This window comes from Notamacropus eugenii, chromosome 3 (genome assembly GCF_028372415.1).
Source record: "Notamacropus eugenii isolate mMacEug1 chromosome 3, mMacEug1.pri_v2, whole genome shotgun sequence".
Classification (NCBI taxonomy): domain Eukaryota; kingdom Metazoa; phylum Chordata; class Mammalia; order Diprotodontia; family Macropodidae; genus Notamacropus; species Notamacropus eugenii.
In genome coordinates, this window is record NC_092874.1 from 167,179,026 (window position 1) to 167,251,114 (window position 72,089).

Sequence of the window (72,089 nt, forward strand, 5' to 3'; positions counted from 1 at the left end):
TTTGATTGCACTATAGTGTACAAGATGAGGAGTAAAATTAAATCTATTTGGAAAGTTAGGCTCAATCAAGATTGGGGAGGATTTTTAATGCCAGGCAGAAGCGTTTTTATTTTATCTGAGAGGTGATAAGGAGTCATTGAAGACTTTTGAGCAATGCATGCCAGTTATCCAACAAATTGAGACCAGTAACCTTCCTCAATTTTGGTACTAGACCCATAATTGAATAGAAAAGAAACAGAGCTCACTCCAGAATTGAGTCACAAGATGGGGTCAGTGTGGGTCACTCAGTTTCTACCACTCCTTGCTGCTCCAATTCCTCAGAAGTATCATAGAGATCATTATATTCCATCTTCTCATTCTACAGAGTAATGAACAGATGCAAAGCAGTGAAATTGCTTGCCCTAGATCACACAAGTAATTATGTCAGACGTGAGATTAGAACTTAGGTAACTTGACTAGTCATGGTTTCCCTCCCTCTCCCATCACATCTTACTGCTTGTCATCTGAGAGAATAAAGCATGTCAGAACAAGAAGAGATCAAGTGAAGTCAAGATGGCAGAGTAAAAGCAGGCACTTGCTAGAGCTCTCCACCCTAAACCCCTCCAAATACCTGTAAAAATGACTGAACAAATGCTAGAGTTGTAGAACCCATAAAATCATAGAGTGAAACAAAACTCTAGCCCAAGATAGCCTAGAAGGTCGACAGGAAGTTTCTGTCACACTGGGCAGGGTGTGGAGTAGAGCGCAGTCCAGCAGGACCACTCCAGCATAGACAAGATCAGAACAGTCCTCAAAACAGGACTGAATTGCTGATAACTGTGTCAGTTTCTAGACTTCTCAACCCACAACTGCCAAAAGCAGCATGGAAAGTCAGTGGGAAAACTCTATGGGACATGGTCTGGCTGGAGTCTGGGTCCAGTCCTGGGGTGGAGGAAGAGGTGCTGGTGCCAGCAACTGTAGAGGTAACTGCTTCTGGAGCTCCCATCCCACAGACAGTGAGAGATTGAGTGGTTGATACAAAACCCCCAAAGCCTGGGACAGTACACCCAACCCCACTGCCACTGGAAGCAGAATCCTATTTGGCAAAGAGTTGGAAAGTCAAGTATACAGCTGAGAACATGACCAAGCATTGTAAAAAAACTCAGACTATAGGTGACAAAGAAGATCAAAACATACCAGAAGAAGATAACAAAGTCAAAGCTCCTCCATCCAAAGCCTCCAAGAATAATATGAATTGGTCACAGGCCGTGGAAGAGCTCAAAAAGGATTTTGAAAATCAAGTAAGAGAATTAGAGGACAAATTGGGAAGAGAAATGAGAGTGAGACAGTCAACAGCTTTGCTAAAGGAGACTCCAAAAAATACTGAAGAAAATAACACCTTAAAAATAGACTGTGTGTGTATTCCAAATGCTCAATGAAGAAAATAATTCTTTAAAAATTAGAATGGGGCAAAAGGAAGCTAATGACCTTATGAGAAATCAAGAAAATTTAAAAGTAGAACAAAAAGAATGAAAAAAATAAGACTATGTGAGGTATCTCATTGGAAAAAACCACTGACCTGGAAAACAAATTCAGAGGAGATAATTTTAAAATTATTGGGCTACCTGAAAGCCGTGATAAAAAAAAGACCCTAGACATCATCTTTCAAGAAATTATCAAGGAAAACTGCTCCAATATTCTAGAACCAGAGGGTAAAGAACAACTTGAAAGAATCTACCAATCACCTCCTGAAAGATTTCCCAAAAGGAAAACTCCTAGGAATATTGTAGCCAGATTCCTGAGTTCCCAGATCAAGGAGAAAATATTACAAGCAGCCAGAAAGAAACTATTCAAGTATTGTGGAAATACAATTAGGATAACACAGGATTTAGCAGCATCTACATGTAAGGGGCGCTGACCGCCACACCATCTGGGACGCCACACTGATGGACATCAGGTAAACTGAGTCCAGTGCAGGGAAGGGTAAACAAGATGGCGCTGGAAGGGATGGCCCCACCCCTGGTTTATTTTTGTTACTATAGTTCCAGCTTGTGTTCATTTCTATAGTTTCAGGTTTGTTTGTGTGTGTTACCATGGTTCACTGGGCTGGCTGGCAGAGACTATATAATCAGAGTGCTTGCTTGAATAAATTGGAGTTGCTTCATCACCCACTCTCCCACCTCATTCTTTTACTCGCGAGCTCCACAGGAGGACAAGCAGCCTGCTGGTCAGGCATAAGACTTGCTCCTCTCGGTAAGCTATGCCGTCACCATAGCATCTACACTAAGGGATCAAAGGGCTTGGAATATGATATTCCAGAGGTCAGAGGAGATAGGATTAAAACCAAGAATCACCTATCCAGCAAAACTGAGTATAATACTTCAGGGGAAAAATGGAATTTCAATGAAATAGAGGACTTTCAAGCATTCTTGATGAAAAGACTAGAGCTGAATAGAAAATTTTACTTTCGAATACAAGAATCAAGAGAAGTATGAAAAGGTAAACAGGCAAGAGAAATTATAAGGGACTTATTAAAATTGAACTGTTTACATTCCTGTGTGGAAAGATGATATTTGTAACTCATGAAACCTTGCTTAATATTAGGGTAGTTGGAGGAAAGATAGATTGATAGATAGATAAATAGATAGATAGATGGCACAGGGTGAGTTGAATACGAAGGGATAATATCTAAAAAATAAAATTAAGGGATGAGAGAAATATATTGGGAGTAGGAGAAATGGAGAAATAGAATGGGGTAAGTTATCTCACATAAAAGAGGCAAGAAAAAGATTTCACAATCGAGAGAAAGAGAGGGGAGATGAAAGGGTATGAGTGAATCTTACCCTCATTGGATTTGGCTTAAGGAGGAAATAACATAACACATTCAATTGAGTATCTTATCCTACAGGAAAGTAAGGGAGAAGGGGATAAGAAGGGAGTGATAAAAGAGAGGGCAGATGGGGGAAAAGGGTAATTGGAATGCATGCTATATCAGGGTGAGGGAGGAGAGAGATGGGGAGAAAATTTGGAACCCAAAATTTTGTGGAAATGAAAGTTGAAAACTAAAAATTAATTAATTAGTTTAAAAAAAAACAAGAAGAGATCTTAGAAATCTAGTCTAATGTCTTCATTTTACTGATGGGGAAACTGATATTCAAAGAGATTACATATATTACGTTCATGAAACTTCTTAATAACCTTGTTTCCAGTCAGTACTTTTGAGTTTTAGAGCCTGAACTGAGGAAAGAAGAGAAAATTGGTAGGAGTATGGAGGAATTTAAGCTTCTCCATGGTCCTGGAAGGGGAGGGGACAACCTAAATAAGAGTAGGGGAAAGGGGGGCTTACCATTTTATTTTTCAAAGAGTTGACAGTCTGAATAATTCCTGATAGAAGTAGACAACGAGTCACATATCTGAATTAAACCAATTTGATTCATATCTGGAATTGGCAAAGAAGAAACATTGCTCCACTATATCAGGGGAAAAACAAATCTTTCAAGGAAGAAACTGGATCACTTTCTTATTAAGCTCGATAAATGGCCACATAGTGGAGGTAGGAGGTTGAGGTGGAAGAGGGCAGGAAGTCTAGGCCATCCATTTACCATATATTGCTCTGTTCAGTTTCAGTCTTACAAGCTTTTGGGATTCAAAGGACTATTTTAATGTGCCTTTTTTTACATCTTAGAAACTAATTTTGTAATTACAAATTGAAATCATATTGTAATGAGTTCCTTTTGTTGTGGTTAACATTTTTAGTTAGCTCTTATCTCTGCTAAAGTCTTAGTCTGAGTCTCACAGTCTGGCATAGTGGAAAGAGTATTGGATTTAATCATAGAACTTTAGATCTAGAAGTGTAAGGGACTCCAAAGGCCATCTAGTGTAGCTCCCTCATTTAATCAGTAAGTCCCAAGGCATTTCATTGGCTTAAGGTCCCAAAGGTCTCTAAGCTTTAGAGGTGGGATTTGAGCTTGAGTCCTCTGATTCAAGAGCTAGTGCTATTTCCATTTTGTGATCAAAGGATCACATTCTATATGTGCTATCCACCATCAGTGTCATCTTGAATAATCCTTCCTGGGCCTCAGTTTCATAATTTGTAAAACAGGGAAAGATTGGCCTAGATGAACTCTGAGGCCCCTTTCATGCCCCTTCTATATTTGTGAACCTTTATTATGCTAGCAGAGTACAAACTCTGGGATGTTCTAGCAAGCTGTAAAATCTTAAGCATAGGCCTAGTGATGGACTTGTACTTCTGTCATTTGAGGACCACCCTAGGGAAATTTATCATCAGAGGAGTGGCTGCAAGGTGATAAATTATTTGGGCTATAGAAAATCATGAAGATCATCAGCTATGGTGTGGAGTAGTTATGAGTAGAAGGAATGACCACACCTATTAAATCATGGATCTTTGGAGTATTGAAATGAATGAATATTATTCTACCCTACAACCTGACACCCCACTCCTCAAATACCACTTATTTTTCTGATGAATTTTCCCGTAATTTCCCATTTATCGTGACTGACTTCAATAACTAAGACAAAAAAATAGAGCCCATAACTAAAATTCAGTGTACTCATTTCAGATTTAGGAGCTACCTCCTTTATTTACTATCAAGATTTTTAAACATCATTAAAGAAAAAAACCCTCTTGACCCAATACTTATGACCCAATATTTTGCTCAATAATTATGGAATCTCAATAGATACCCAGTCTTTGAATAGAGCAAGCAGCTTCAGAGAAATCTGAAGGAAGCAATTATAGGACGGAATCTTCCTTCATTTATATCTTAGTTCTTCATTTGCAGAAATCATTACTATAAATGGGGCATGCAAAACAGCAGAACTTAATTATAGCAAAATAAAATTATAGGATCCCTAAAAACCCTTGATAAAGACAGCAATTGCAACTCCTAGTTACAAAAGAATAACCAAACAATATATCAAAGGCAGCTTCATTAGTTAACAGCCAAGAGATTACTTGACTTGTCATCAGATACACTTTTAGAGCATTAACATGAAAATGAAAAAAAATTGTCAAAGAGAACACTGGTGAACAAATACAAATTTATATCCTTAAAATAATAAAGGATTCTTCATGAATTGTTTAAATTTGAGTGATATTTTCCAGGCCAGTTCTATTTTAGCAACTGATATCTGTTGGTTAATTACTGCACCTGGAAAGGAGTTGTCCTAATTTCCAGTGACTTTCAGCAATGTTCTTGGCAGCCCAAGGATGCAGCGGGTTTATAATTAACTAACAAGGAAATGAAATTATAACAGTTTCTGTGCTTATGGGGTACCCAAGATAGAGAATGAAAAGAGGATTAATGCATAGAAGATTATGTAAGGAATCAAGCACAGAGGTAGAAAATAAACTGTCTTGACGAAAACTTTCGTTTCAGTGACTTTAATGAACTAATCTGTGCTTTCTCTGCTCTATTGCTGGACTGGGTTCCACCTACAGTATGGGAAATGGTTCATTTTTCTTTTTTAAAAAATGATTAACCAATAGTCTATTTTATTCATCTTTTAAAAACAACAAACACTTATTTTTAATCAGTCTTAAATTTTATCTCTTATTTGATTTTCACAAATTTCTATTTTTTGACTGTTTTTCTGGGAGGGGTGTGTATATGTATGTTTAATTCTACACTCAATTCATTATTGTTCTTCTCTTTTTCTCTCTTTTGCTAAGATAAAAGTTGGGAGACAAAAATTAGCAGAAAGATGAATGTTGTGTGTATTCTACCTTAAAGACACAGTTAACTATGCTAAAGAGAATGCCAAATATATTAGTTTCCATCCTTTCATAAATTGACTTGCAACTCTCAGAGACTACCTTTCAAGACAGAATACACATTGTCTTGAGATGTTTTCCTGACAAAGAAAGCCTGTTTAGAAGAGATCAATTTAGAGATTATAGTTATTAAAATCATTATTATTATTTGACATGGGGGAGGAGGGTTGATACCATAGTTTGTATATTTAAAGCTACACATTCTAGATTTCAGGGCTGTTTCATTGTGGTGGCTAATATAAGGAATAAACCCCAAACCTTTGCATCTGTTACAGTGTTCACTCTGGCTTGATCCAGTTCATGATTGCTACCAAGGCTGGTGAATGACAGCATTCTGTGGCACGGTGGATAGAATGGTGTGCCTCGAACAAGGAAGACCTGAATTCACATCGGTTCTCAGGCACTTAACTAGCTGTGTGACCCTAGGCAAGTCACTTAACTGCTGTTTTCTCAGTTTCCCCATCTGTAAAATGGAGATAATAATAGCACTTACCTCCCAGCATTGGTGTAAGGATCACGAGATAGCACAGTGCCTGGCACATAGTAAGAACTATATAAATGTCAGGTATTATCATAATTCTCCAAACTGATGTTTGGGAGATCCTTCTGTGTCTAAATCCCAATACAAAGTAATTCAGGCTGAGGTCATTCTTCTATAGGAACTCTCTATAGGAAAGTCAATAATGAGAAAAAACAAATCCATTGTCGTAAAAAAGAAAAGGATTTTCTTCTTGAGAAATTCTCCACAGAAATCTCTGTAGGGAGAAACACTGAATGAGATGCACTTTTATGAAGTGTGCTTTTGTGGAAATGACATCAGGAGAACAGGTTCTGCTATTAGTCTGGGTCAAGATTATTTCGCATGATGTTTGGGAGTTACAGAAAGGCAGACTGGTTCATCTCAATTTTGTACATGGACAAACTGATCTTTTAGATGGTCACTAAGGTCCCTTTCAATCTTGAGAGCCTTGATTCCTTCTAGAGGAAAGGCAATCATTGCCCTGGGACCTTAGGAGATGTTGAAGAAGGTTTTCTAAATTACATGCATATTCGGGCTTGTGTGTTCCAGAGAGCACTGAGGGTAGTACATGGGAAAGAGAAATGACCTTTTTCCAGATGATAGATGAGTCTGATTTATTTTTCCTTCCCAAGCAGTATGGGGTAGAGAAGCTTATTGGTTTTTTTTCTTTTCTTTTTTTTTTAAGATACAAGATTTCTATAGCAACAGAGCTACAAGAAAACAAAAAAAATTAAAACAGAAAAAATGACAGATAACTGGCAAAAGAGCACAGGATGGGAAGTTACAAGACCTATCAATCAATCAACATCTATTAAGCACCTACTATGTGCTAGGTACTGTGCTAAGCTCTGGGTAGACAAAAAGAGGCAAAAGATAGTCCTTGCCCTCAAAGATCTTACAATCGAATGGAGGAGATAACGTACAAACAAACAAACACATAGTAAGCTACATAAAAGCAATGCCACTAAAGAGCCTTGTGACTTGGGCCAGTCACAGCTTCTCTGGGTTTCAGCTTCCCCTTCTATAAAATGAAGGGATTGGACCAACTGACTATAAGGTTCTCTCATCCCTGAAATCCTATGATTTCTCTTCTGTCCAATAAAAAGAAATAAATTTCAACTACTTTGACCTATAACCCACAGTCAGGGGAAAGGAAAAAAAGCTGCCAGCGACTTTCACTTCAGAACCCTTTCCTTGAAAGAAAAGTAACATTCTCAAATATATATTGCTTTGCTCTTTCTGGAATGTCAAACAGATTCCTGGCCTCCTCTTTACCCCTCCCTTCCATCATCTACACCGCAGTAATTATTTCCCCTGGTAAAGCAGTTTGTTTGGGTTAACTATGTAACCGGAAATGGTTAAGATGAGGTCTGGTTGTAGAGAAAATTTCTGTTTTCAGGTGAGAGAAGGCCTCTTTCAATTCTAAGATTTTAGAGTTCCACATTGTTACTTCATGGCCGACCCTGGTCCACACCCACACTCTTGTGTGTGTGTGTGTGTTTTAAACTCAATTAATAGGGAGCTGATTTCTTCCCCTGAGTAATAATTGCTTAAATTCTCACACTGACAATTTAGACACAGTCACTATGGTTTATTGGCAATTATGTTGTTCATAGTCACTCATCAATGATTAGAAATGATTTTTGAATCAAATTCTTGATCTCTTATTCCTTAAAACTATTCCACTCGATGTTAATATGCTCAGAAACAAATATATGCTTTCTCTAATAAATAATCCATGAAAACAGGCTAGCTCCTATAAGCAATTCTTTAGTTTTACGGCATGTATACTTACAAAAAGAAAAGAAAAAGAACAAAATTTAAAGGAATAAATCAAAGAAATCAAGTCCTTGATTAAAGGAACATTAAAAGAATACAATTAAAAATCACAATGGTTTAGAAAAGCAGTTATGGTTGTAAAGTGGGCTATCTTGGTGAATTCAGCATAATGGTTAAAAAACAAAAAGAAAAATAACATAGTATTTATTAAGTATTTATACTAACAGTCCCTCAAGCTCTCCTTTCTCATCTCCCCCCTTGTGTCTTCCTTCAAATTTCCGCTCAAGTCTTGCCTTCTGCAAGAAGCCTTTTCCATGTACTATAAGAAATGATGAACGGGAAGACTTGAGAGGCATGGAAAGACTCACATGAACTGATACTGAGTGAAAGGAGCAGAACCAGGAGAACTCTGTACACAGCAACAACCACAGTGTGCGAGGAATTTTTATGACAGACTTACTACTTCATTGCAATACAAGGACTTAAATAATTCCCAATGTTCTCTTAAGGCAAAATGCCTTCCACATCCAGAGAAAGAACTATGGAATTCGATCTCAGAATGTAGTAGATCATTTTCTTTTATATTATGTTTTGGTTTGTTTTGTGATTTCTCCCATTCATTTTAATTCTTCTATGCAAAAAGACTAAGGTGAAAATGCATTTAATAGGAATGCATGTGTAGAACCTATATAAAATTGTATGCCATCTCAGGGAAGGAGGGGAGAGGGAGGAGGGACGGAGGGAAAGAAGGGAAAAAAATCTAAATTATATGGAAATGATTGTAGAACACCGAAAACAAATAAAACAAAAAAAATTAAAACAAAAACCAAAAAAAGCTTCTTAATTAAAAAAAAAAAAGTCTTTTCCAGTTCTCCTTCATCTTAGAGCCTTCCCTCTGAGATTATCTCCATTTTATCCTATATCTATTTTATTTGTACATAGTTGTTGGCATTTTGTCTCTCCCAATGTTAGACTGTGATCCTCTTCAGGGCCGGGACAGTGTTTTTGCCTTTATATACAGAGATTAGCATAGTATCTAGCACATAGTAAACACTCAATAAAAGTTTGTTAATTTGATTTATTAATTTATGTTATCTAATGGTCAATGTCATAGATGGGTATGCAAAGCATTTTGCATATATTATCTCGTTTGATCTTCACAACATCATTATAAGTACTTTTTTTTTTGGTCTGTACCTGTGTTTCATTAGTGTGGAAAATTCCTGGTGTGAAAACTCCTTCTATTGACGAAGACTGACTCCTTCTGCTCAACTATGGATCTAACTCATTGCTAAACTGTATTGCCTATTCCAGTGATATGTCCTGAAGGACAAATTTTATCTAAATGTGTGTCAGTTCTTGGCACTAGACATCCCATATCCATTTGGTCTTCCAAATGGTCAGGCAAAACTCTTTTGAATGGTTCCACATCTCTTCTAGGAATCTCTGCAGTATCCAGAGTTTTATGTAACTAGCACAATGTCATCTGCAAGCAGGAACATATGAAGGACTTCATCATCTGTGAAGTATTCCTTTTCAACTTGGATTTCTCTATCACACTTTTGGTGAGCATATATCTCCTTGTTTTATGCCTCACTTGATAGTTATGATTAGGGGTCTTTGCATTGGTTTGTTTTTGTTGTTATATCTTTCAAGGAAACTTAAATAATTCTGATATATGGATGGAGGAGATCTTTTGTTGGAAAATAAACTTTAAGGTAGAGTTTACTCTACTAAATTATATGCATTTTCATAATATACAAACAATAAACATAACGGAATCCTATGTTCTCTACATTTTCTAATCAATTACAAAGTAATAAAAATACGGTCCATTGTTGAATACCACTTATGAAAGGCTGCTTGTTATCACTGAGAATGACCTTGACTCATGTGTAGAAGTCTTTCATAAAGATTTTGCATAAGTATGAGATTAAGCATAAAGGTTGGTGGTTGCTAATGTTTTCTTGGTCATCTTTTTTGGTATCAATAAGGCTTGAGATGTTTTCATTTTCCTTTAATATCTTCTCTTCTTTCAGATAACTTGTATACAATCCTTTGACACTAACAATTTTATCTTTAGCACAAATCTCCTCTATAAACACTTGGTCCAAACTGGCTACTCTTCACATTTTTGTTATAGTCAATGCCATTTCTACCTCTCCTATGAGCACATCTAGGTTCCACGGTCCTTAATGCTGAAAAGTTTTTTATGGTGCTCTCTATAGATATCTTCTTCTGTTAGATTTCCTTTACTTGTAATCCGCAAGCACCCTTGGAATAACTGTGCTTAGTTGGATCTCTGTCTCTTTTTCTCTCATATAGGGAGTTATAGGTGAGAAGGTTCCTATTCCATTATAGATCAGTATCCTCTCTGAAACTATGAGTCTTAGAGAGTTGCCTAGAATAGAAGAGTTAAACTCAAACAGAAATGGGGTCCACTAAACCATCCATAAAGATGGACACATATTTGATTTAGAAAACTACACATTAAATTGTCTAGGTTTTATTGTATTTTAATTTATTTTGTGAAATACTTTTGCTAAATATTGTTAAATTATAAAATTACATTTTATAAGGCTGCCTTCAGGAATGCTACAGGATCTAGGGCCACATATTTGACAGCTCTGACATAGAGCATGGAGAAGTCAACTGACTTGCCCAGGTTTACACATGAGTAAATGTCAAAGATATAACTTGAACCCCTGTCTTCCTGATTATCCACTACCCTAGGCAGTTCTTTATCCACTGCTCTGGAGTGTATTTCCCTAGATGAATCTTTTAAAATTTTCTTTGAACTGGCATTACTCTGCACTACTTCTTTCTGCTTCATGAAAAAAAAAATGCTGCTCAAGGGTTGCCCATTATTCTTTTTGTAATTATAAGGATAAAAGTTTCCATATCACTCCAATGAATGTTATTGTAGTAAGCAGAGATACCTTAATTGAATCAAACTTAGTAATCAACCATAGTAAAACCATAGAGATTTTTTCCATGTCTAAATATTTTATTTTATTTTTCTAATCACATGTAAAAATAATTTTTGACATTTTTTTAAAATTTTGAGTTCAAAATTCTTTCCCTTTTTCCTTCATGTTACCCCTATTGAGAAGCCAAGCAATTTGATATAGATTGTTATACATGTGCAGTCATGTGAAGCATATTTCCATATTAGTCATGTTGTGAAAGAAAATATAGGTTAAAAAAACACGAAAAAAGTAAAGTAAAAAAAATAGTATGCTTCAATCTGCATTCAGACTTCATCAATACTTTCTCTGGAGTCATATTGCATTTTTCATCCTTTCCAGGTTTTTCTGAAAGCACCCTGCCCATCATTTCTTATGGCACAATAGTTTTCCATAAACAATCATACGCCCACGACTTGTTCAGACATTTCCAGCTGATGGGTGTCAGCTCAATTTCCAACTAACTCTTTGCCACAACAGAAAGAGCTGCTATAAATATTTTTGTACATATAGACTCCTTTCCTTTTTGTTTTTTTGTCTCTTTGGGATACAGATCTAGTAGTAGTATTGCTGGATCAAAGGGTATGTACAGTTTTATAGCCCTTTAGTTATAGTTCCAAATTGCTCTGCAGAATGATTGGACTAATTCACAACTCCACCAAAAAAGCATTAATGTCCCAGTTTTCCTACATCCTTTCTAACATTTGTCATTTTCCTTTTCTGTCATATTAGCCAATCTCTTAGGTATGAGATGGTACCTCGGAATTGTTTTAATTTGCATTTCTCTAACCAATAGTGATTCAGAGCATTTTTCATGTGACCACAGATAGCTTTGATTTCTTCATCTGAAAACTACTTATTCATGTCCTTTGATCATTTATCAACTGGGGAATGACTTGTATTCTTATAAATTGATTCAGTTCCCTATATATTTGAGAAATGAAGCCTTTATCAGAGAAACTTGCTGCAATTTCCTCTCCACCTCCTACCACTCACCCCATCCAGTTTTCTGCTTTCCTTCTATTCTTGATTGTATTGTTATTATGCAAAAATTTTTCAACTCAAAGTAGTAAAAATTTTCTATTTTATATTGAATAATGGTCTCTAGTTCTTTTTTGGTCACAAATTCTTCCTTTATCCTTAGAATTGACACATAGACTTTACCATGCTCCCCTAATTTGCTTATGGCATCACTATGTTTAAATCTCATATCCTATTTTGACCTTATTTTGGTATGTGGTGTGAGATGTTCTGTACCTAGTTTCTGCCAAATTGCTTTCCATTTTTCATAGCACTTTTTGTCAGATATTAAGTTCTTCTCCCAAAAGCTGGATTCTTTGCATTTATCAAATACTAGAGTACTATGGTCATTACCTACTGTGTATTGTACCTACTCTATTCCACTGATCCACCACTCTAATCTTAGCCAGTACTAGATTGTTTCAACGATTACCACCTTGTAATGCTTTTTGAGATTTAGTACTGTGAGGCCACCTTCTATCATATTTTTTAAAGCAATGATTCCTTTGATATTTTTGACATTTTGTTCTTCCAGATGAAACTTTTAAATTTTAAATTACTTTTTCTAGCTCCATAAAATATTTTTTGGTAGTCTGATAGAGATGGCACTGAATAAGTAAATTAATTTAGGTAGAATTGTCATTTTTATTTTATTGGTTCGGCCTACCCATGAGTAACTGATATTTTTCCACTTATTTAGATATGACTTTATTTGTGTGCAAAGTGTTTTGTAATTGTGTTCATACAGTTCTTGGGTTTGTCTTGGTAAGTAGCCTCCCATGTATTTTATATTGTCTATGGTTATTTTAAGTGGAATTTCTCTTTCTATCTCTTGCTGCTAGACTTTGTTGGCAGTGTGTTAGAAATGTTGGTGATTTATTTGAGTTTATTATATATCCTGTAACAATGCTAAAATTGTTAATTATTTCAACTAGTTTTTTAATTGGTTCAATGAACCTTTAGTCACATTGATTAAATCATGCTTCTTTGGTTAGGAATAAAAATAGTAGTCAGTTTAGTTTGTCAATCTGTGGACAAGTCCAGTGGGGAAGGAGTTAATTCCCTGAGAGAGAATTACTCTTTGGAGAGAGGAGAGGTTTTTTCTTCCTCTCTCTTTCCTTCCCCATACCCTCTGTTGACTGTTTTATTGGAGAGAAGGGACTAACACGAGACAAGGCGTTCAATTAGGAGATGAAACTCATACCAAGGACAAAGCTTCTTCTTCTTAGATAGTAAACGCTAAGCCTCTATACTCCTATTTCTTACCTAGGAGCAAGCAAAACCTTGGGGTCAGTAACTTGACAGAGTTGAAATTAAAGTTGGGCTGCCTAATCTAACACCTGACCATGTTGGCTATGAGCTCATGGTCATTACTGTCAGAACATCCTGACAGGAGAAAATAGAGACAAACAAAGGATAACTGCAGACATATATAGGCACAAATGGATACAGAAAATGATCACCAGAGGGAAGAAATAGTTTCAAAGAACAGAACTCCTTGTATCAGATGTTAATGTCTACTATGAATTCAAAAAAAGACTCCCAGCTATTAGAAGTTGTGAATTTGCCCTTTGTCCACACATTTTCTTTACCTGTGTGTCTCACTGCTATCACACTCTAAAGTTAAGCCAACTCTCCCTCCAGAATCTGTATGTACTTATGAGAGCCTATATCCCAGGCTATGGGGGGAATTAAAAAAAATAATATTGCTCTACCATTTTAGTAAATAACTTTGCTAAAGTGTTGATTAAATTTGACAATCAATGGCAAGCACATCAGTGAAGGCTCAAAAGAAACAGCACAAGAAATATATAGCCTCGGTAGCCCTAAAACCCTGAGAGGAGGAGGAGGAAGTCTGTAAGGTATACGTTGGGGACAAGACCCCACAGTGTAGTGTAGGGGGATTGCTGAAGAGGGCATGCTATGAATGATTTTGTATAATTATGTTATTTATAGTTACAAATGAGTTTATATTCTAAATCAGTCTAGCCTTTGGCTGCCATCTCCCTCTGCTCAGCAAGTAAATGAAATGTTTGCTGATTAAAGCATATTCTGATTTCTTTTGATTTTGTTGTAGCAATAGATTTGCATTGGTTAAAATTCTATATGAAGTTGTTGTGATCATTGTCAGTGTCACTCATGGTATGTATTCATCATTTTTTTCTATTGTTAAATCGTTTGTTCTAATAGTTCAGGATATATCTTTTCATAAGTATTACCTTCTTGATTTTTACTAATTTTGATCTGTGCTTTTATGAGTCAGTAGTCTGACTGTACACAGACAATTGATTTAGGGATAACTTCCATATCAACAATGAGTCTTGTCTGTTAAAATATAATCTATTTCACTTTGTTTTGTTGTTATTTGGTGCTCACCATGTCCTGTTTTGAAGTTGCTGTAAATCGAATAACAAATCCTATGTGGCAGTCAATTTTGAGTTGCAGAGGCATCATAGTCTATATAAAATTTCTTCTTAATGACCTTGGAGAAAAATTAGAATGAGAGAAATTATGTCTCTTACTCTTGCTCTCGCCATGTTAGCAATGCTAAATTTCACTTCTAGCCTTGAACTCTCCTAAGAAGAGTTTCATTCTACAAATTGGATGAAACAACTTTACCCCTATCTCTATAGGCTGAGTTCCTGTGAACCTAATGTATAATGGCACCATTGCTATAGGTGGAGAAATTTGAAATAAGTGACTGTCCTGGTGGACGTAGTGACTTGTGAAGATTCCTTTGTTAGGGCATATCAAAGGATGATATCCTTTAGGATGTTAATTATTAACATATAGTTAATCTGTTAGAGCTACATCTTAGGACAAGACTCCTATCCACAAGTAAATAATAATTTAAATTCTGTGGATGGAAAAATCTTTCTGAATAAGTAACCCCCAAAGTAAGTGAGAACAAAAACATTTACTGGGACTCTAGCAAAACAAAACAAAACAAAAAAAGAAGAAATTAAAACCCTCAGGAAATTTTTAAAATTTGAAATAATTTCTTTTAAATAGGAGTCAAGGATTTAAATTTTGCAAAGGATTAATGATTACTGCTTGGTATTCATCTTGTTTTCTAAGGTAACCCAAATAGATTATCTAATTTTTTAAAAAAATGCTGGGATTATTTTTAATTTTTTTAGAGTCCTGGGAAACGTTTTTTAGATAAAAATGTATAGAAAAAAATGCATAATTAGTCTCAGTAGTCTGATTTTTCTCTCCAAGGTCATTCACTAGAAACTTTGTCTATTGCCTCTGTAACCAAAAACTCATTGTCATCCTCCATATATCATTTAAATGACAGCAACAACTTGAATTACTCTTTTGTTTCAAAACTAATGCAACAAAAAACATTTATTAAGCATGTATTTTTCAGGGAAACAAAGTGTACATGTGAATATATACACGTTTATTTCATATACATATAAAATATTTACAAAGTAAATGAATATTTCTCTTTTAAGGGGAAGAGAGACTTGACTGAAACATTGCCCTAAATAGTCTACTTGCTAGGCAGGGGACTTTGGGCTAACAGCATTGGTTGTGGTCTATAGTACGTGAAACCAAAGAAGCCATCATGTCCAAACCACATAAACATGAGCTCATATTGGGGCATGCAAATACTCTGGTCACATTACAAAAACAAGAAATCCTTTTATTAGTCTCCTTTCCCTTAGGACTGACTCCTGATGCCAAGTAGTATTGTAAGGTTCAACTCTGGGCTCCCCCCAAAAAGTTTCTAATGGGCTCCTTTGTGTTTATAGATTACCAAATAAATAGATTTCCAGCAGAACAGAAATTCCTCTTTTTGTGGACCTCCTTAAAATTCAGGAGCTACCCTTGCGTTGCCAAGTATTCTCCCCACAGAAAAGTTCCCCAAACTTTGGAGAAAATACTGATAATGCTTACAGCAGACTATGCACTGAGACTCAGTGACCACCTGTGATAATTCATAGGGTTGTCTTTCCTTGGAATTCATCTTGATTAAAGAAGAAACTCAACTATTTATGAATTTTCAAGATCAGTAGATCTTGAAATGTCCTTATGGTCATGCAGCCTTGTGGTATGAGATTTGCTGACTCTCACTTATTTGTCACAGAAGAACTTGGAAATGAAAATCATGCACCAACAAAAAAAAATAACAATGATAAAAAAACTCAAACAAATATGACTTATAGTTATAGGGAACTTTTTTTTTTTGACTGAAATGACTTGAAGGGAGAAATTTTTTGCTGAGTGCTTCTTTATGTATGAGCAAATGGGGTATTCCAGAGCAGTGATCTGTACAAGGCAGCTTGGACAAATTCTTTTAAACCAAGTCTGGTAGAAAAGCTCTCCTTCCAGAAAAATAAGTACTACAGATAGTCACTGAGTTTTTAATGCCTCTGGGACAGAGTACTACTGTGTTGTAGGTATTACTAATATTTTCTCCAAAATTTGGGAAACTTTTCTGTGAAAAGAAGATTCTCTGCTGCCCATATTTGAATTCTGATTGTAGTTCCAGGGCTCTAATTAATATGCCACATTGCTTTCCTCTTTTGTACTCTTGAACTCTGGTTATGTAACTAAGAGAAGCAGACCATGTCACCATTTTTTTTTTTTGAGGAAACAAGCACTTTCAAATTTCACTTATAATTACTGATTATAGTTCAGATTGAGCACAGTTGGGTGGTCTCTGAAAATGTGATAGAGTTGATGTGTTGCATATGGTGTATACCACAAATGGATTTTAGAATATAAACTTCTTGTAAGTAGGGATTATTTCATTTATATTATTGTAGATGCAGCACATAAACAGTGCCTGGCATATGATTGATGTTTTATAAATACTGACTGGTTAGTCAGCATTTTGATATAAAATATTTGAGGGCAGGTATTGTGGTGGTTTTGTCTTTATCTCTGGCACCTAGTAGATTGCTTTGTACTTAATGGGAATTTAATAAATGCTTGTAGAACTGAACTGAATTGAAGTGAATTGAGTTAGGTTTAGATCTAGGTTCTGCCACTCACTGGCTGTGAGATCTTGAGTAAATCATTTAATGGGCTAGAGTTTCTCAAAGATTCCTTCTGTAACAGTGATTAGTCGATCTTTGGTACTCTTAAGGGGCTTGGGGATTGGAATGCCTCTCATCTCTGTCAAAGACTAAAGTTCCCAGTTTTATGGGTCTAACTGCTCCACTTTCAGTTACTCACTTAAAAATACAATTAGTTTTTCCAAAGGAATAGTTAATTCCAAGGTACAAAAAGAACAAACATACAAAAATATCACCCTCTGACCCCCAACACTTGATGGGAATAATCTCTCCCATGTCCCTTTGGTTTCTGGGAAGGTGAAGGGGACTGGGTTTGTAATGTAGCTTGGTTCCTCCAGCACTGATCCTACTAAATTCCAAATCCAAAACCCACCCTGAACTTGTGGCCCTGGACCCTGGCTTCTCAGTGCTTTCCTGAAGGACCACTGGTATCAACTGGCCTGGAATTCTAGGCTCCAAGGTTGTCTCTCTGTCTCAGATTTCTGGATTAGGAGACCATACTTCCTGCACTAAATACTGGAAAAGGACAAATGAAACTGATCAAAATCCCAAGCCCATTTTCAGGGCCATAATCTATGAGAAAAGGAAAGGTGGTCCTTCACCCCACCCAGCTTAGTGCATTTTTTGGGAGACTGAGACTTTCACCCTTGGATACCACTGGAAAGAGAGAATCTATTCCCTTCTGGTATTTTTAAAGATTCATTCACTTCTGGTTATCTACTCAGTGGAAAGAGGCTGCTCCCTTTCACATGGTAGGGAGATACAGAATGTCTTCACCCAGAACCAGGTCTCTGGTTCCTCCTACACAGGATCCAGTCATGCACCAAAGCCCTACTACACTTCCATCTCTAAAAGCAAGAGTCTCTTGACATAGAGCTGCATGTCTGGAGTCTGAAATTTGAAACTGCTCTCTTCTCCTTACCCCTCACCCCCCAACCAATATGGCACCCTTAAGATGAGCTGTGATGAATTGATTCTACTCACTTTTTCAATCCTGGTCTGATTTAACAGAGAGATTGCACCAATTCCAAGGGTCCAAAATTTTCCCCATTTACTTCCTAAGTAAAAAGATAAGTTAATGAGATGGAAGTGAGCCTGACATTGTGGATTGACCCCTACAAGAAGAGTTGCCAAGCATCAGTGCTGTGGCCTCCTGCTGGTATGCTGTCCTGATGGTGTCCTTCAACCTTGACATGGGGAGAGAGAGAATCTGGAAATAACTTGGCAAGCCTGACAGTACCAGAGGCAGCAGACACAAATACAATCAGAAGCCAACTGCCCAAATCAAGTTAATTTCAGCTCAGTCCTGCTGCTGTCTCTATCCTCATTTATGATGACAGGACAGCTCAGAAACTCTGCAAGGTTAAACTCATGAAAAAAACTTTTCTTATTAAAGGGACATTTCTCAGTGATTGAGTTTCTAAATGAAAGCTTAGAACATTTTTACGGAAGAAAGACTGTAGCAGGAGAGATCAAGAAAGCAGCAAACACATAGGAGGAAGTAGTGCTGGGTGGATAGGAAAATAGTGATCTTGTCTGGGTTTTTGCTCTATCTTCTGTTTCTTGATGGGGCAGGGCTCACCCATGGTACCTTCCAAACTGCTGGACTTAGCTGAACTACTCACCTTCTTTGATTACAAAACGAAGGGGTTGGAATGATTGATTTCTTAAGGTACCTTCTAGCTCTAAGATTCTGCGGCTTCATTGTACTAGGGCACAGATTTTAGGGAAGGATTTGGGAGTGGGATTATGAGATCTGAATTTTGCTACCATTTAGGATAATTATAGAGTTTTCCCCAATGGGAAAAACCCTTCAGGATGCAGTGGCTGGTTTGTGGATGTGACAGAGGTGACCTTTTTTGATTTGTTATCATTGATTTATTGAAACTGATTTTTGGGTTTGGATTGTCTTCAAGACTAGCCTTTTGTGCAACATTGTGAATTGGGCAGAGCTTGTCTTGGGGGCTCCCAATCTCCTTCTTCTCACTTTCCACCTGTTTGTTATTATCTCTTCCCTTTCCTCTTTGCTTGTGACCAAGCACCCAAGAAAAAGGAAAACAACCACAAGTGGGAAGTTCCTGAAACCTATAATCTCAATAGGATCATAGGTCAGAGCTGGAAAGTCTTAGAGGATTCTAGATCTAGAGGTAGAAGGGACTTTAAGGTCCATCTCTATGTCTTACAGATGAGGAAACAGACTGAGAGAGGTTCAGTAACTTGTCCAGTGTCACAGAACTAGTGAGCATCTCAGATAAGATTTAATAATCATAATAGCTAATATTTCTGCAGTGAATACTATGTGCCAAGCACTGTATTAAGTGCTTTACCACTGTTATCTCATTTATAACTTTGGGAGGTAGGTGCTACTATTATCCCTGTTTTACAGAAGAGAGAAATTAACACAGGTGGATGATTAGCCTAGTGTCACATAGCTAGTGTCTGAGGCTGAATTTGAATGCTGATCTTCCTGAGTCCAAATACAGTTTTGAACCACTGCAACACCTAGTTGCTTCTCATCTAAACCAATCTCCTTTTATGGATGAGGATACTGAGGCACAGAGAAGTTTAAGTGATTCACCCAAAGTCACTCAGATAATAAGTATCTGAGGCACGATTTGAAGTAAGATTTTCTTACCTCTAAGCCCAGGGTTCTATCCACTGTTGCCTCTCAGGTAGCATACAATATTGGCCCTTTCTCACTCTTCACCCTGTACTCCCATTTTACAGACAAGGAACTCACAGCCCAAGAAATAAAATGATTTGCCCACATTCACAATGACTTCCTTCTTAATTTATTATTGGAATTGGTCTGCCTAAAATAGCCATATTCATGCACACGGAGGCAATGTGTCTATCTGGACAGCTGAGTGGTGAATATTTCAGGTATCTAGGCACTGAGTATATTGTGGATGAATGGCTATGTGGGTACATGGGTGACTCAGGGGCATCTGGAGGAGCAAACAATTGGAATGGTAGGGGTGGGTACAGCAAAATTCTTGGTGGGTGTTTGCAAAGTGGATCCTCTTCTTCCCTTAGGAAGCAGCTGGGACTGCTGTGATGGAAAGTAAATGGAAATGTTTAGCCAGTCAGATAACCAGGCAGCTACCATCAGAGTTGCATTTAAATGAAACTTTGCAAATGTGTTCAGTGCAGCCTGCCATAATGAGATTCATACCTCTTCAATGGTAATCCTCCACTAGACAGCATTTTAAATCTTTTCTTTATTTGGTGCAGACTACCAGGGCCTGGGATACACATATTTCCAAGTGTCATTTTTAATTTAATGCGTGATTGAACATATTACCACTGGCACAGCTAAATAGTTAAACTAGAATCCATCAATTTATCCTGAACTGTTGACATGCAGGGTAATGTTATGGTTAGATTAAATTTAAATATAAGAAGGAGAGACTGCCTGATTTCCTGGCAGCCCTGGGACATGCTCTGTGAATGAGACCTGACTATGAGAGGAAAGGGGGCCTTTTAAAGTAAGAGGTGTATTTCCACACCTCTGCTCAGGATGGTTTCAGGATCATTCAGATGCTATTGCATTTCTAATTATGTCCGCTGACTGAGTGGTGAAGTTTGTCAGACTTGCTATTTTGATGGTGGGCCATTGGGTAAATGTAAGAGAAAGTCGTTGCTGTTAGGTAGAATCTGGTGCCCAAATTGTAGTGTGTTAATAAAATCTTAAGAGTTGAACCAGGCCTTGAAGATTGTCTAGTCCAACCCTTTCTACTATCGATGAGGAAACTAAGATTCCCAGAGGTTAGTACAATGATCTTTTCATCACATCTACTACCCTATACTACTTTGTATTTGTTTAGGTGACTGTTGGCCCGCCATTTAAAAGACATTGGCACTGTGAAGTTTTGCCAGGACGAAGAATGAGTTTGACTTGATCCGTGTATCCTTCAGCAGCAAGGTGGCACCATGGTGTATAGAGTGCCAGACCTGGAGTCAGGAATACTGATCTTTTTGAGTTCAAATCTGACCTCCCACACTTACTATGTGACCTTGGGTAAGTCATTTAACCCTGTTTGCCTCAATTCCTCATCTGTAAAATAAGCAAGAAAAGGGAATGGCAAACCACTCCAGTATGTGCTAAGAAAACCCCAAATGGGGTGGGAAAGAGTCGGGAAGACTTGAGTTGGAATCCTGCCTCAAGTCCCAAAACCTCTCTCAGCCTCAGTTTTCTCATCTATATAATGGGAGGAATAACCACATATCTCACAGGGTTGTTGTGAGGATGAAATGAGATAATATACATTAAATACTTTTGTAAACTTTAAAGAGGGATGTAGACATTAGCTATTATTCTAATTTCAAGGACCCTTTAATATGTGACATTTAAATGGCATATGTGTATGATATGTATACTATATGTATAGTATACACACACACACACACACACACACACACACACACACACACACACACACATATATATATATATATATATATATATAGTGTGGACATATAGGATAAAAGAATCAATAATTTTGAACTAGAATTGCACTTAGAGATCATTTAGCCCATCATGTTTTTTCATTCCCAGAGAATATTTTTATGTTTATTTATTTATTTTTAGTTTTCAACATTCATTTCCACAAAATTTTGAGTTTCAAATTTTCTCTCCCTCTCTCCCCTCCCCCCACCCCATAACACCTTGCATTCTAATTACCCCTTCCCTCAATGTGCCCTCCCTTCAATCACACCCCTCCCTTCCCTTGTCCTCATCTTCTCTCTTTTCTTGTAGGGCAAAATAGATCTCTATACTCCATTACCTTATTTCTTTATTCCCAGAGGATAAAGCTGAGGTGAGTGTCATCCCCCACATACTCCTTCTTGCCCCAATCTGCTAGGTAAAATAAGAGGCTCTTCAGGAGGAAACCTTAGTCAGGGACAGCTCAGAGCCACAGCCTAGAATGGCTCCTCCCGCCAGGATTTATGGAAATTGAATTTGAACACCTCCTACAGTGAGTGAGATGAGGAAACTGGCAGGATGAGTGGCTTCCCCCAGGTAGGAAGTGACTTGCCCAAGGCCATTCAGGGCACTAGTATCAAAAATAGATTAAAGTCTCAGTCTTTTGAATCCAAACTCAATTTTCTCTCTGTGACATTATCCTCTCATTGGTTAACTTTTTGGAGTTAAACTATCCACTTATGGTTTTTCTTTGGCTTATATCCTCTGCCCACACAGTCATTAACACCATTGGTAAAACTGCCAGCCACCATATTTCCTAACCAGAAAATGGAGGCGTTGCTTTCATGTCTCAAAAAGAAAAATGTTTACTAAAAAACAACAAAAGTTTTTCCAGGATCCTCAAGGCATCTAGCTAGGCTAGCCTGCTGTATTCTGCATGGACAGGGGCCAGTTTAGGGTCTGGAAACCATACTAAGCCCACTGGTTTCTGCCTTGCAAATTGCGGGGTATGTTTCCTTTGATGCTCAAACTCATTTGCTCAGGACAAAAAAGGGAAAGACATATCCATGCCAATTATCTCAGAAAAGCTGGCTAGGCAGGCCTGCCAATCCTCAAGTGCCCAGTTTTATGCAGGTCTTAGCACAAACTAAGCAGCCAGCCCTTGGCATGGAATTATCAGCTGTACAGCTGTGGGCTCTGACATTGGGGGTGCTCAAGCTTTTTTATTTATTTTTTGGTCACTTGCCAACCAGAGCACTGATCTGGGTGAGATAAGGTAGGGATGGGATGCCCAGTAGATGGATCAACCTCTAACAGTTTTCTACATGGCCAACAGTCACATTGCTGACATGCTCAAAAAAGTCCTGGCTTACATGAAACTTTTCTGCTTCTCTTTAACCACTGCCTTCTGGGTACATGACTGAATTTTGTAGCTTCTATTTCATTTAAAACATATATATGTGTGTGCACACTCTCAGCCAAATCACCTTTTCTATCCATTAAGGCTCTTCACTTGCCATACTCTACCATTTTGATGTTCTCATCCTTCATTCGCAATACCTCTAGGTTGATGATCTGTTGTCTCTCTGCTCCCCAGTAACTATTTTCCCCTCATAATCATCCCTGAAGTTTCTTCATTGACTACATGACCACCACTCTTGGACTCATCTGCTTTTGGGAGCATCTTTTAGCTCAGTAAAGCTCAGAGGTCCAGTTGATAATTTCACTATGAACAACAGGAGACAATCTAGTCTCAAATTCACAAAGTATGATAACATGTGTTCATGTAGGAAGTATAATGTATAAAGAGGCAGCATGGTACCTAGACTGCAGCATACTGGACCTAGAAGCAGGAAAATCTGTGTTCAGATGTTAGCTATGTGACTCTTGGCAAATTATTTAACTTCTCTCAGCCTCCACTTCCCAATTTTCAAAATGGGGATAATAATAGCACCTACATCATAGGGTTGTTGGGAGGATCAAATAGGACAACATTTGGAGGGTGTCTTCTAAACCTTAAAGCCCTATGTACACACTGTTGTGGGTGTTAATAAATATAAAGAGGCAACGACAACAACAAAGCTTCCAAAGAATAAATATGAAAGGGCAGCATGGAGAGCTTGCTGGCCCTGGAAGTGGGAAGATGTGTTCAAATCTTGCCTTAGACACACCAGCCATGTGACTTTAGGTACTTTTATCTTCTCAGCTTTTCAAGTGTAAAATAAGGGGATTGGATTCAATGACTTCAAAATCCCCTACAAGATAGTCGGTAGCAAAGGAGATAGAGCTCTGGGTCTCCATTCAGGAAGACTTGAGTTGTAATTTGGTCTCAAACACTTACTAGCTGTGTGACCTTGGGCAAGCCACTTAACCTCTGTCTTCCTCATTTAATATTCATTGTAAAATTAGGATAACAACAGCACCCAGGGTCTTTGTGAAAATCAGAAGAAATAACATTTGTAAAGTACTTAGCACTTCTTGGTTCATAAGAGGTGCTATATAAATAATAAGTCCCTCCCTTCCTTGCCCCTTCCCTTCTAGATCCAAATCCTATGTACCTATGGTCCTAAAGCACAAACTTTACCTATGATATTTCTTAGCTAGGTGAACATGGGCCTAACCACTTAATTGCCTTCAGCTGTCAGACTTTGAGTTACAGGGGACTTGTATTCATCCAAACTCTAAGAAAGTGAGGTTGGTGACCTTGCACAGCCCTCCCTCACTCAAATCAAAGTCAACTGCAAGTCATGTCATCATCCTGATGTTATGGTCCTCTTCGAGAACAAAGGACAAACACAACAACAATAAGATTGTATAAGAAGGGGGCATCTTTGGACCAACCAAACATAAGGGCTTAGAATCATAGCATTCCAGTTCTAGGAAGTCCTGCACATTCCCAACACCCTCATTGTATAGTGACTTACATACCCAAGGTCGCATAATTCATTATTAGTAGAACCAGAGCTAGGACCTAAGTGAGAGCTCTTCTCACCCAAAGAACCTCAGTCTTACCTAATGGATTGAGACCATGCGTTTTTTTTTCTTCTACTAGTAGTTGGTGGAAAGGACATTGAACTGCTTAGTTCTGATTCTTCCAATTATGAACTATGTAATCTTGATGAGATTCAAATAGAGTTGTCAGTTCACTCAAATAGACTGAAACTTCATTGAAGATTTGACTGAAACATCATTGAAGTTTGGATTCAGTCCACGGGCCACACTAGAGGACCTAAAGGGCCACATGTGGCCTCGAGTCAGCAGGTTCCACCTCTACCCTACCCTCTTCTGGCTAGGGGGCTTCCTCCCTAAGGGCAGGGGACGCCTTAAGTTGAGATCCCCCTTGATGGGCATCTCCCTTAATGGTTCATCTCTCTTAATCTCCTCTCCCTCGGGGGGGGGGGGGGGGGGGGCTGCCACCCTCAAGCTGCATTTCCCTTAAGAGGCAGGGGAGCCTGCTTGGTATATTGTGTTTGGTGTTGATGGGGTGATGAGACCTGGATCTCTAAAAGGAAAAGACCATGTCTTTGAAAGCAGTCCATTCCCTGAACTTGCCCACACAGCTTAGATCCCTGGCATTTCATTTAAGGCATCTGGCACATCCCAGCCTACCTAGACAATAATTCTTTTAACAGCTCATTCACTGTGGCTCTCCATTTAACTTCTTCCATTGTCTGACCCACCTCAGGGTTTACCACTTCTTAATGCCATCTAGATCCTTTCCACTGTTGCCCCTAGCCCACCCCAGGCTATTTGCCACTCTTTAATCTCATCCAGATATTTTCACTATTCCTTTTTTTTCTATAGAAGTATTATTCTCACCCCCAGCAAGCTGAAGATTTACTAGGAATCTGCCTGCCATACTGGTGTTAAAATAAACCTCACGATTTTGACTGAAAGGAGGCTTGAGTGGTTGAATTCTTTCCAGACAGACTCATCCTGTACTCTCACATTTTGGGGCTCCCAGCAACCCCAAACTACATTGTTGGGGTTCTCAGCACCCCAAACAGCAACAGTGTGCTGTGTTGTGCTGTGTGTTACTCCCAGTAAATGGCTATGCTTGATTTGGAGACAGTCTGAGTGAATTCTTTGGGCACAACCTTGTACCCCAATATTTTGGGGTACATCCTGAACTTCATCAACCTTGGGTAATTAAGGCACTATTAAATGATAGAATTATGGATATGTAGGACTTCCCAGAATCAGAATGCTATGATTCTAAGTCCTTGTGTTTGGTTGGCCCAAATATGTCCCCTACTTGTATAATCCTTGATTTAGAGGTTCTGCCTGTATGAGGGGTGGCCTAAGACTTGCATTCTCTTCATTTATGTTTAATGTGGGGCTGAAGTGAGGCACACATAAATCATTGAACAGTTGACAAAAAAGAAATTTGCTTTGACAAAATGAAGCAAAGAAAGATATGTAACAAAAATAAATGGCATTTATCTTCAGCTCTGGTAGACGCTCTCATGGAAATGAATCTGGTCATAGTGACTTGCTGTAGCAGTAAGCCCCCTGACACATCCAGGATGGCCTGCTAACAAAGGTTCTTAGACCTATTTTTCTAAAAGGAAAGCCACTTTTGAGGGGTCAACAATCTACTTTAATTTCATTCACTAACACAGAAAATATAAGCAGAGAAATAACGGCCAACAGATAGGGCTTCTAACTGACCATAAACAATACATACATCAGAGATCAACAAACAGATCCAACTGTCTGCCCATTACACACATACATAGTTACCCGAGAGAGAAGCACCAACCTCTAGATTTTCAAAGAGGGGCTCCTTAACAGATACTCAGAGTCTGATCTCACCCATGAACCTTCTTCCAAGCCCCCAAAGCAAAACCTCACCTCAGAGTATATGTACACTTTTCAGAGCTGGGGGGCATCATGACCCATGTGATTCAGTGCCTCATAAAATAACTAAAGATGTAGCCTTCTTACAAAACAAGACTCCCCTAATCAAGCTCCCCTTCATGGACTCTGCTTGAGGCCTATTGATGGATGGGGAATATCTTTAACTCTAATTAACATTACACTTACATGCACACTTGCACCAGATCTGAGCAGCCTTGTCTTAGGTGTGTCCTGAAGCTAGCTCAAATCAGTTTGCTAGAGATAAGTGCATATGTTCAATGTGAGCATTTATATGTCAGAAACTGGCAAATGCTATACGCCAGAGCTTGGTTCATTGTTTTATTGATTGACTAGACTTAAATAAGAAAGTGATGGACAAAGTGTTAATAATATAGATTAAACTTAAAAGTATATTGTATGCTCACATCTTCACACACACACACACACATACACACACACACACACACACACACACACACACACACACACACACACACACACCCCACAACCCCAGAACTGGTTATTTAACATTTATCAGCACATCCCTACATAGATTCTATGTGACTGTGACTTTTTATGCCATTAGGTAACCGGAAACTGAGTCAAGGAAATCAAAGCCAAAGTAAGGTTTTGTGCCTCCTCACATATACCAATGAATGTGCATCAATTTGGTCCCCCTGGGAAGCCATATGAATTGTGGAACTGCAGAAAGATCAAATAGACTCACCAGATGGAGAGTCTATTGGAAATGTAGACATAGAAGAAAAGGAGCCAGACAGAAATATGAAAGAGAAGAAGGATTGGCATGGATTCATGATATGAAACTGAGATGATGTAAGTAACCAGGAAAGGAGACCCCTCCTCCTCCCCCAGAAGGGTTGCTTGGTTCATTAACATTTTCAAATATTTTTCCATTGGAGGTGGGGGCAGAATCATGTATATCCTTAGGAATTAGAGGCCTAAGGAGGTTCTGTTTTTTTTTTTAAATTCCCTAGAAGGCCTATGTTATTTCTCTTTTTTGTGGAATCCCATATAGGGATGTTTTATAGTACTATAAGTCAGATAGAGTATTTAGATCCTGGGGAAAGTGGAAGTCTACTGTAAAGGTGGGGTGGGATAGGGTGGTTATTTTGACTCTTTACATGAGTCCTTTGTATTTTTTGCTTGGGACAAATATAATTTTGACTTTTAGAGAAAATTTGTTAGCCTCAGTTTCTTGCATGTTTTGGGGGGGAGGGAGGTGGCCTTAGAATGTTCTCAGGTGAAACAGTTTATTCAAATAGTCCTTGTAAGTTCAGAATTTTAGCACAAACCATGCTACATTTTGGGGAGTTCATTTAAGACTTTTTGTCTCAATAAAAAAATAATTTGCAGTCCTTGAAAAGTCTACCAAGACTTTCATTACCCAAGTTACTCACAGTAAAAGTATATGCAAGGTATCCTAGGTATATAGTATGCAAGTGTACATTGTATGTACACTATCATATAGTATAGTACCATAGAGTAGACCAAATACATAGGTGCTATACTAAATAATGTCACATATTATAGTTGGATATCACATTGTACACAGGTGGCATTCTGTCCTAAAAGCAACATATAGCCATACATGAAGAGGTACTACCTGGTTACATGAGTCATATGCATTCCCATCACCTGATGATATTGTGTGTCAATCTGGTCTTTGGCCAAAAAATTATGGGCACATCTAGACCACCTGGATGAGTTCAAGTCACTTAGTCCAGATGAACTAAATCCTTAGGTACTAAAAACCTGGAAGATATGATTGTTCAAACATCAGTGATACTTGAATTACTGTGAGGAATGGGAGAAATATTCCAGAACTGGAGAATGACATCACTTGTCCTGATTTTCAAAAATGGGAGAAAATTGGAATCTGCAATGATCTTGACTTTAATTCCTTGAAAAATTCTATAATATATAACATCTGGAGAACATCTGGAAATGGAAATAGTGATCATCAAGAGCCAGCCTGGTGTCATCAAAATAGGTAATACCAGACTACATTTCATTTTTTGACAGTTATCTAAGTGGTCAATGTTCTAGATATTGTTTGACTATATTTTAGCAAAGCACTTGATAAAGCTTTTCATGGATTCTTGTAGAAAAATTATGGAGAGTTGTGAAGTAGACACTAGTATAGGTAGGTGGATTCTGAACTCTAGTTGAAAGGCCAGATACAAAGAATGACCAGACCTAAAGAATTCTAATTAATGGCTCACTTTTGACTCTGAAGGATGTCTCAAGTGGATTAGCACAAGGATTCGTACTTAGGTTATATTTATCATTATTATCAATGACTCTTACAAAAGAATAAATGGCATACTTAATCGATTTTATAGGTGTCACATCTGTAAATCTGGATGACAAAGTAAGAATTCAAAAAGATTTCAACAGACCAGAATAATAGGTTGAATCTAATAAGGTGAAACTTATATAAAGTCATATTTAAGTTAAAAAAAATCAGTTTTATAAATACAACATGGAAGAGGCATGGCTAGAAAGCAATATGCAAAATATCTGGATTTTTTTTGTGGACTACAAGAGCAGGACAATTCAATGGTATTATATGGCAGTTCAAAAAGCTAACCCAATCTTGCATAACTTTTAGGAATAATATGATAGTATTGTTGTGTTCTGTCCTGTTCAGACATTTGAAATATTGGGTTTAGATCTGGGTACCTCAATTCTGGAAGGGATAGATGAGCTGGAGAGCATCCAATGGAAAGCTTCTAGGATGGGCCTGAAGTTGACATATGAGGACAAGACTCAGACAAGACCCAATAATGGTCATCAAGAATTTATAGAGAGAAAGACGCACATACACATAGCTCTGAACCCACAACCCATAGAATGGCTACAGGGAAGTAACTCACGGCGAATTCCGCACCCAGAGGCCACGGAACATTGGAGCGAGGGAGATTTCTGTTCCAGAGAGACCTGCAAACCTCTCGCGGGGGGGTCCTTCGCGCTGCGGACTGGGCGCCGGGACTGGGAGCTGAGTGCAGCCCTGCCGCGGCCGCGGCACTGAGAGGAAAAGATCCGAGCAGGCTTCACAGACAGGATCTCCAGCAGCCACGCGGGTCCCTCCACCCACAGAGGGATCTGCAAACCTCTCGCAAAAGGTCCGTTGCGCTGCAGACACAAAGCCCAGCCCAGACCTGCTGCGGCCACGGCTGCAGCACCGAGAGAAACAGATCCGAGCAGGCTTCAGGGACGGGATCTCCAGCGGCCGCACAAGTCCCTCCACCCACAGGTGACAGGGGTGGGTGAGAGAGTCTCTTTGGCGGGTCGAGAGGGGAGTGGGGTGCCCCCATAATTCAGGCCCCCCCCGGGAGGTAGAAGCTGAGAGGCGGCTGCAGACAGGGGCTCCCCAAGCGGGCGGGAGCCTGAATCCATTGAGGAAGGTCTGTGCATAAACCCCCTGAGGGAACTGAGCCTGAGAGGTGGCCCTGCCCCGACCTCAGCACCAAAACATAATCTCATACTGAATAGCAGCCCTGCCCCCGCCAAAAGCCCTGAGGCTGGAAGCAGCATTTGAATCTCAGACCACAAACACGGGCTGGGAGGATCAGGAGGTGAGGTGGGTGTGAGGAAAATATTCAGAGGTCAAGTCACTGGCTGGGAAAATGCCCAGAAAAGGGAAAAGAAATAAGACTATAGAAGGTTACTTTCTTGGTGAACAGGCATTTCCTCCCTTCCTTTCTGATGAGGAAGAACAATGCTTACCATCAGGCAAAGACACAGAAATCAAGGCTTCTGTGTCCCAGCCCACCCAATGGGCTCAGGCCATGGAAGAGCTCAAAAAGAATTTTGAAAATCAAGTTAGAGAGGTGGAGAAAAAGCTGGGAAGAGAAATGAGAGACATGAAGTCAAAGCATGAACAGCAGATCAGCTCCCTGCTAAGGGAGACCCAAAAAAATGTTGAAGAAATTAACACTTTGAAAACTAGCCTAACTCAATTGGCAAAAGAGGTTCAAAAAGCCAATGAGGAGAAGAATGCTTTCAAAAGCAGAATTAGCCAAATGGAAAAGGAGATTCAAAAGCTCACTGAAGAAAATAGTTCTTTCAAAATTAAAATGGCACAGATGGAGGCTAATGACTTTATGCAAAACCAAGAAATCACAGAACAAAGAGAGAAGAATGGAAAAATGGAAGATAATGTGAAATATCTCATTGGAAAAACAACAGACCTGGAAAATAGATCCAGGAGAGACAATTTAAAAATTATGGGACTACCTGAAAGCCATGATCAAAAGAAGAACCTAGACATCATCTTTCATGAAATTATCAAGGAAAACTGCCCTGAGATTCTAGAACCAGAGGGCAAAATAAATATTCAAGGAATCCACAGAACACCGCCTGAAAGAGATCCAAAAAGAGAAACTCCTAGGAACATTGTGGCCAAATTCCAGAGTTCCCAGGTCAAGGAGAAAATACTGCAGGCAGCTAGAAAGAAACAATTCAAGTATTGTGGAAATACAATCAGGATAACACAAGATCTAGCAGCCTCTACATTAAGGGATCGAAGGGCATGGAACAGTATATTCCAGAAGTCAAAGGAACTAGGACTAAAACCAAGAATCACCTATCCAGCAAAACTGACTATAATACTTCAGGGGAAAAAATGGTCTTTCAATGAAATAGAGGATTTTCAAGTATTCTTGATGAAAAGACCAGAGCTGAAAAGAAAATTTGACTTTCAAACACAAGAATGAAGAGAACCATGAAAAGGTGAACAGCAAAGTGAAGTCATAAGGGACTTACTAAAGCTGAGCTGTTTACATTCCTACATGGAAAGACAATATTTGTAACTCTTGAAACATTTCAGTATCTGGGTACTGGGTGGGATTACACATGCACACACACTCACATACATAGAGACAGAGTGCACAGAGTGAATTGAATAGGATGGGATCATATCTTTAAAACAAAATGAAATCAAGCAGTGAGAGAGAAATATATTGGGAAGAGAAAGGGAGAAATTGAATGGGGCAAATTATCTCTCATAAAAGAGGCAATCAAAAGACTCATTAGTGGAGGGATAAAGAGGGGAGGTGAGAGAAAAACATGAAGTCTACTCTCATCACATTCCACTAAAGAAAAGAACAAAGTGCACACTCATTTTGGTAGGAAAACCTATCTCACAATACAGGAAAGTGGGGGATAAGGGGACAAGCAGGGTGGGGGGGATGATAGAAGGGAGGGCATGAGGAGGAGAGTGCAATTCGAGGTCGACACTCATGGGGAGGGATAGGATCAAAAGAGAATAGAAGTAATGGGGGACAGGATAGGATGGAGGAAAATATAGTTAGTCCTATACAACACAACTATTATGGAAGTCATTTGCAAAACTACACAGATATGGCCTATATTGAATTGCTTGCCTTCCAAAGGGAAGGGGTGGGGAGGGAGGGAGGAAGAGAAGTTGGAACTCAAAGTGTTAGGATCAACTGTCGAGTAATGTTCTTGCCACTAGGAAATAAGAAAAACAGGTAAAGGGGTATAGAAAGCTATCTGGCCCTACAGGACAAAAGAGAAGATGGAGACAAGGGCAGAGAGGGATGATAGAAGAGAGAGCAGATGGGTCATAGGGGCAATTAGAATGCTTGGTGTTTGTGGGGGGAGGGGATAAAAGAGGAGAAAATTTGTAACCCAAAATTTTGTGAAAATGAATGTTAAAAGTTAAATAAATAAATTTAATAAAAAAAAAATATAGAAAGATTCAGGCAGAGGGCTGCACTTGAGGACCTAGAGGGCCACATGTGGCCTTGAGGTTACAGGTTTTCCCCTTCCCCCAGACCATTTATTCTTCATGCATAGAATACTCTTCTTTTTCTCATTTCCCTTACAACTTGCCCCCCTGAGTAAATTATGGTATATTAACATAATAGGATATTTTGGTTCTGAGAGACAGTGTGGTATAGTGGATAGAGAACTAGTCTTGGAGCCAGGAAGGTCTTGCTTCTTACACATACTGGCTATATGACCCTGGGCAAGTCACTCATCTTCTTAAGGCTCTAGGCAACAACTCTCAAGACTGTAAGAAAAATAGATAGTAATAATCTGCATTGGTAGAAAACAGTTTTCTACCTAGGAATTCCCTAAGAATTCCCAAAGACATCACAGGTCCCCTCCCTACTTTGTGTCTTTATTAGGGTTCCATAAAAGAATATGAATGCAGGCAAATGTGTAGTTATGTAATATGAGATCAAATAGCTTGAGAGTAGGAAACATACTGTATACAATTTACGTGTTCTACATACGTAGTTACAATATAGTCTCTTCTCCCTTCTGCCCCCGTAGCTTCCTTCTGATAATGTTTAATATAAAATTTTGGAATAATCTCTTTGTTCTCTCTGAAGCAAACTCAGAGAATGCCTTTCCTATGTCAGCAAAAACCAGCCAAGGCTGACTCTACATTCCTTAAGGAGACCTTTAACCTAAGACCCTATGTTATGGCATATCTTGAATAATGGGACTTTCCTTTGTATCTTATTATCTATGGCATATTAATGGTAAAGAAAATACAGACATCTTAGGTTGTAATTTCTATTGAACTTTGTTTGCCCTTTCCTATGTCAGTTATCTGTTTAGGGCAGGAAGCCTGCCACTTACTAGTGGTGGGATTTCCGAGACATATGTTTACCCAGCTTGGAATCCCAAGGCCTGACCAACATTACTTTGTTAATTGTCCTGTCTTACTGAATTTATGATTTGCTCAATTAGGAGAGTTCTTTTCTCACGGCAAAATGTATATAGGCCAGAAGATTTCTGCACTGGGTAGCCAGAACATTTCTGGCTCCATAATGCATTATGTTACCGTTGTCTTTAATAGGGAATTGATTAATTAATTAAATCATAAAATGTATGCATTTAGCCATGTTGCCTTTTCTTAATAAAGTTTTCAGGTCAACAACAACAAAAAAAAAGAATTTATAGAGCTGCTGTGTAGAACAGGGAATGAACTTCTTCTGTTTGAACACAGAACTACAAGCAATGGATAGGATTTGCAAAGAGGAAAGCTTAGATTGGAGGTCAGGAAAACCTTTTTAATAAATATAACTATCCAAAAGTGATATATCGTGATATAAAGTGACTAATTAGCAAATTTCCAGGAAAAGCTGAAGGGTACCTGTTGGGTATGTTGTAGAAGGGATTCTTTTTGGGAAGGAGTTGGATTAGATGACGAATTGGATGCCTTCCAACTCTGAAATTCTTTGAGTGCCTGTGAACAGCCTCAACATTAGCAGTATCAGACAAAGCTCAGATTCCCTATGTAGCAATGTTTTCCTACTATTAGTGCATGGAATTTTTTTTTACCAGGCTATTAAATATTTATTATGAAAATTTCTTCCTTCTTAAAAACTATAAACCTAAAAACTGAATTCTCCTCCCTGTCTGCTGCTCTACTGACCCCTGCAACCCTTTTTTCCTCTTGTTAAGAGTACCTGAGCCTCTAGGAGTTTTTAGACTGAAAATGAGGGAGGAAAATTTAGACATTTTAACAGTGCATGGAATGAGTTGGGTGGGGAAGAGCCGTTCAATATCCATGACTCCAAATACTGGTATTGGGAAGGAGGAGGAAGCAAGTGCCCCAGGATTAGACTAGCCAAGCTTCTGACACACCTAGGGACTTGTTTTCTGCTTTCACTGTTTTTCCATTGCTATATATTGTAAGGTGTATGTGAACATGGCCAGTGAACCATGCCTGTTGAATAAACATGGTTGTCTATTTGTCTAAGGTTCTTTCTCACCCTTTGTGGCAAATGCAGTACATGGCTCCCACTTTGCAACTCCCACTCCCCCCACGCAGTTGTTACTTTTATCTGCACGTGGAAAATTCTGTTCCAAATGCCAAATACATAGTCCCTACCTGTCTGTTTTGCATGGAACACTGACAAGATTACACCTGATGCCAAGGAAGAATAAACATGAATTCTGCAGAAGACACCAGTTACCAGTCTTCAAAACCTTTGTGATTTTGCTAGGGATCAAAGAGACACTGTGTAGACAGGAGGTAGAACAGACATATATATTCATCAGTCATTTGCTCTGCTCCCACACTGTTTTCAAGATTGTCAGATGTATAGGAATGTGATGGTAAATGTTTCACAGCTGGCTCTCCAAACAAATAAACAAACAAATAAATGCAAAAAACACTTTTAAATTTAATCTACATTATTAGCATCTCCATTACTTTCTTATATTTAGACAATCAATGCAACAATAAATCCGTTCCTGATTTTCACGTCTGCTGGTTTCCAAGGTGTAAATGCTCACACTGAAAATTTAACCATGGGCTCTGGGGAACCAGTTTGAGGTGCCTCCAAAGCCCTGGTACATAGGGACTAGAGACCCAGTGAGAATAGCTGCATCAGTAGGAAGAAATGGGTCCCACACAGGCAGTGATCTTCCTGAAGGGTAGGGCATGCAAATCTCTGGAATAAAAAGATTTAAGCTTATTTCTAGGAAGCAGCTAGGACTGGATAAAAAATGTAAATTTTCTGAATTTTGGCTCCTTGGACTGCAGCAGAATTCCACCACCTAAGACTTTATATTTTCACTGCTTTACCTCACCCTTGGACATCAGTGCCCTTCAATAACTGCAACAACATGCCTGACTTTTGGGTTATATATGTGTTTCTCTGCTCTTAAATGTTTCTTAAAAGAATACTACCCTTCTCCTTACCATAGGATTAACAATTGCTGGTTCACACTGGTCTCGTCTTGGTTGTAGCTTGGTAGTTGTATAGCTGGACCTCTAAAGAGACTGATGTGGCTGCACAGAGAACTCTCGAATGAACTCAGATTTTAAAAGGTCATGTTCAAATGATGGAAGTCAGGGCACATAACTGAGGATGAATATAAGAATAAGTGCAGTCCTATAAGAAGTATAGGGAGGCTAAAATTCAGAAGCAGAAACTTGCAAAAATAAATGTTGCAGACAACCAACATTTAGAAGACAGTGTGTCCTAGTTGAAAGAGATGGTTTTTAAAACTTAATAGTTAATGACCCTGGGCAAATGATAATCTTTTTGAATATCATTTTCCTAATTTGTAAAATGAAGATTAAAACAATACTTTCATTACCTACCATACAGAATTGTTGGAAAGAAAATGCTTCAGAAATGTTAAGCCCTAATATAAGCATTATTATAAAAGAATTAGGAAAGATGGAACAAAAAGAGCTAATGGTGAATTGAAATCTAAGTGAGGAAATGATAATTTAATTAAATTCAAATATGTAGTAAGCTTAATGATCTACTGTATATAAAGCTCTGTACTAGACTGTGGGTGATATAAGAGGTTTAGGTAAGATATAGTCACTGCCCTCTTGGAGTTTATGATCCAGTGGGGGATATGTACTTTCTTCTATGAATTGTTTCAAATTTATCTTGTATGTGGTTTGTTTGTATGTAGCTGTTTGCATATCGTCTTTCTCATTACAGGGAGAACTCCTTGAACGAAGGGAATTCTCTTTTACATTCTCTGTATCCTCAATGCTTAGCACGTGTGTGTCACATGGTACTTAATAAATGCTTATTGATTGATGCATACATATGTAAATAAGTAAATAATGATAATAATAATGAGATAACAGTAATAATAACCATTAAAGTAGACAACACACGTGTACACAGAATGGATGGAAGATATGAATGCTCTTATTGTATAGCAGTCATTTCTATGTCATGACAAAACTGGAACCAAATCTGAAGAGTTACATGCAAGGACTTTATTGTGCTTTTTGTCAACAATATTCTCACCTCCAAGTTACACAAAAACATTCTAATGCTTAATGATCTAATGAAGAAGGACTGCTCCACGCTCAAACTGTGGTGCCTAAAGGCTTCAGCTGTCTATTGGGCAGCCAGCATGGTGAAGGGAACACAGCTGTCTCATCTCTGGGGAGCTACTGCTGCTTATTGCCTTGGACAACACTGACTCTATGAAGTATGACATGAAGTCCATCATTAAAGCCACCAAACTGTGCTTTGCTAAATACAACATAAAGAAGACTGGAGTCACTAACCTCCAGGCCCAGTCCAAGAGGAGGTAAGAAGGGGAGGAGGGTTTGGAAATCAAAATAGGCAGCTAATAGACCATTGGTGGGGTATGATCGTGGGAAAGAGATTTGGAGGTGCAAGAGTAGGGAGAATAGGATTCATTCATTTGCAGTAAAGAGACCTATCTGATTAATAATAATAATGACACTTAAGGTTTGTAAGATATGTTAGATGTATAATCTCATTGTTCAGTACAGGGAAATCATGCGGTGTAATTTTACTCCTAGATCCAGATAAGATGAAACAAGAAAAGAGATTGAATTACCTAAACCAGAAGAAGGAAAAGTTGAAAAACCTGTCACTGAAAAATCTATCCATAATACAAACTAGAAAAGTAGTATTTAATAATAAAACAAATGAAAAAAATAATGACAATGTCTAAAATTATTTTGAAAAGAAGAGGGACATGCTTAGAATTGAATTTCAAAAAGCTCTTTTTTTAATTTGATGGCAAGAATCCAATTTTATAGATGTTTAAACAAGTAACAATACACATTCAAAAAAGCTGGAATCAGCTATAGAAGAATATATTTTCCCAAAATAAAGAGAATGTAAAAATATTTCAGGACCTGCAAACAATTATATATTCTACAACCATTACTTCAGTAAGAACCTCAGTAATAGAAGGAAAGGTGGAGCTTTCCAGGAATGCTTTTTGTGTGTGTGTGTATTCCAGCATGGATAGAAGCTTTTTATTTTTTTAAAATTTATTTATTTAAGTTTTCAACATTCATTTCCACAAAATTTTGAGTTCCAAATTTTCTCCCCATATCTCCCCTCCCCCCACCCAAAGTGCCAAGCATTCTAATTACCCCCATCACCAATCTGCCCCCTCTTCTAACATCCCTCCCTTCCCTTATCTCCATCTTCTCTTTTGTCCTGTAGGACAAGATAAATTTCTATTCTCCATTACCAGTATTTCTTATTTCCTAGTTGTATGCAAGAAAAATACTCAACAGTTGTTCTAAAACTTTGAGTTCCAACTTCTCTTCCTTCCTCCTTCCCCTCCCATTCCCATTGGGAAAGCAAGCAATTCAATATAGTCCACTTATGTACACTTTTGCAAATGACTCCCATAATAGTCGTGTTGTGTAAGACTAACTATATTTCCCTCCATCCTATCCTGGCCCCCATTTCTTCTATTCTCTCTTTTGACCTTGTCCCTCCCCAAGAGTGTTGACTTCTAATTGCTCCCTTCTCCCATTACCTTCCCTTCCATCATCCCTCCCACCCTGCTTATCCCCTTCTCCCCCACTTTCCTGTATTGTAAGATAGGTTTTCATACCAAAATGAGTGTGCATTTTATTCCTTCCTTGAGTTGAATGTGGTGAGAGTAAACTTCATGTTTTCTCTCTCACGTCCCCACTTTTTCCCTCCACTGAAAAGTCTTTTACTTGCCTCTTTTATGAGAGATAATTTGCCCCATTCCATTTCACCCTTTCTCTTCCCAATACATTTCTCTCACCCCTTATTTTCATTTTTTAAAGATATGATCCCATCCTATTCAATTCACTCTGTGCTCTCTGTCTCTGTGTCTGTGTCTGTCTCTGTGTGTGTGTGTGTGTGTGTGTGTGTGTGTGTAATCCCACCAACTACCCAGATACTGTTTTTCCAATAAGATATTTCACATTATCTTCCATTTTTTCATTCTTTTGGTTTTGTTTTGTGATTTCTTGGTTTCTCATAAAGTCATTAGCCTCCATCTGTTCCATTCTAATTTTGAAAGAACTATTTTCTTCAGTGAGCTTTTGAACCTCCTTTTCCATTTGGCTAATTCTGCTTTTGAAAGCATTCTTCTCCTCATTGGCTTTTTGAACCTCTTTTGCCAATTGAGTTAGCCTATTTTTCAAGGTGTTATTTTCTTCAGTATTTTTTTGGGTCTCCTTTAGCAGGGTGCTGACCTGCTGTTCATGCTTTACCCGCATGTCTCTCATTTCTCTTCCCAGCTTTTCCTCCACCTCTCTGACTTGATTTTCAAAATCCTTTTTGAGCTCTTCCATGGCCTGAGCCCATTGAGTGGTCTGGGATACAGAAGCCTTGACTTCTGTGTCTTTCCCTGATGGTAAGCATTGTTCTTCCTCATCAGAAAGGAAGGGAAGAAATACCTGTTCACCAAGAAAGTAACCTTCTATAGTCTTATTTTTTTTTCCCTTTTCTGGGCATTTTCCCAGCCAGTGACTTGACTTCTGAGCATCCTCTTCACACCCACTTCGCCTCCAAATCCTCTCAGCCAGTGCTTGGGGTCTGAGATGCAAATGCTGCTTCCCAACCTCAGGGCTTTGGGTGGGGGTGGGGCTGCTATTCAGTGTGAGATTAAGTTCAGGTGCTCAAGTGGGGGCAGGGCCACCTCACGGGGCTCAGTTCCCTCAGGGGGTTTATGCAGAGACCTTCAACAATGGATCTGGGCTCCTGCCTGCTCTGGGAGCCCCTGTCTGCTGCCACCTCTGCTGCTGCCTCCTGAGGGGGCCTGAGTTATGGGGGCACCCCACTCCCCTCTCGATCCCCCAAAGAGACCCTCTCACTGACCCCTGTCACCTGTGGGTGGAGGAACCTGTGCAGCTGCTGGAGATTCCATCCCTGAAGCCTGCTCGGATCTGTTCCTCTTGGTGCTGTGCAGCCAAGGCAGGGCCGGGCTCTGCTCCAGGTCCGGTGAGTGAGGGACCTTTCGTGTCAGTTTTTCAGGTCTCTCTGGAACAGAAATCTCCTCCTCTCTGTTGTTCTGTGGCTTTTGCTGCTCCAGAATTTGTTGGGAGTTCTTCTTTACAGGTATTTTACAGGCTGTAGGTTAGGACCTAGCATATGTGTATCTTTCTACTCTGCCATCTTGGCTCCTCCCCCTCGGTTCAATAATTCTTAAATAATTTCTCCTGGATCTGTTTTCCAGATTAGTTGTTATTCCAATGAGATATCTCACATTTTCTTCTATATTTTCATTCTTTTGACTTTGTTTTATTGCTTCTTGATGTCTCCTGGCATCATTAGCTTTCACTTGGCCAGTTCTAATTTTTAAGGAATTATTTTCTTCATGTAGCTTTTGTACCTCCTTTTCCATTTGGGCATTTCTACTTTTTAAGGAGTTCTTTTCTTTAGTAAATTTTTGTGTATCTTTTTTACATTTGGATATTCTGTTTCTTAAGGTGTCATTTTCATCAGTATTTTTTGTGCTTCTTTTACTAAGCTATTGGCTCTTTTTCATGATTTTCCTGTATCACTGTCATTTGCTTTCCCAATTTTTCCTCTACCTTCTTTATTTCATTTTTAAAATCCTTTTTGAGGTCTTCCAGGTATTCTTTTTTTGGGCCTGAGACCAATTCACATTTTTCTTTTAGGCTTTGGATGTAACTGTTGTAACATTTTTATTTTCTTCTCAGTTTGTGTTTTGATCTTCCCTGTCACCATGGTAGCTTTCTATGAACAGGTTCTTTTCTTGTTGTTGTTTACTTATATTCCCAGACCATTTCTTGACTTTTAACTTTATGTGAAAATTGGGTTCTATTTCTAGGGTGAAAGGGGTAACTGTCCCAAGCTCCAGGTTTTTCATGTTGCAGTTTTCACAGCTAGTTCTGGGGATCTATAAATTTTCAGTTCTTCCAGCATGGTATGATCTAAGGGGAGGTGTGGTCATTGCTATTCTGGACTATGCTCTGGTCTCTGAGTGCCAGAAATATTCTTTTCTACCCTGAAACTCTGACCAGGATCCTAACTATTGCCAGTGCTTCTCCTCATCCTGGGATTGTGATCCAGAATTGTTTATGGGCAAGGCAACAGAGTCCTGCTCCCAGTGCCAACAAAGGGTCCCCTGTTATCTCCTTCTGACCAGTTTTCTAATTCCCTTACATTCTGTGGACTGAGAGCTCTGAAAGCTACTGGTGCTAATTCAGTTTCCCTGAAGGCTTGCTGCTGGTTTGTTGGGGGGCAGACTGTGCTGTACTACATGCCAAACTAGTGAGGCAGATGTTTCTTGCTCTCTTAAGTTGTTTTGGGCTCAAAATTGTTTCACCCCATCCTTTTGTTGGTTACTTTCAGTAAAGCAATTAAAAACTTAATCTGAATTAAATTCCAAATAAAAGAATCATGTTCATATACATAGTAAAACAGAATAAGAGGATCATACATGAAACTGCAGAGTTCTACTATGTATAATTAGCCTTTCTTTTAAAGTATATATAGTTCAATCTATATAGTTCAATGCTTTTAAAGCTATCTTGCTTGTCCATACTCCTTTCAAACCTTCCTCCTGGTCTGTTCTATGCATTAAAAAAAAAGGATGCCCCAATGATATCTCCCCTCCTCATCTTCATACCCCTTTCGTCACCTCTTCTCCTCTCCTTTTTTTCTACTCTCCTCTATTCTCTTTCTTATTCTATCCTCCCTTCTTTCTCCTACCAGGTACAGTGAGAATTCTAGAGTATTTGATGTCCACAAAGCAAACTGTTTTCCATTTAAAGCATACCACCAAACACTGAAATATTAAAAATGATTAATACAGAATGTGACATTTTCAAGGGAAATAATATAAGCCCACTATTCTTCTTCATTGTGTTTAATTAAATATCATTACTAAAGAGTAGAACTGAATATAGCTTTCAAGTCAAAAAAGATAGTCCTCCTAACATTGTATTAATCACTTGATGTACATGGATGCATAAATTATATGATTCAACTAAAAAAACCACATTAAACAGTTAGTGCATCTCATGGAAACTTTCTATGATATTAGTGTGTCATTTGGAATTCTGTAACAGCCAAATTCTTAATGTGTAACAAGGAAGAATGGAGACTGAAAGGTCTGAACTTGAATTGGGAGGTAAGATTAAACAGGAGGATGCAGGCAAAATTTACAACTGTCTTGTTCTTTTCAAAGCACAATACGTTAAGCAGTGTGCTATCAAGGAGAAAGTTGAAGTTGATTTTGTTGGGATTGTCATCTCCTGCCTCCGTGCTTTTGTACAGGCTGTCCTTTATGCTGAGAATATTTTTTCTTCATTCCTACCCAGTACACAGTAATTGTTTCATAAATGCGTACTGATTGTTTGGTTGAGTAAGGATGAAATTATTGAAAATTAAAGCTGCCCCAAAATGGAATGAATTGTGTCCTCCAGTAGTGGATTTCTTCTCATTAGTAATCTTCAAGGGGAAAGTGGAATACCACTTGTCATGGATTTTGTACAGGGATTTTGTGCTTGAGTACAGGTTAACCTAGATGGTTTCCAAGGTGCCTTTGAACTCTGAGATTCTATGATCAATTGATGTCATCGTCTTTTACATTTCTATTTACATCGCTTTGTTCTTTCTCTTTTAAAAAATTGCCATATTACCATTATTATTTATAGCATTGTTTTGTACCATGATTTCTGTATCATTTATACCATTCTTTAACCTTTTTCAATGCATTTTCATCTTTCACCTTTTCTGATTTTTCCTACTTCCTTACTGTAATCCTTTATTTCACTCTATTTATGCTATTTTGCTTGTGTTTATCTAACATCGTTCAGCTCTGATTATGATGATGATTATAATGAGCAGCTATAATTATACCTTGGATTTATATAGCATCCTTCCTCTATTGAGCACAAAGCCTGTTCACATCTATCATCGCATTCGTTCCCACATTGCCTCCATCTACAGATGGAAACTGAAGCCTAGATAGGTTGTGACTGCCAAAGCATCTGCAATCAGAATTCAAGTCCACATTTTACCCGCATCTCTGCTTTATGTGGATAAAAAGAAAACCTAATATATCCCCAGAAATTTATGGGCAACACAAAAAGTGTAAGTAACTTAGGGCATGATTGACTTCTGGAGCTGAGGCCTCAGAGGCTGGTGTTTCCCCCCAAATGTACCAGTGTGGTGGCAACATTCAATAGTTCTCCCAACATGCTTCTTTTTTTGCTTCACTTCCCCCCACCCCCCAATCTTTTGAGGCAGCAAACAAAGGACTTTAATTAGATCATGTTTTGAGAAATATCTTATTCAGTGCTCTGTGTATTAGATCAAAAAAAGCTCATGGCCTGACTTTTACATCTGACCTGATTTTTTTCCTAACCTGGTCCTATGAGTTCATCTTAGTTGGGCTGGCTGCATTTTCTTGATATTGATGAAGATTTAGGGGATGGTAGGTCATTTAATCTGACTCTCTCATTTTCTACATGACGCTTTAGCTAAAACTCAGAAAGGATGAGTGACTTGGCCCCAGTCACAATGGGTACAAGTGACCTAACTTGGATTTGAACTGAGGTCTTCTGCATCTAAATGCAGCACTCTTTTTATTACGCCATGTTGCCTCTCAGTTTCCAGATCGTCTATTTGGCATGACTTTGTGGAGCCCTACAGAGAGTGCCTGACCCCTTTCCAAAACCTTCTCTTTCTTGACTGATGGAAAGAATTTGAGGGACAAGGAGGGATGATCCCAAACTGTTATCCAGGAGTCTGGAATTTTCGAAGCCATGTGTGGGCACTGGTGCCATAAACCCTGTTATTTGTTAATGGGATTTGAATGTAAAACTCCCACATGCTGCTTCTAAATTTTCCTCCATCTGTTCATTTATGTAAGTTTATTTGTTCCTTTATTTGGGACAGCAAGGTGGCCTACTCTGCTTTAAACCAGGAAATTGGAATTGTAAATTTGGGGAAGCAGGGGGGAGACAAAACTGATTGGTGGGTGGTTTGTGGAAACCTGTCTGCTAGTTTCCATTCCCCTCACATTTTAGTTGAAAATTTGCTAGTTGGATCATGGACTAGTGAGATAGTATATTTAGCAGCAGTAATACATGTTACACACCCTTGTACTGAGATAATATTCCCACTGGGGTAATAGCATTGGTGTCCAGGAATCTTGGAATGGACAGCTCTGAGGAATGTATTCTCCTGCCTCCATGTTTCTACTCACACTATTCCTTATGTGTGGAATATGTTCTCTCCCTCTCTTCAACCAATTGAATGAAATTCCTAAGCATCCTGCCATAGGTAGCTAGCTGGCTTAGTGGCTAGAGCACTGGGCCTAGAGTCAGGAAGATCTGAGTTCCAATTTGGTCTCAGGTACTTAGTAGCTGTATGACCCTGGGCAAGTCACTTAACCTCTGCTTTACTTTCCACACTTATAAAATGGGGAACATAATAAAATCTACCTCCCAGAGGATGAGAAGATAATTTTGCAAAGAGATTAACATAGTAGGTGCCATTATTAACTCTATTTAGGCACATAGCAGGTGCTTCATTAATGCTTGTTCCCTTCTCCCACCTATAGTCCAACTGAAATGACATTTTCTCCAAGAAACTTTCCTTGTCCATAGAAATCTTTCTCCTTAGAACTCACAGAGCACTTTGCACCTCTCTTGGTACTTAAGATACAATATATACTTATTAGACTTGATACTTATATACGGTTTTATATATGTCTGTGTATGTGCTTTTACCTCATTAGTATGCAGGTAAATGTTTAACAGCTGGCTTTTTGAAAAAAAAAACACAAAAAAATGTATCCATGACACACTTTTAAGTATAATCTGCCTTATTAACATTTCCTCCTTTACTTTCTTAAGCCTAGGCAATCAGTAAAACAGTAAATACAACCCATACTTGTAGCATTTGCCCATCTTTGAGGTATAAATGTTCCCACTGGAAATTTAACAATTGACTGACTCCAGCACATAATTAGACTATAAGTTTCATGAAGTTAGGAATAGTATCTGGGCTAAGCTTCATATATTCTCTCCTTCTCCTGCCTGCCAGTGCCTAGTACAGTATGCTTCACAAAATCATCTATTCAGTCTTTGGAAATTGATCAAGAGATTTCCTCAGACTTCACAAAATTCACTTTAGTGAACTTGGCAGCAGGATCACAGAAACAATTTGAAGAGCCAGAGGCAAATGGGTGTCCTAGTTTAGACTTAGTCCAAGAAAGCAGCTACATGGTAATTCTCTATCTTGCAAATATTGACTTAAATCCTGGATTTCTATCTGATATGGGATTTACCTTTAATTTTCTTCTTGTCTCCCTTTTGGTTATGGGTCAGCAACATTTCAAAGGACGTTTCTCTTATAATCAGTTTCCTCCCATTTCAAGCCAGATGGGATTTTGACCCTAATGCCTCTCCTTAGGTTTTCTGGCACACTTTAGCAACTACTGTGGCTAAAATGAAGTGAAAATTTTCAAAACCCTCAGCTTTATTTATTTATTTTACAGCTCATCCACCAATTTATGGGGTGGCAACCACACACAACCCCTTTAAACCTAATTTTCTTTTCTCTGTGAAATTGAGACACTACAGAATTTTTAGATAAAACAATTTTTTGGAAGAAGCATTGTGGGTGGGAAGGAAGTTCTTCCATTATTTTATTCTTATCACACTAAGGAAAGCAGGACAGCTGATAAGGACTTCATCAGGTTTGCTAATACTGTCTTGGTTAAATTTTGTATATCCTTCCTTTTCCCGCTCTGCCCCCACTAACACTTAGTATGACATGCAAAAGTCTGAATCTGGGGGCTGGCACATGTTCGGCTGGTGTAATACATTGTCCTTGCAGAGGGCATGATCCAGACAATATCTTACTAACTCCAGCGGGTTACTGTGGCTAAGTTAATCACCAACAAGTATTTATTAAGCACCTGCTACGTACTAAGTGCTTTGCTAAGTGTTGGGGATATAAAAAGAGGGAAAAGACAGTCCCTGCCCTCAAGTAGCTCACAATCTAATGAGGGAGACAACGAATATATACAAGTAAGCTTTATACAGTAAAAATAGAAATAATTAAGAAGGAAGGTACTAGAATCAAGAGAGGCTGGGAAAGACTTCCTGTACAAACTGGGATTTTAGTTGGAATTTATGGGAAGCAGACTTTCTGGTATAGTGAAAAGAACATGTAGTTCTGGAGTCAGAGGAGTTGTGTTCAAATTCTATCTTTGGTGCTTATTGTCTATGCATCCTTGAATTTAACCTCCCTGTGTCTCAGCCTTCTCCCTTGTAAAATGAGAGGATTGACCTCCTGGACTCTAAGATCCCTTCTAGACCTAGAGTTAAGGTCATACAAACCTGTGATTGGTATACAGATGCATGCTGCTTACCTATCTAGATTTTGCATACAGCCTCTTTCTGTACCTCTGACTCGCCCCCTGATCTTGCACTTTGCCCATAGTTGGAGTCTGAAAAATATTTGTTGAATTTCTTTGAATTGAAATTCAAAATACTTGACAATAGCCACAGCTTTTGGAACCTTGGATTTTCCCCTAAAACCTGTTACTACACTCACATTTTCAGAGGGATAAAAACAAATCACACACACACACACACACACACACACACACACACACACACACACACACACACACACACACACACACACACCCCTGGCTTCAATATTTTTTCCACTGCTCTCTCATAAGACCCTATAGGGGAGGAATCAAGAACAAGGACATGTCATTTCTGAGTATCCACAAGGATGACTCACATTTTGGGATGAATCACATCCCAGCTCATCTGGTTGCTGAAAACTCTTGAAGAACCTGATGAGGGCAAGAGCAACTGGTCCAAATTTTGATTCTGTTTTTTTTTCCTTTGGCAAGACACCCACACTTAAGGGAGGTGGGTTTCCTCTAATTCATTTCCTGTCAGCCACCAAACGGCTCTAGACAGAAAGAGCTGGGTTGAAGTAAGAAAAAAATGAAAACAAGCATTAGGGTTGCCCATCCCTTGGAACAGTCTGATCCCTTTCCTTCCTCTTGATGTCCTGGCCTCAGTATTTCATAGCTCCCTACATAATTCTTCACCACTGAAACACAGAAATCTAATATTAGAAGTTGGCAGCTCACTTTAAAGCTTTGATAATTTTCCTCATACTTTCTCTTTTTCCTACATTGTCTTTTGAGGCAGCAAGCCAAGTGCTTTCATTTCAACACACTAGTGGATCGTCAGTTTACTGTGGAGTGGATCAAGTTGAGAAGATTTGAAAAGTGGTGTCCTCTTTAATTTGTGCTGATGGCTCCTTTATGACCTAGAAGCAGTGGCACTTACTTCTTTTAGGACAATTTGGAAGGGTGGGAAGAATGGTAGACTTGGAGTCAGAAATGCTTGGGTCCAAATCCTTTCTCTGGTGCATATTTGCTGTGTGGTTTTGGACCAAGTCTTACTTTTGTGACAGCAACCACACTTGCATACCCAGCATGGCTTCTAGCACAAGTTCTCAGATCTGCTTTACTGGGACAGACAGCAGTTTAAGGGGTCAGCAATCATTTTTAATTACATTGAATGAAGTGAGTATAGAAAATATAAGTAGAGAAGACCAACAGATAGGGTTCTACTGCCTGAATCAAATCAATATTACATATATCTCTGGACTGAGAGAACCTTTTGTATGTAAGGTGAATTTTAGTGTAAAGTAGATTTTAGTGTGTGTGAAGTGAATTTTTTTTTATTATTTCTCAGAATTCAGTTTCCCAGGATCCACAGCCATAGCAATCAACAGGTCTCATGTATTAGATATGAGTTCCCACAGTTATGGTTCAAAACATCTCCACCATGCTTGTGCATAGTTATATAAAGGTGAATAACATAAACCTAAGTAAAGGGTGATTAGGGAATGCTGTAGGAGTTTGTGCTCTCACTATCAGTAACCTCTTCTGAGAGAACTAGACTAGAATAAAGTAATATTATCAACCCTTTCTTAGTGTATTTCCTGTCTGATCAAATCAAGAGTGAGCCTGTTCTAGCAGTCCTCAAGTATGCTGTGTTTTATCTAACTCCTTCAATTTCTTTTTCTTCTCTTATTGCTACAGCTAACATTTCTAGTACCATATTGAATAATAGGGGTGATAATGGACATCCTTGTTTCACCCCTGATCTTATTGGAAATGCATCTAGCTTATCCTCATTGCATATAATGCTTGCTGAAGGTTTTAGGTAGATACTACTTATTATTTTTTGGAAAGTTCCATTTATTCCTATGCTTTCCAGTGTTTTCAATAGGAATGGGTGTTGCATTTTGTCAAAAGCTTCTTCTGCATCTATTGAGATAATTATGTGGTTTCTGTTAGTTTTGTTGTTGATGTGATCAATAATGCTAATAGTTTTCCTAATACTGAACCAACCCTGCATTCCTGGTATAAATCCTACCTGATCATAATGTATTATTCTCATGATAAGTTGCTATATTCTTTTTGCTGATATCATATCTAAAATTTTTGCATTTATATTCATTAGAGAAATTGGTCTATAATTTTCGTTCTCTGTTTGGTCTCTGTGTTCCATCTGTCTTACACTTTTACATCTGAGAAGTCAGGGAGCTCTGAACATAAAACCACTCAGATTTTTGACCAGGGAATTACAAGATCCTTCTCATAAGCAAGCCCCACAGTAAAATACCAACCTCCCGGTATATATAACAAAGACACAGATCTTTATTGGCTCAGACTTGGTAGGCATAAAATCCACATGACTCAGCACAGCTGTACACTATCAGGGCTCAAAGAAGATTAAACCTTCAGATGCTCACAATCTAGCCTGAGCCTGGGAAACCAAACTCCAAAAAGAAAAGCAAAAAATCCCACTTTGCTTGCTGTTACATCTTTCTGAGCCTATAAAATGTGGATAATAATCCTTGTTTTGCTTACCTCATAGTTTTGTTATCAATCCTACATCCAATCAATCAACAAGAATTTATTAAGTACCTACTATTTGCCAGATGCAGTACTTTGCACTGGGTATACAAAGACAAAAACAAGAAAGTCTTTGCCCTCCCAGAGTGACTGATTCATTGTTATAAGGATCAATGTGAAATAGCCTTGTCAACTAAAAATGCAGAGCTAAGTAAAGCATTATTTCCATTGTGGGACTACAATAAGAGTCAAATTTTATAATATAGATAATGCTATATAAGTATGAACTATTGTTATCATGGCCAGACTTCTAGTCTCCTCTAGTAATAATACTAATACCACTAATAACTAGCATTTATATGGTATTAAAGGGTTACAAAGCACTTTAAAAATATTATCTCATTTTGTCTTTACAATAATCCTGGGATGTATATGCCATTATTATCTCCATTTTATAGATGAGGAAACTGAGGTATGCAGATGTTAAATGAGTTGCCTAGGACTGCACAGCTAGTAAGGACCTGAGATTGGATTTGAATACAGGCTTCCTTGTTCCAGGTCCAGTACTCTACTCCACCACCAAGAATGGTGCTTTAGGCTTGAAATTAAGGGAACTCATGGAGAACCAAGTGTAAGACAGATAAAACACAGCATACTTGATGGCTGCTAGCACAGGTTCACTCTTGATTTGGTCAGACAGGAAAGGCACTAAAAAGGGGTAAATAATTTTTCTTTATTCTAGTCTAGTTTTGTCAGAGGAGGTTGCTGATAGTGAGAGCACAAACTCCTACAGCAATCCCTAATCACCCTTCTCACAGGGGCCAGTGAGAAGGGGAGGCAACTACACCTATGTCTTGATGGGGGTCAATCAAGACAGGCACAACTTGTGCTTCCCCTAAATCCCCAAGCCTCAATGTGGGCCAGTTGAGGCAAACACAGATTCCTTCCAAGCCTTGATGGGGGCCAATCAAGGCACACAGCATTTGTGTATTCAACCCTAAGGTTCCCCATTCACTGTCTAGTGATCACCTGTTTTGTAGGCCAACAGACAAAGAAGGCACATTGCCAGCAGTAGCCTCACAAGTTTACATCACCCCATCCCTGTATCTCACTGCACAGCCACAGTGGATGTCTATGTTATTTACTATGTTCAAGTGTGGTAGAGATGTTTTGAACCATAAATGTGGGAACTCATATCTAATACTTGAGAATAGTTGATTGTTATGGCTATGGAACCTGAGAAATAATAACAAAAATTTACTTTGCACACACTAAAATCCACGTTACTTACACTAAAATTCACCTTACATACACCAAGGTTCAGCTTCTGTCTAATATTTTTTAGATGTGGTTATGATTATTGCTCAGTTACGTCTCATTCTTCATGACCAGCACGCTAGGTCCTTCTGTCTTCCACTATCTCTCAAAGTCTGTCCAAGCTTGTTTTCATTGATTCTGTGACACTATCTGTTCATCTCATTCTCTGCCAACCCCTTTTCCTTTTGCCTTCAATCCTTACCAAATTAAGATTTTTTTCCAGTGAGTACCATCTTCTCATTATGTGGGTAAAGTATTTAAGCTACAGCTTCAGTATTTGACCTTTCAGTGAATATCCTGAATTAATTCCTTTAAGTATTGACTGATTTGATGTCCTTGCTGTCCAGGGAACTTTCAAAAATCTCCTCCAATAGCACAACTCAAAAGCATTGATTCTGTGGTGCTCAACTTCCTGTGTACTCTAACTCTTATAGCCATATATTGCTAGTAGAAAAAACAATGCTTTGACTATATGGACCTTTGTCAACAAAGTGATGTCTCTGCTTTTTAGTATGCTGTCCAGATTTACCATAGCTTTCCTTCATTTAAACCTCTCTGAGTCTGTTTTCTCATCTATAAAATGAGACCAGATTGGACTAGATCAGAGCTGTCAAATAGAAAGATAAAGGGCTGCAATGCAGTCCATAATACTCCCGAGTGTAGCTTAAACCAGATAAAAATGTCTTTGGGAAAAATTTAACAAAATAAACAAAAATACATAGATAATATAATGTGGTTTTCTAAGTCAATATAAAGCCTGCAGAGATACTTGTATATGGTTTAGTGGCCACTGTTTCTGTTTGAGTTTTAAATTACTCAACTGGAATGAGGTGGCCTGGGTTCTAGACCTGATTCTCCCACTAACTTTATGGGTAACCCTGAGCAATTCATTCAGTCCCACTAAGCTTCCTTTTCATCACCTGTGAAATAAAGAGGTTGGATCAGCTGGTCTCTAAGGCTCTTTCCAGCTCTAATACTTTGTGGCTGGATGATTCTCAGGTGTTCACCTTAGACAAGTGAGATGCTTGGTGCAGGGCAGCTGATTCTATCTAGCAAATTACTGGAGTTTGATGTGTGTAGAGGAAACAGCACCTAAAATTCCTGGCTCTGAGCCAATCCCTTACCTATTCTAGACATTCTTCCTTATCTGAAAGGAAGGGCTGTATCTCTTGAGGGTGTTGGGAGATTAATTAATGTTAAAGTCAGCAAAAATAGAAATCCCCATAGCTGTACTGAGACTGGTTACTATTACTATTCTCAGCCTATTTGAAAAAATCAAGAGTTTTTTTTCCCCCTGCTGCCTGTAGAATTCACATTACTGCAATTAGAGGGTAGGAAGTCAGAGAAAAGAAGCTGTGAGGTTAGCAAATTTGTCAGTAAGTAATGCCTCGCATCTCACTTTTCTTAGATTAGAATGAATGAATCCCTAGGTGAATTTGATCTTTCTTGTTTGAGCATAGCTTTGGGAAAGATAACTAGAGGAGGCAGCCTGGTGCCATGATCTGAAAGCTGGGCCTAGAAGTATGAGCCTTTCATTTTTCTAGCATATGACTCCAATAACATGGCATGTGCCCTATTAATTATTCTCTTTGAGCATGAAGGTCCACAAATTGATCATTAAAAAAATACTCACCCACATCACAGGGATGTGACAACTAACCAAGAGTATTCTGGTATATAGCATAGTACGTGGCACATAGTAGATGCTTAATCAATGTTTATTGATTGATTATTGGTTGGTGTGATAAATATCTGAGCAGTCATTGAGCAACTACTAGATAGAGTAGTTAGTGACTGGCAAAGCACTAGGAATTGGAGGGGAGCGCTCTGACATCAATGCTATTAATTGCATGATTGCTTGGTGCATATCCATCAGCAAGTAACCTACTGTGTAAGTCACTATGCTGGGTCATGGGGATTCAAAGACAGAAATGAAACAGTCTTGATTCTCAAGGAGTTTACATTCTGTAAAAGAAGACAACACATACATATACAGGTATATGTAGAATAAATGTAAAATAAGGACAAGGTGGTTTGAGAAAGGACAGCATTAGCCACTACGGGGCGGGGGGAGGGGAGGGGACCAAAAAAGGATTCAGGCAGAAAGTAGACCTTGAATTGACTTAAATTAAGTGAATGATTCTGTAGGGCAGAGGAGAAAAGGGAATCTGTTTCAGGTACTGGGGACAGCTGGTGCAAAGACATGAAGTTAGAACAGGGGGTGTCCTGAGTGTGGAACAGACACAAGGTCAGAGCAATGAATCTTCCTTAGCTGCTCCTTCTGTGACTAAGGAAGGGGGAGCCCTCAGAATAATCTAAGATTCACTTTTTAAAAAAGAGAATACGTAGCTATTCATTTTATCATGTGTATGCCACACCTCCTGGTACCTCTCTAAGGCATCTTAGAGCATAAGGTATCTCTAAGCATAAGCTTCTGCCATAATGGGTCCAAGTCTAGGGGTTGCTACAGGATGGGGGAGCCAGCCAGCCTTTCAAAAAGTTCAAAACACAAGGGTAAATTTTTTTTTTGAGGCAATCAGAGTTAAGTGATGGTAATTTCTTCCTGAATCTCCTCTTGCCTGTGACTCAGTTGGGAATCAGATGATACTGTTTCCCACACTAACCATCGGTGAGAGCTGAGGAACAGGTCCCAGAAAGGACTGACCTGCAGGGATAGAGAACAGTCTTCTTGTTGGACTGAATGACACAAGACTAGGCATGGTGGGTGGCAGGGGCGGGACAGAAACAAGCCAGATTCTTGTAGCTGCTTCCTCTTGACTTTGCAGATCAGTAGGTGGAGCTGAATATATTTCCCACTTTTCCTTTTCCTTCAAACACATTAGCTCTGGGTCTTCCTCTGCCTGTCTTTTCCGTTGACTCCTCCAGAGGCATCTGAGTCTCTCCATTCTTTGCAGTCTTATGGATTGATTGTCCTCTGGAGCATTTTACTTTAGAGGGAATTTCTGCAATGTCTACCATATGCCTGTTTACTCTCCTTCCTGGTGTTCATTTCTTTTTTCCTCTTTTGGTTTTTTAAAGTTGCATGAGTTTTTCTATGTAAGGTACAAAGGGAGGGATGAATCTCAACCCCACAACAACACTCAGGGAAGGCTTTGATTCATTGAAGAGGGGCGCAGGAATTAGGGGCCACTGAGACTGTCCTGATCTGCTCCCCTCAGAAAGACAGACTAGATTCTGGAATCATAACTATCCCATCCCCCACCCTCATCCCAATATAGGTAGTCTAAGGGAAGTGATTTTTTGGGTCCAACCATTCTCCTGGTTACTATTCTTCAATGGGAAGTGCCTGTTACATTTTTACTTTACCCCTCCTCTCACTAGATGCTAATTTCATTAAGGCCTTCACAACAATGAATAGAGAATAAATCCATTTATCCAAGCTGAGAGCAAACAGAAATTAGAAAAGTTATATTCAGATTGGAATATTCCAGACAATACACCGAGAGAATTTGCTGTCCTTCCAGAGAGAGAGAGAGAGAGAGAGAGAGAGAGAGAGAGAGAGAGAGAGAGAGAGAGAGAGAGAGAGAGAATGTCTTTGATTTCACTCAGAGAGAAATTCCTCTAATGTTTGTGGTGGGGCAAGGAGGAAACCAGGGACATTGCTTGAGGCACCAGCTCTTTCAAATGTTGGCTTTTTCCCCAAATTTTTCTCTTTCCAGAGTCTTCTCCCTGAGGAGAGCCTGTCCTCTCTTAAAGCCAGAAGCCAGAAGACAAATTCTCTTCTCCCAAGCTTTTGCCAAATATAGCCCCTATGTAGACATGAAGTGGTGAGTAATCTTTTTCTTCACCAATAAGGAGAGTCTTATGAATATGTCCAAACTTGAACTCTTGCTTACCACATTTCACAGTGTAATTATTGTAGGTTTTATGCCATTTTTTCCCCCAGAAGTTAGGTGAGGCTTTTTAAAAAAATGTGCTGGTATTACTTAAAATATCATTTATTACTAAAGTGTAGCACTGGTAAGTGAACTGTTCAGTGTAACTAGTGCAGGAAGGTGCAAATCTTGCTAAATCATGTGACTTACTCATAGTAGCTTCCCCTTGCACCTAGGGCTCTTTCTTGGGTTGAGTGACAATACCATAGGTACTGAAGAGCTCTCAACCAGGCCAGTCATCCTTCAAAGATACACTGACCATGTGCATGCTCTGAGAATATACTGACCGTGCATGTGGGCTGAGAATCCTAGGCTCGAGGCTCACCATTCACGAGAAATAAGTGCAATCCATATGCCACTGGTGAAAACACTGCTGCTCTGTTTACTTTTTAAGCAGTGTGAGGAACAGTTATACCATGCAACAATTATGTGATGAAAGGCTATAAACCAATTTTTGGACTAAAAACAAAAAAACCAGGGTGTGATAATTATGCAGCAGTGACCATTATTCAGTGAAATATGGTACATTCTTTTATGTCTTTCTGTTTTAGGGTTAGAAGCTTTAACTCCAAACGATTTTGTGTCAATTCAGAACAATGTAGTCCAGGAGGGTGTGTGTGTGTGTGTGTGTGTGTGTGTGTGTGTGTGTGTGTGTGTGTGTGTGTGTGTGTGTGTGTGTGTGTGTGTGTTCAAGAATTTGGTCTTTATCTTTTCTTTTTCTTCCCCATCTCTGATTTCATCCACATAGAAACCTCCCAAAGAGGGACCTTCTTCTACCAATGTAAATTGCTATTTTGGGGGTAATTTTTAGCGTTAAGAGTTGCCTAGAGCAACGAGAGATTAAGTTTCTTGCTCACAATCATACAGCTAGAATGTGACAGAGGTTAGAATTGAATCCAGGTCTTTCCGACTCTGAAACTGGCCTTTTCTGTATTATTCATGAAGTGAATAGAAAGCAAGCCTCAGAGCCAGAAAACCCTGGGTTCAAGTCCTACCTCTTATACATCCTGGCTGTGTGACCTTGGGCAAATCACAACCTCCAAATGCTCTTGGAAACTTGGAGATTAAAATTTGCAAAGAAGGTGCCAGCCTCACCTTAGTCATTTCTCTACCTGGGAGTTTCTTATACCAATGAAGCACCCCATCCCTATTCCCCATATTTATATAATAAACTTAAGTGAGGGAAACAGAGATTTCCCTTAACAACAGCAGAACCTTGCCTTTCCCCTTCAGTGTTTCTGTTGCCTTCTGAAGGCTCATTAGAGCATCTGGGGCATTTTTCTAGCTACTCACTTTCTGGTTGTGGGAGGGGGTGGGGTTCTGAAAGGTATAGAAAGGACAAATGTTTGTTTTGAGCTAAAAAATTTTCCCCTCCCCCCAAATCCCAAATTGCTTTTTGTCTCTCTTTTGTGATTTTTTTTAATTTAACTTTTAACATTTATTTTCACACAATTTTGGGTTACAAATTTTCTCCCCTTTTATCCCCTCCCCCCGCCCAGACCCAAGCTTTCTAGTTGCCCCTGTGACCTATCTGCTCTCTCCTCTATCCTCCCTCCCTGCCCTTGTCTCCGTCTTCTCTTTTGTCCTGTAGGGCCAGATAGCTTTCTTGACCCCTTAACCTGTATTTCTTGTTACCCAGTGGTAAGAACATTACTTTTGGTCCTAACACATTGAGTTCCAACTTCTTTAGCTCCCTCCCTCTCCACCCCTTCCCCTTGGAAGACAGGCAATTCAATATAGGCCATATCTGTTTAGTTTTGCAAATGATTTCCATACTAGTTGTGTTGTATAGGACTAACTATATTTCCCTCCATCCTATCCTGTCCCCCATTACTTCTATTTTCTTATGGTCCTTTCCCTCCCCATGAGTGTCGACCTCGTATTGCATTCTCTTCCCCATGCCCTCCCCTCTATCCTCCCCCCCACCCTGCTTGTGCCCCTGTCTCCCACTCTCCTGTATTATGAGATAGGTTTTCCTATCAAAATGAGTGTGCATTATATTCTTTCCTTTAGTGGATTGTGATGAGAGTAGACCTCATGTTTTTCTCTTGCCTCCCCTCTTTATCCCACCACTAATAAGTCTTTTGCTTGCCTCTTTTATGAGAGATAATTTGCCCCATATAACTTCCGCCTTTCTCCTCCCAATATTTCTCTCTCACTGCTTGATTTCATTTTTTTTTTAAGATATGATCCCATCCTCTTCAATTCACTCTGTGCACTCTGTCTCTATGTATGTGTGTGTGTGTGCATGTGTGTGTGTGTGTGTGTGCTCCCACCCAGTACCCAGATACTGAAATGTTTCAAGAGTTACAAATATTGTCTTTCCATGTAGGAATGTAAACAGTTCAACTTTAGTAAGTCCCTTATGACTTCTCTTTGCTGTTCACCTTTTCATGGTTCTCTTCATTCTTGTGTTAGAAAATCAAATTTTCTTTCCAGCTCTGGTCTTTTCATCAGGAAAATTTGAAAGTCCTCTATTTCATTGAAAGACCATTTTTTCTCCTGAAGTATTATACTCAGTTTTGCTGGGTAGGTGATTCTTGGCTTCAGTCCTAGTTCCTTTGACTTCTGGAATATCCTATTCCATTCCCTTCTATCTCTCAATGTAGAGGGTGCCAGATCTTGTGCTATCCTGATTGTATTTCCACAATACTTGAATTGTTTCTTTCTAGCTGCTTGCAATATTTTCTCTTTCACCTGGGAATTCTGGAATTTGACCACAATGCTCCTAGGAGTTTCTCTTTTTGGATCTCTTTCATGCGGTGTTCTGTGGATTCCTTGAATATTTATTTTGCCTTCTGGTTCTAGAATCTCAGGGCAGTTTTCCTTGATAATTTCATGGAAGATGATGTCTAGGCTCTTCTTTTGATCATGGTTTTCAGGTAGTCCCAGAATTTTTACGTTGTCTCTCCTGATTCTATTTTCCAGGTCAGTTGTTTTTCCAATAAGATATTTCACATTATCTTCCATTTTTCGAATCTGCGCGGTATGTTCTGAGATATCTGTCTTTCTCGAAAAGTCCTTAGCGTCAATCTGTACCATTCCAGTTTTGAAAGATCTATTTTCTTCAGTGAGCTTTTGAATCTCCTTTTCCATTTGGTTAATTCTGCTTTTGAAAGCATTCTTCTCCTCATTGGCCCCTTGCACCTCCCTTGCCAACTGAGTTAGGCTAGTTCTCAGGGTGCCAATTTCTTCAAGATTTTTTTGGTTCTCCTTTAGCAGGGAGCTGATCTGCTTTTCATGCTTCTCCCTCATCCCTCTCATTTCCCTTCCCAGTCTTTCCTCCACCTCTCTAACTTGATTTTCAAAATTCCTCATGAGCTCTTCCATGGCCTGAGCCCATTGGGTGGGCTGGGACACAGAATCCTCGATTTCTGTGTCTTTGCCTGATGGCAAGCCTTGTTCCTCCCCATCAGAAAGGAAGGGAGGAAGTGTCTTTTCTCCGAGAAAATACCCTTCAATGGTTTTATTTCTTTTCCCTTTTCTTGGCATTCTCCCCAACCAGTGACCTGACCTCTGAATGTTCTCCTCACACCCACCTCGCCTCCTGGTCCTCCCAGCCAGCGTTTGGGGACTGAGATTCAAATGCTGCTTCCCGCCTTAGGGTTTTTGGCGGGGGCAGGGCTGCTATTCAGTGTGAGAATTAAGTCCAGGTGGTCAGGGGCAGGGCCGCCTCTCTGGCTCAGTTCCCTCAGGGGGTTTATGCACAGACCATCCACAATGGATCCAGGCTCCCGCCCGTTTGGGGAGCCCCTGTCTGTAGCCGCCTCTCAGCTTCTATCTCCTAGGGGGGCCCAAACCATGGGAGCACCCCTCTCCCCTCTCGACCCGCCAAAGACACTCTCTCATCTATCCCTGTCAGTCACCTGTTGGTGGGGGGGCTAGTGCCGCCGCTGGAGATCCCGTCTCTGGAGCCTTCTCGGATCTGTACCTCTCGGAGCCGTGGCCACCGCCACCGCCGCAGGTCCGGGCTGGGCTCCGAGTCTGCAGTGCGATGGACCTTTTGCGAGAGGTTTACAGGTCCCTCTGTGGGTGGGGGGACCCACGTGGCTGCTGGAGATCCCGTCCCCGTAGCCCTCTCGGATCTTTTCCTCACGGTGTCGTGGCCGTGGCAGGGCTGCCCTCTGCTCCCCGTCCCAGCGCCCAGTCCACGGAGCGAAGGACCCCCCGCGAGAGGTTTGCAGGTCTCTCCGGAACAGAAATCTCCCTCGCTCCAATATTCCATGGTCTCTGGGTGCAGAATTCGCCCTGGGTTAGTCCCCTCTAGCCGTTCTGTGGTTTGTGGGTTCGGAGCTATGTGTATGTGCATCTTTCTACTTCCCCATCTTGGCTCCGCCCCCTTGCTTTTTGTCTCTCAACGACATTTAGGGAAATACTTGAGACATGGAAATAACTAGAAGGCCATTGCAGTAACAGAAGGATGAGGTGATAAACGCCTGCACCAGGGTACTGATCGCATCAGAGAATAGAAAGGCAAGGTGTGTTAGATACTACACAGGTTGAATCAGCAGGACTTGGCACTAGATAGGAAATGGAAGATGACAGAGAGTGAAAAGTCATGGATGGTACCTATATTGTGAGCCTGGGTGATTGGAGGAATGGTGGTGCCTTCAACAGTAATAGAGAAGTTAAGAAGGGGGAGGGCTTGGGGGAAAGATCCATTTTGGACATGTTGAGTTGAAGATATCTACAGGACATCTAGTTCATGATGTCCAATAGGCAAGTAGAGATGTGAGTCTGGAGGGGAGGGGGAAAGTTAGGGCTGGACAAATAGATCTGAGGAATAGCTGAACTCATGAGAGGACAAAGTAAAATAATATCTAGAAAGAAGAGGGCTCGAGAGAGCTTTAGGAGAAACCTAAGATGAGTGGGTATCACCTAGATGAAGCTCCAGCAAAGGAGACTGAGAAGGAGCTGCCTGACAGATGGAAGAATTGAGAAAGAGTACTGTCACAAAAAACCTAGAGAGAGGAGAGTGATTGACAGTGTCTGAAGCTGCAAAGAGGTCAAGAAGCATGAGGCTGGAAAAAAGGCCATTGAATTGGAGAGCAAAAGAGATCCAGAGTAACTTTGGAGAGAGAACATTCTTATGCTGCTTTTGAATGGGGGAGATAATGTAGAACAAGGCCTTTTTGGAGAGCCTTCAGGCCTTTCAAATCCCTGCAGTTGTTCCTATGTCTACCACCACCACCACCGGTATCATGCCCCAACACATCCCCTCTGTAATGGTGTGGAGACCTTCTGCCGATGTGAATTCCAACTGGTTCTCAAGGTTCCACGTTCCTCTGCTGCCTGGGGACAGGTGGCCCAGAAGGAGGGGAAATAGCTACTCACCAGGCTGTTTTATGAATCATATTGACTGCTCTTGGGGTGGGTCTGCAGGTCTGGGGGTCACTTCACCCTTATTCACTATCATCTTCAAAATGGGAAATTTCTATATGAATGTGGCATTGAAGGATATTTATGGAGGTGTAATTAATAACTGTTCACAGCTTTGCTTATGGGCAATCCAAAGTAAGTGGCTCCATTTATCATTCTTCAGAACAAGAATAAGGAACATTACCCAATGTGAGGGTTGTTAAGTTTTTTTCATGTCTTGGATTTGCTTGGCAGTCTGGTGAAGACCATGGACCCTTTCTCAGAGTAATGTTTTTAAATGCATAAAATAAATTACATAGGATTACAAGGAAACGAATTCTATCAAAACATGGTTATTAAAATAATTTATAAAATAAATTTATAGTTCCCAGGCTAGGAGCCTCTTGTCCTATAGGAATATGAGAGGAACACCCTCCTCTCCCCCAATATACCATTACTAGGTATATTGCAGAGGAAAAATGGCAGGAAATACATCTTTTGTGGCTGTCTGCATTTAATTTGGTCAGAGTCTTAGGCTCAGTATATCTCATTTTTGGCAAATAAAACTTTTAGTACAAGTCTGGAGGATCTGAAACAGGAATCTGAAGAAATGTTTTCAAAATGTTATTAAAAGCTCAAGAAATTTTGGTTATAATAAGCATTTGTATTGTGTTTTAAGATATGTTGAACATTTTACCAATATTATCTTCTTTTGTCTTCACAGGAACACTGGAGGATAGGTGCTCTCACTATCTGGATTTTACAGATGAGGTAACTAGGACAAAGTTATGTGACTTATCCAGGGTCACATAGCTAGTAAGTGTCTGATGCCAAGCATGAAAACAGGTATTTCTGACTCCATGTCTTTCAATTTCTTCTATTATATCACCTAGATGCCTCTAATTATTAACTTCCTGGTTATGCAGTAAATTTTGGTGACAAAGAGCTGATATTTAATATGGCACATTGCTCTGACATCTCATCATTGGATGGAAGTGACCTTGGATTCTTGAGGGATGTGTTAGGAGAGTATAAACTCTGGACTTTTCTGTTAAGATAGAAAATATTAGAGTACTATTCTGGTACTAGACAATCTACTTTCCAAGGATCAGCAAGGTTGAATATGGAGACACTCATCACTCAGAGGCTGACCATGTGATGACGAATTCTTTGGCCACGGTAACAAGGAAAAACACAGAATATTTTCTGTCCTTCGCTGTCCTTTGAGAAAAGGGAGGCAGATGGTGTAAAGAATCACACAGTTTTTAGACTGCCTCTAAATTTCAATTTAACTGTTGGTACCATAAGTGTAAGATCTTTGTCCAATGACCAGCGAGTGGATGTTTCATAAAAGGAACTGAATCATATCCATCCTGACATTCTCTCTATAAACAAAACCAGAAGGCAGAAGGAAGCTGGGGTCAAGAAGAAGGTTCTCCTTAGAGAGACAAATGAAAAAGTTGGCAGAGCTAGCTTTATTGTGTGTCCAAAGAAAATAAAGTATGTGGGATATTTGTACCATTTTGAATTGAGGTGCTTATGAGAACTAGGCATAAAAATGCCAGCAACATGATTGCAGCTTATATATTAATATCTCTAGTAAAAGATGAAGGAGTACAGGCTGTGGCATGGAGACTAGACTGGTGATTTAAAAAAAATTTTTTTGGTGTACAGAAATCCCAGATGAGGAACCTCCCTCTACCAATGCAGACCAGTATCTTCTCTCCTTGCCCCAGGGTCATATGGCCAGTATGTGTCAGATGTCGGATTTGAATCAGGTGTTCGTAACTCCAAGGCCAGTTCTCCACTATGTTTTGCTTTAGAGACATGAAATCAGTAGATATTTTGCTGTGTAGTGACTCCAGTTCAAAGATAGCACTAAGCTAGCATGATGAAAAATGAGGTAGAAAGTATGGTTAAAATAATAAAAAGGAAGAGGAGAAGCCAAAGACTTGGAGACAACACAGAAGCTGTAATACGGATGGTGATGATGTTGGTGTTTTAAGACTTGCAAAGCACTTTATAAATTTTATCTCATTTGATCTCACAGCCACCCTAGCTGGGAGGTGCCTGCCCCATTTTATAGATAAGGTCATCGATGTGGGGCTGATTGAAAAATTCATCTGGGACTCTGACTCTCCATTTCAAAATATTACTAAAAGCTCTAGAAGTCCTTGGTTATAATAGTAATAATAATAGCCAGCATTTACACAGTGCTTTAAGATTTGTTCAGCACTTTACAAATATTATCCCCCTTTTATTTTCACAATGATCTGGGAGGGAGGGTCCACTCTGGCCAGCCTCTGAGTGATGAGTCTTTCCATAGTCAGCCAGGCTGATCCTAAGCTACCACAGCAGTACCCTCATATTTTCTATCTTAACAGAACTTTCTAGAACTTATACCTTCCTAGCACAATCCTCTAGAGTTCAAGGTCAATTCCGTCCAATGATGAGATGTCAGCATGCCATATTAAGCACAAACTATTTATTACCAAAATCTATTGTATAATCAGGCAGCTGAATGAAATTGTGAGACACAGTCAGAAATACCTGAGTTCAAATTTGGCATCAGATACTTAATAGCTGCTTGATTCTGGATAAGTCACTTAACCTTTGTTTGTCTCAGTTCCCTCATCTGTAAAATGGGATAATGATTCTGGGACATGTCCTTATGGCTTACTCCTGACCTCCAAATTATTTTCTTTTACCTAAAATACAAAAGAACAAGGACTGAATCCCTTGGCGGGGCTATATAGTCACAGAGGGAAGAAAACCCCAAGACATCTCCCCATTACAACACTCTCTCATTAGCATCTATGAGCAAAGGATTCACTGAGATCCTCTAAGAACACAGCTGAAAAAAAATGAGGTAAAGAACACCAATGATTTCTTTAAATGTCAAATCGATGGCTTTTTTTTTTAAAAAAATCTTCATCTTTGTTTGACCTCTGTGGATTTCACATCATTGATCATTTTTTCCTCCTGGATCCTCTCTGGGTTTTTATAACACTGCTCTCTTTGTTTTCCTCCAAACTGTCTGAAGTCTCTGTTACTATTTCAAAATGCAAATTCCATCTCTAACTATGTAATATGCCCAAGGCTTTTTCCTAACCTCTCTTTACTCCCCTATGATTTCATCAGCTCCTGTGGGTTTAATTACCTTGTCTATGTAGATGTTTTCTAAATTTATATATCTCGCTCTCGATTCCTGAGCACCAGTCATGTATCTCCAATTGCCTATTCAACTTTTTTTCAAACTAAATAGCCCATAAGCATGTCAAACAAAGGAACACATGGGTAAAGAAGGTCATTAATAAATGTCTGCCTGCAAAAGATGATGAATTGATCACATGAATAGTAAGAGTTCACCAGTAGGCTGCCAGTGCATTCCATTCATCTCCTCTTAATTTCAGGAGAAAATAAAGAAGTTTCCCACCATATTGGATGGACCGCCTACATGAAGAGATGGAAGTAGAAGATGGAATGTCCTATATGAGGGACATCCAGGAGGCCAACTTTACTGTGTTAAGCATTACCCTGTGGCCAATTTATAGGAGGCTATGAATAGCAGCCTCATAGGATGAGTAGTTAAGGAAGGGTGGTGATCTGCATTTTTGGAACACCCACGTCGAGGTCACTCAAGTATTTGTGTAATTGAGAAACATGGTGAATAAAAAAACTGAAGCAAAGAATTTACTGTTGTCATAAAATGTGTCATGTCTTTACAGAACAAAGCTCCATAAACTTACTCATCTGAGAAGCACTTGCCTTTGCTTTCCTGAAATGATCAATTTCCCAAAATTCCACCATTCATAATTCATCCTTTTGTGTTTGAGATTATAATTTTTTGGTTAAAAATGTGACTTTATAACAAAGCAGCAGCAAGGTATACTGTAGCTCGGGTTGACCTTGGAGGGAGGAAGACCTGAGTTCAGATTCTGCCATAGCTGGATAAGAAACTTAAGCTCTCAGTGCCCTCGGGGCAAGTCTCTAAGATCTCAACTTAAAGCTCCACTGCTTATGTGCATTGATGAAGGGAATTTCTCTAGTGGGACTTACTCATGATAGAGCAGTAAGAGGATATGTTTGTTATAACAGTATTAAAATACAGGATAAATTTTAGGTCTAATAGTAGGTTACCAGAAAACTGCTGCCACATTTAGATTGTTGTCAGCATTTCAGGAGGAGCTATTTATTTGAATCAATCCCTTAATGTTGGAAGATAAATCAGAACTTGCATTCTCATAAACTGAGGATTTTGTGATGGAGAGAACAGAGAACACTAGCATTAATTTCATGAATGCTCACTTGAATTTTCTTTCTTAAAAAAAATTCTAAACGACCCGCCATCTGATCCTCATAGAAGTCTTTCTCATTTACAAAAAAGGACAGTAAAATGAGCTGGGGAAGACAACAGTAAACCACTCCAATCATTTTGGCAAGAAAACCCCAAATGGGGTCATGGAGAGTCAGACACAACTAACTGACAAAACAACAAAACAGTGAGGTCAAACACTGGCCACATTTGTCCACCATGCCTATGCAGAGAAGAGGAAGAGGTACTTTACTTTCAGGCCTCCAGATTTGAGATCGGTGATTGTATAGATCAGAGCTTTGCTCTCCTTTGGTATTTTCCGTTAGGCTACTGTGATCATTATGTGTAATGTTTTCCTAACTCTGCTTACATCACTCTGCTCTAATCCAAATCATATTTCACCCGTGGCCTCTGACTTCTCATTTTCATTGATTCTTGTGGGATAATAATATTCCTTCTGTTCATTTATTTGATTAGATTCCAAAAGCATTTATTAAACACCTATGTCCCAAGCACTATGCTAGGAACATCAGATATAAGGACAAAAATGAAAACTGCCCTCAAGGAACTTACCCTCTACCTAGGATATCAAATATGTGCACAGATATCAGTACAAAATATATGAAGAAAAATACAAAGGTTTTTTGGAGGTGGGGTTGGGGGAGGGAATCACTAATGAGTGATAGGTAAGAGGAGTCAGGAAAAGCTTCATGTAAGAGATGGTCTTTGAGAGGAGTCTTAAATGCAAGAAGGGATTACAAGAGCTTGGGATGAGGAGGGTAGACATTCTACTTATGGGAACAGTCTGGACAGAAAACATGGGAGGCAGGAGATGGAATCCTATGTAAGGGGCTATGCAAAGAAGTGAGTGCACATGAGGGGAAATAATGGCAAGTAACTGGTGAGACTTTAAGTGTGAAGCAAAGGTATTTGATCCTTCAGGAAATAGGGTGCCACGCAAGCTCTTGATGAGAGAAATGATATGATCAGACCTGTGCTTTGGAAGGATTGTGCAGAGGAGATGTTAGGATACACACCCACACCCACACACGTACATATACGTATATATGTGTATAGATCTCTATCTCTGTAACTATCAATATGTAACTACGTAGATACGCAGATATATATATATATATACACACCCACACATGTACATATAGAGATGTAGATATATATATTATATATATTTGCATATATATATACTCATAGGCATACTCTATGTATATATATGCTAGATAGGTGTGGTATATATGTGTACGTATACTATATATTATGTCAAGTCTATATCCATATCATTTGCTTGTGTCCAAAAATAATTCATAGTATGTTTACTCTTTCTACAGAGAAGATCCTCATCTACCTATGTCTTTATGGTTTCATTAAATACAAATGTATGCACAGATATATTATTTGTGTTTTGGTCCTATTGCCACAAAGTTTCTAAACTGTGAATCCCTTTTGCTGAACTAAACCACTTCAAGGCCTAGATCAGGGAAAGAGATAGAGGATCAAGTTGTACAAAATTATTTTATAGCAGCTCTTTCTGTAGGGGCCAAAAACTTGAAACAAGGGGCAGGGGTGGAGAGTTGGAGAGTGGCTAAAAAATGTGGCATATATAGGTAATGGAATATGTTTGTGTCCTAAGAAATGACGATATGGTCAGTTTGAAAGGAAATTGGAAAGAACTCTGTGGATTGAGGCAGAGTGAAGTGAACAGATCTAGGGGAACAATTTGCACAATGACAATAACATTAAAGAGAAAAAACAGCTCTGAGAGATTTTAGAACTCCGAGTAGTGCAACAATAAACCATGAGCCAGAGAAACTAGGGTGAAGCATATCACCCACCTCCTGCTAGAAAAGGACTTAAAATCCAGAATGACACATGCATATTTGGATAAGTGTAGAAGTTTGTTTTGTGGGATTCTGTATACTCATTGTGATGCCTTTTTTTTTATTGTTTTGTAGGAAAGCGTGGGGAGTAGGAGGAAGAGATAATAAATGCCTGTAATTTTTTTAATATGTGTGTTTTGTATTGTCACACCATTTCCTGTATCATACTATCCTGTTCCAAGATTTTTTTGTTCCATATATAGCTCAAATGCTTTGTTATACTTTTCTAGTCTTTAACCATACATATTCTATCAGTATTGGTCTTTAGCCTTCCTGGTGGCCTTGAGTGCTGTGTGTGAGATAAATGTGTCAGAAGCTAACCTTTGGCAAGACAGAATTCTATGACCCTAATTCTAGCCTCTACCTCTCTTGTATTATAGTCCAACAAGTGGAGGTTCTGGGCACATGAAAGAGCATCTGTTGAGCACAGAAGGAGGTATAGTGCTACAGTTATTGACCTAGTCCAGGGAACTTGCTAAGGGCCAGGGAGGTAGAGATTATCCCCCAGTGCAGCCAGGAGGAACCCACAGATGGATCCTGCAGTTATATTTGCTATTGTTTTATCGAAACTCCAGGAGTAGAATATGTAGCAGAATTGCATGCTTCCAGGAAAGCTCCTCCAAATGTGCGAAATTTGTCATTTTGTCTACAGCTCCATTAAAAGCTTTGTAGTGTTAAAGCTCCAGGCAGAAATAGCCTTTCTGTAAATGCCAGGAAAATCACTGGGCATAGCAGCACTGAGCAGAGTTTGGAGAAGCGGCTAGGGCAGCTTGAGAGCCAGAATGATTTTTTTTCACACCTGGAACTTAACTGTAGTTCACTCTGGACTTGATTGAATATTTCAATGTCAATGAGATGACTTGTCCTAGGGTTTCTTCATAGTACATTTTCTTAAGCAAGTTGATTTTCTTTTTGTATCCCCAAGGAGAAAGTCTTCAGGGTCTTCTATTTATAATTAAAGAAGGTCAGAAACAATAATTTTTTAAAAGGAATGCCAGTTGGGAGTCAGACACAGGATTCAACCAGTCCAGGTCACTGTCTCTGACTGCAGATCCAAGAGATGCTTTTGTAGAAGTAATTTTCTTTCATAACCTTGTCCTCAGAGGATAGGGAAAGAGTTGTAGTATTCTTAATTTTCCCTTTGTAACCTAATGTGAAACTGGATGATGTGAAAACCTAATGTGAAAAGGATGAACTTATCAAAATCTTGGGCAACAGAAAAGCCATGTGGTCTGGTTTACAGAACAAAAGGACTCTAGAGTAGAAAGATCAGAATTCAGATTTTTCCTCTGATACATACTGACAGTAACTTTTTGATAAATAGCATAACCTCTAAGTGCTTGGCACTCTAACTAGACAACTTTCGAAAACTATATATTTCAGAGAAGATGCTGACCTATAATGGCAGAAGAAAGTTCTTCATCTGGAAGTTATTACTGAAGTCACAGGCCCAGCCTAGCCCCTATCCCTGTGTGAGCAGTTGACCCTTCCATTATTATTGGTCTCTGTTGTTAAAGTGGTATAAAATATATGAAGGTCAAGAATACCCAACTGGAGTGTGCGAGACGTAATAGAGGGACTTCCAGAATATACTAACTGGTATTCATAAAAAACATTTTAAAAAGTGACAGATAAAGTCCTTTGTTGCATCGGTCACAGGATGAGAAGGATGAAAAAACAGCAGACTGTTGTGAAGGAAGCACCCACACTGATGAAAGCCTCGATCCCCTCAATTCAGCATTTAGATCATACATATTGGAGAATTCAGAGTAAACCAGCCAGGGCAATAAGATTTTCCATAAACATCCCACTTACTGATCTTGTCAATTCAGGTGAATTTGATGATCATCTCAATGCAAATGATTCTCAGATTATTTTATCCAGCCCTTACCTCTCACATGACCTTTAGCCTCAATTCTCTAAATGCCTATTAATCATTTTGAACTGAAGTCCCATGGACATCTGCATATCAGTGTATCCAAAATGGAATTAATCTTTATCCCCAAAGCCTCCTTTCCCAAACTTTCCTATTAGTATGGATGGGACCATCATTCTTCCATTCTACCAGACTCACAATTAGGTATTAATCTTTAACCCCTCACTTTTTTACCCTTCCCTCCATAAGCAATCTGTTGCCAATTCTTATTGATTCTATCTTCATAACATCTCTCCTAATACTTGCCCTTCCCTCTTCTGATCTTGCTATCACCCTGATAAAGGCCCTCATCACCTCATTCATGGACTATTGCAATAGTCTGGTTGGTTTTACATCTTTTCTTCTTATATATTTCCCTTCTCCAGATGCTAAAGTTTTGTTCCTAAAGTATAAGTCTCATCATATCACTGGTCCTTCACCCAATAAACACAAGTTGCTCCCTATTACTTCCAGAATCAAATGTAAACTGCTCTGTTTGGCTTTTAAAGATCTTTCCAATCTGGCCCCTTCCTACCTTTCCAGGATTCTTATTTTACTATCTTCACCATTCTCTATAATACAGTGATGCTGCCCTCCTTACTTATGGGAGTATCTCCCATAATATATTCCATTTTCACCAACCTTCTGCCACTCCCATACCTAGAATGTTCTCCCTCCACACTTGCACTTTCTGGCTTCCTTCAAACTTCAGTTCAAATTCTAGCTTTTGAAGAGGCCTTTCCAGATCTTTCTTAATGTTAGTGCCTTGCCTCTGAGATAAATTCCAATTTTGCTGTTGTTTAGTCATCTCAGTTGTGTCCTAACTCTTTGTGATCCAATTTGGGGTTGTCTTGGCAAAAATACTGGAGTGGTTTGCATTTCTTTCTCCAGCTTATTTTGCAGAGATGGAAACTGAGGCCAGCAGGATTAAGTGATTTGCCCAGGGTCACACAGCTAGCAAGTGTCTGAGGTCAGATTTGAACTCAGGAAGATGAGTCTTCCTCACTCTAGGCCTAGCACTCTGTCCCCTGACTGTACCCCCCAGCTGCCCATATGACCTATTGGTATCCCATTTCCATTTGAGTTTGACCCCCCCTGGAAAGAGGATGAATTGGAGAGGGAAAAGACTAGAGGAAGGGAGACCAATTAGAAGCTGTTGCAGTAGATTTGGTGAGAGATGATGGAAGCTTGAAGTTGACTCTATGATGAGAGAGAAGTATGAAAGTAAATATGGCTAAAGTATTTACTTGAAATTATAGGATTGCAGTAAGAGGATTTTCAAAAACTATATACTTCCAGAGATAGGTGTGGGTTACTGGAGGATGTGAGTCATTGAAAGATAAGCAAGGTAGTGGATGAGTGTTCACTGAGGTTAGTCACTGTCCATCTTTTCAGACCTGCCAGTGATGTGAGGGCTAATAATATTCCATAAGCTGAAAATAGGAGTTTGGTGAAATCTTAGAGAAGGCATGAGCTCATAGGCTTTGAACAGGAAGATAAAGTCATCCTGCTGGGAACAGTAGGAGAAAATATTATAAGAATAATGGAAATCTATAAAGGAATTATTTAGCTAGATGCCAGTATGGAGCACAGAGAAGAAAAGTCACATTTCATATAAAAGGAAAAGTTTTAACTGTTGTTTTGTTTCAGGAAGTACCCCAACATACACAGGGGGGCCTGCTATCACAGGTTCTTAGATCTGCATTCATAAAAGGAAAGGCAACTTTTGAGGGGTTAACAATCATTTCAATGAGCACATGTATGATTCCTTTAATTAAGAACATATATCATTCACCTAGTTCAGGGGAGTCAGCACGCTGAACTTCAAAGAAAATACAGAGAAATCAAAGATCAACAGACATGGTTTCTTCTGCCTGCATTCAACAGACGGGTCCAATTGTCTGACCATAGTTACCAGAGAGGGAAGCATTCACATCTGGGTCTTCAAAGCTGGGGTGCTCCTTAACAGCTTCCCAGAGTCCTCCTCTGATCAAACAACCACTTGTAGTCAGTAAGCCCCAAAATAAAACTCGCACCTCAGGGTCTTTATATATGTTTTAGAGCCAGAGGGCATCACATCTCTTAAGAACTAGAGCCTCATTAACAAAAGGTGTGGACCTTCCTACAAAATCTTCCCATTATTCAGAGGCACTTTTAATAAAACAAAAATTGCAAAACATCCTACTTTGCTTGCCCTTACACTAATACAATTGTTTTAGGCTTACTTAATATTCCCTACCTATGTCCTGAACTTCCCCTCTTCTATAACTTTGCCTATAATGCTCACTGCACCTGGAGTGCCTTCCCTTCATCTATTCCTACCTCCTCTCCAACCTCCATCTTCTAAATTCTTTCCTTTTCTTTAAGCCCAACTCAAATTTCATTTCAAGTGTGAAGTCTAAACTTCTTAGATCATCTTCAATCAGTAATAACCTTTCTCTTCTTGATCTTAGTTTCTTTTGTATACTTGTATAATGTATTTCTTACATTTGTATAGTAATATTTATGTTAATGTATCTATATACACACACAAATTGATATATGCACATATTATTATATGTAAATATACATATACACAGAGTTATCCCAAAAGTCTTAGGGCAATTTTAAGCCTTAATAACTTACATAAGCTATTAAGGCTTTTACATGTGTATGCATGTGTGTGTACAATATTTGTATGACCATATCTAGCTTATTGAGAGCAGATTCCAAAATGTCTTAATAGGCTTCATGCTTCTCCTAGCATTTATCACAGGGTTCTGCATATAGTCAGTGCCTTAAGAAAATTATCCATGAAATGGAATTAGTTGAATAAGAAGAATGGGTCAAAGGCAAATTAGGACCACCTGTAGCTGCAGTCATTAATGCTTTCAGAAGGGTAGAGGTAGTTACTATGACATCAGGTCAGGAAACCCTTAAGTTCATGGAAGGAATTTTGTAGGCTTATTTAAGGAAGACCTTCCTTAAACCAGAAATCACAGAAACAAAGACATTTGAGAAATACCCCAGCAAAAGCTTATGAAATCCTGCAACTTTTGCCAAGTTGAGTCTTCAGTGGTTCCTTTTAGGATAAAATTAAAATTTTCAATTTGGCATTTAATGCCCTTCCCACTCAGGTTTCAGCCTGACTCTTCCAGGATTATTTCACATTACTCCCTTTCATAGAGGTTATATTCCAGTCCAACTGGCTTCATTGTGATTGTTGAATGTGGAATTCTATCTACCATCTTCTCCCTTTTCATATGCTGTCCCGCTATGCCTGGAATGCACATTCTTACCTCAGTCTCCTGGAATCCCTAGCTTTATTCAAAGCTTGACTCATGAATTACCTTATACATGAAGTTTGTCCTAATTCATCTAGTGTCTGGGACTCTTCCGCCTTCAGTCATACTCTTAGTACTATAAAACGTTTTTTTTCCCTCCTCATTAGCATATAAACTACTTGAAGTCAAGGACTATTTTAAATTTTGTCTTTTTATTCCTAGTACCCAGCACCATGCCTTGCAAGACAATATGCATTTATTAATCACTTAGTATACGACAGGTATTGTGCTAAATGCTGGGGATAGAAATATAAGCAAAAAAAAAAAAAAACCCAAGATAGTGGTTGCCCTCAAGGAGCTTATGTTCTGATGAGGGAAGCAACATACTAAAGGGAACTGGAAAGGGGGGAGGAGTGTGAAGGTACTTGACACAAGGTCATGGTATTGAAGTCCAGAAAATCAGAAGCACAACTGGGAAGGGAAGAGACGTTGACCAGTTTGGACTCCTGTCCAAATTCGCTAATGAGGTAGGGGAGAAGGAAGCAAGAATAGCAGAGGGATGTTTCAGGAAGAGAAGGCTGCAGGGGTGATTGGATGTTCCAGGATGAGTTGGTTTCCAGCCCTGAAGGAAGTTCTAGGTGAGACTGCGGTTGAGGTATGGTGTTAAAGTCCAGAAAGTCAAAAGTACGCCTAGAAAAAGAATGTACAAAGTAGATGCTTCATCATTGCTCATTACAGCAGATTGGATCAGATCTTTGTCAAATTAGAAATCTGGGAGTTTGAATTAGTATAATTCTACCCAGACTAAACAGAAGAGACTGCCTTCCAGGAAAACTCAGAGGAGAGTCAGTCAGGTCAATGGGAAGTAAGACATATACCTCAATTTATCTTTTAAATAAATACATATGGATGATTATAAGTAAAAATTCACACATACACAGGGTATCCCAAAAGTCTTGGGGCAGTTTTAAGTTATTAAGGCTTAGCTTAATGGCTTAAAAGCTAAACCTAATAGCTTAAAACTACTCCCAAGACATTTGGGATATCGTGGTGAGTGTGTGTATAAAATATGCACATATATATGTGTGTGAATAGGGCTAACTTTTGGGATTCTTATAACTTTATCACTCCCTTTTATTTTAAACCCTTGTATGCTTCCCTTTGGCTAGTTATAATGCACTCCATTAAAACCTAAGCAATGATAATGATAATAACAATAATATGTGTTCATTTGTAAAGTCCTTTATAGTTGATAGGATGTTTTCCTCACAACAACCTTGGAAGATAGAGAGTGGAAATATCATTGTTACTTCAACTTAATAACTTTACACTTTATTGAACATCTAATATAGGCTTAGCATAGAATGAGACATTATGAAAGCCTTAAGTAAAAAGTTTTACAAGTGCTCTAGACTAGAGGGTGCTACAAGGAAGTGAAAAGGGAGATTAGTGAAGTTGTCATAGAAAAGGTAGAAATGTATTCAAAAGATCATTCATTATAACCAGGTTGGATTTATGCTCAGAATGCAGGATTGGTTCAGTATTAGGACAATTACAAATATAATAGACCATATTAATAACAAAAACAATAAATTCACATAAATAGAACAAAAATGAAGAAAATGATTTTCAGTTAAATACAGCATTCATTTACATTTAAAACCCACAAAAATCATAGGAATAAAGGGACCATTAATATAATAGACATATCTATCTAAACTCAAGAGCTAGCATTATTTGTACTAGAGAAACATAGATACCTTTCCAATAAGATTTAGGGGAAAGCAAGGGATGTTCACTGTCATCATTAGTCTTTGATATATTTCTTAAAGGGCTAGCTCTTTCAATAAAAGGAGATAAAGAAATTGAGAGAATAAGAATAGGTGAAAGAAGAAATAAAATTATTGCTATTTGTAGATGATATGATGGTTTACTTATATCACCCTAAAAATTCAACTAAAATATTAATTGAAACAGTCACTCCAGGGAAGTAGTAGAATATAGATTTTCTATGTATTACCATAATTACCCAATAAGAGATTAAGAAAAAGAAATCTTATTCAAAATAACTTAAA